A 72089-nucleotide genomic window follows, 5' to 3' on the forward strand; every position below is an offset into this window, starting at 1 on the left:
CTTTGACGAGTACTTGTTACGAACCGCAAGTGTACGGTTACGTCGTCAGTAATAATAAAAGATATTATATCCATAGGGACTGTTGATTAAGCACTAGTCAACTTCGCACAACGAATTATCTAGACAAACCTAAGATTGGTGAGAAAAGAGAGTAAGAGAAAGAGAAGAGAAAAGAGAGAGAATGGATCTTAAGAGGGATTGAGCTTAGAGGATGGTGGATGATGGATTCTAGGATTTCGATTTCGTTGTAATGCTAGGTGATATTATATAGATTGTTTAGTTCCTATCCTCTATGTTCATGCTCTTGTAGGAAGTTAGATTCATTACCGACTCTCCCCTGTAGTGGATAAGCCGGCATGATCTCCTACTCTATGTCCTATGCTACTAAATGGGAATGATTCCTATGTTGTCCTTACACGGGCTTGCCTGTCACGTGCGCCCCTCGGATAATCAACATAGAAACACACTAACACACAATAACATAGAAATAGAAATAGTGATTATGCCCGATCCCCTACTTCATTGTGGAGATTTGCTTCTCCTTTCAAGGTGTTACCCTAAATCGTCCTTACACGGGCATGTTTGTCATGTACGCCCCTCGGATAATCGATCTAGGGTATCCCCCCTATGGGATTAACAATTCTACACAATCATTTGATAAAACATGCAAAAGATATAAACAAGATTCACACATACATTACATCAAACATGAACAAAGCATCAACAAGTCATTGAATAGAAAACATGACAAATCTACATAGTTTAACATCACCATCACATCACAAATACTTCCTATATCCTAGATCTAGAAATCTACTCCATTGCTAAGGAAGAACAGTTCCAAAACATAAAGAAAAGCATACTTACAATCCTATATTTGAGAAGAAGGGGAAGATGAGATGCTTGCCGATGATTCTGATGTATTGGGGATGCCTCCTTTCTCTGGAGATGGATGGATCACCAAAGGATGGAGGAGAATGAAGCTCTAGTGTTTCCCCCTAAGGGGAGAACCCTTCCCCAAGGAGAGGGACGAAGTCCCAAACCGAAGATAAGTCAAAGAATGGAGATCTTGACTCTTATATACCTCCTCCAAACTGCCCAGGAAAACTAGGAAAATAGGGGTTCGGTAAACTAGGTTTTTCACCCATTAAACTAGGTTTTCTCGTGATTCACCCTGAACTAAAGTTGTAGCTCTTGAAATTATCTTCAATCTGATACTTGGATCGAGCCCTGGATCGAACCAAGCCGAAAGTTATGGTGGTTCAAAGTTTGGTCTGCAGTCTAGGCGGAGGTCCAGTTGAACCCACGGTTGGGAGGCATGGCCGTGCCATTTAGAACGGGTAGACAAGTCTCTCTCTATTAAAACTGAAGCAAATTGTAGATCTTGAAGTCTACTACGTTTCGGTATAAAGATCATCCAAAAACTCCAACCGAACGCAAAGTTATAGTCATTTTACGATCAGTCTGCAATCTGCCCAGAATTCAGCACAGCTCTGTTTTGGCGTGGCACGGCCCGTGTTCTTCATCACATGGCCGTGTGAAATCCACACGGCTTCGAGTCACACGGCTGTGTGGCTCATACGACCGTGACCTTCTTCCTCTCGAGTTGAGTCACACGGCCGTGTGGCTCACACGGTCGTGGTGTTCTTCTTCTCTGCCAAGGCCACACGACCGTGTGGATTCACACGGCCGTGGCCTTCCTTGCCTCTAGAAAGTTGGCACGGCCTTGCCATTTGGCATGACCGTGTGCTGCTTGGCCACGGGGATAATGGCACGGCCGTGTGGGTCACACGACCATGCCTTTCTTCACATCTGGTGCTGGCACGACCGTGCCATTTGTCACGGCCAAAGCATGTAATGGCCACACGGCCATGTGGCATACACAACCCAAGCTGGATTTCTTCCGGAGTTGTTCCCGTGTGCGTTTTAGCTCCATTTTCGCTCCAAATAGCGTCCTGTCAATCAAAACAAGCAAAGAGTAGTTCTCCGAACAAAATATAATGAAAGTATGACATTACAATGAAATAGGGTGCAATAAACATAGATTATGCTAATGAAATATAAGTAGATGTGTGTCAAGACATGCATAAAAGTGTATATAATCTACGCACATCACACTCCCAGACTTAAACCTTTGCTTGTCCTCAAGCAGAACCCACAATCTAGATTCATGTTGTTAAAAAGTGCATCATAATCTCTAGCAAGTCAATCTAATCCTATCAAATGATTTCATTAATGAGCAAGATACAAAAGTAGTTTGAGTATGACCTAAATAGTAGTCCTCCGTGCTCAGTGCAAAAGTGGCCTAAATTTATCAAGTTTCAATCCCTAAGTCTAGTCAAGTCGTCATAAAATTGTGTTCCTTATGCTTCCGGTGATAGACACTTACCTGCCACATGCAAGGTTCATTCCCCACAAAAATACTATGCATCGTCTACACAAGGTCTCAAAGGAATACTCAGTATCAAGAGAAACATATCATTCATTTCCCCAGTAACCTAACTCGGTTTTAAAGGGGTGAATTACTAGTTTCCATTCACGATAACTGTTTTTTATCCCTTATTTTTTTTCTCTTTTTTTTTAATGTTTGCAAAGTATCAAACTTGAACAAACTTTCATTTTTTTGGGATTGATTTTTCCAAATGAGCTTACATGATTTGAGTTTATCTAGTAACCAAAATGTAGTTGAGAGGTCACCATAGAAGTACAAGTACTAGTCCAATTCTATGAATCATGACTATTTTAGAGTTATAAACCATCAAAAATAGGCATAGTGTATAGATGTCCTAAAACAAGGCCAATACTTAAACTCTTATAGTAAAGACATTGCTCACTTCATGCTATCATAGATAGAAAAAGAAAGATTACTAAACATACTAGCACCATAAGTAACTCATAAACCACATGAAACATAGAATAAACATGCTAGTATTTTGTAATAAGGAACAAACAATCATGATGTGATGAATGATGCAACTAGCAAAAAATTTATTATACAAAAACTAAACTAAACCAAATGCATCTAATGCATCCCCCCAAACTTAAACTTTTCATTGTCCCAATGAAAACTAAAAACAATGTGGAGGAGATTTTAAGTAAGAGAAGTTACCAAGTGATGAGCTCCAAATGGTTGACATTCATGTTTTTAAAGATACTCCTCCATCCAATACTCACATTCCTCCATAACTTTAAATTCTACAAAAATAAGATCGACAAGAAAAATTAAGTAGAGGATACATGTTTATTATAAAGAAAGAACTAAATACATAAAAAGAAAACAAGGAAAATGAACTTGGGTTGCCTCCCAAGAAGCGCTTGTTTAAGGTCATTAGCTCGACCACCTCATTAGATTCATCTAAATCTTGTTCTTGGAGGGGTAAGATATTTTAGAACCCTCCTACCAAGGGCTCTTATTATGGAGAGAGCTTTCATCAAAAGAGCTACAAAGTAAAGTATAACACTCTCCATCTTCGTCTTCTTTAAACTTCTTTCAGGTGGTCGAAGACGGTTCAGTATGAGCTTCCAATTATTAGCCTCTTGAAAACCTACACACCCAAAAGAAAGGAAAACCTCCCACAAGCATGTAATATAAAAAAGAACTAGAACCATATTAGTATGAACTGAGTATGTATCAAAAATTGAATCACATCCAATAAAATCAATTATAGGTATCTCTATGAAGTTTTCTAAAAGGTCACTAGAAATACTAACCTTGCATTGTTGAGATGTACCTGAAAGTTCTAAACAGGTAGATGTGATATCTTCAGAATTATGTAGTGGCTCTAGCTCTGACTCAAGTGGTGGTCCTTCTGAAAGTGGTGATTCTTAGGACTTTGCTTCCATTGCAAAATTCCCTACACATTTATCATCATCAACCGGTTGTGCAACCAAAGGAAGTGATCCTTGGGACATTTCCTCCATAGTACATGTCCCTACACTTTTATCTACCACATCATTATCATAAGTAGTGAAGAGTCCACTAACATCAATATCATCAATAGAAGGATCAACAACTTTATTAGAAATTTGTAGTAAAAGTTGTAAAGCTAGGATCCCCCATTGTACCATTATCTCTTCAGAATCTTGTGTTGTGGTCTTCATCTGACTAGGAGTAGGAGTATTTGAGTCTTGGGAGTCCTCCAAGTCAGTCAACTCATCTGGATGTGAATGATGTGGTCCGCTTAATAATGAATTATCCTGACACTCTGACGAACTCTGATTTACTTGGGAAGTACACTCAACATTTTGCATGCAGTTGTAATCCAAATTTTGATGATCCATCCAAAATTGATTGTAATGTTGAGGCAGGTCAGAGATCTGCTGTTGGAATAATAACTGCTCACTCTGCTCTGGAATTAGCTGGGGTTGAAAGTTCTGAATTTGATGATCTTCCCAGTCATAGCTATAAGTATCAGGAACTTGCTCATATGTATCTTAATGTTGAGGTTGAACCAAACATTGAAGTTCCAGAGTATTAGCAAATTTTTGGAAGAAGTGACAAATAGCAGCTGGATGAGATGTGCTACCACACACTCCACAAAGAAAATCAAATTGATCATCATCTGACTCATAATTTTCATCAATGGGAAATCTTACTCTTGGGTTCATGGGTGTGAAAAATTCTCTCGAATCCCTGCTTAACATGTTAGTGCTCAAGATATCTAAAAAAAATTACAAGAAAATCTAAAAATGCAGAATTAAAGATAAGAAATAAAATGCATAATGAAAAGCAAGAAAGAAAATGCAAAAAGAAAAAAGAAAAATGTCTAGAGTAACTCATATGCTAATCAACTAATGTTAATCGAAAACAGTCCCCGGCAACTGTGCCAAAAACTTGTTGACTCTCCGCAAGTGTACGGAAATGTCGTAAGTAATAATAAAAGATATCGTATCCACAGGGACTGGAATAACCACTAAAGATGTCTCAACGCGAGTTAGCTAAACAACTAATCAATGGGTTGACAAGTGTAAAGTAAAACTATGAAAAGTAAGATAGAAAATGAAAGAATAAGAAACAAGAATAAGGGTGACGATAAAGGGAATGTTCTAGGAGTTTTGGTTTCTTTGTAAGGATCGTTCCATGTAAATGATCTACCAAATCTTATTCTTCAATTGCCCATCATTTGTAGAAGGTTGCCGGTTCTCTCTTGCAATAGACAACTGGTCTAGGATTGAAATCTATACCTAAGTATGATCAATTAGGAATGAACCTATGTTGTCCTTACACGGGCTTGCCTGTCACGTGCATCCCTCGGATAATCAACATACGAATTCATCACTCATCAACCACATCAAGATATAAAGATTAATGCACACAATCTATCCTACCTCCTTGAATTATCCTATTTCACCCTCAAGATCGTTCCTCAAATGTCCTTACACGGGTATATTCCTATCACGAACGTCCCTCGGAAAATCGAATGAGATACAATCTCTACAAGATCCACAAGATATCCAAACATCCAATCAAGCATGGTAATTAAGTCCTAATCATAACAATCCATACAAGGTAGAATGAATACAAATAGGGCAAAATCATATAAATAGGAAATTGTCACATCCACAAGGGTTTTACATCAAATCATCCTTACAATTACTCCCTCCATCCAAGAACAAGAAATCTACTCTATAAAACAAGGAAAGAACTCCGAAGAAAAGAAGATTGCAAGCATTCTTAATCCCCTCAAATCCAAGAAGAGAGAGAAAGAAAACTTATCTACAAAGAAGAATGTCTTCGAATCCAATTCTTGCTTTCCCGGAGTCGATTCGGTGAAGATCCGCCCTTAGATCACCGGAAATCCCTCCAAGAATAGTAAAGAATGCCCCAATTCTTGTTTCCCCCTAAAAGGGAGAAGATTCCTTCTCAAAACATAAAGGAGACTTTATATAGAGGTGAGGTTTGGGCGCCACACGGCCTCGAGGCACGGTCGTGTGAGGTTCACCCGACCAAAGCCATTCCCTTCTCTGCCAACCTTAGACGGCCATGCGTGGTACACGACCGTGACATGCATCTTCCATGAAGCCCCCTCCTTGCATGGTCGTGTAGATCTACACGGGCTGGACTGCTTCTGCCTCTGGAAACCTGACACGACCGTGTGGTGTACACGGCTAGAGCCCTCTTGCTCATTGGAAACCTTGCACGGTCGTGTGGTGTACACGACTAGGTCTTCCCTGGTCTCTGGAAATCTTACATGGTCGTGTGCTATACATGGTCTGGCTCCATTTGGCTTCAAATCTTGGCACGACATTGTAAGGTTTACACGGCCGAGCCATCTTCCTTTCCGGCTGCAACTACACAGCCAAGGATCTCCACACGGCCTGGGTAACCTCCCTCGTTTCGCTTGCAGTTTTAGCCTCGAACATGCGTCCTTCACCAAATTCGACTCCTATGTACAAAAAATACACAAAAGCAGATCTTCGAACAAAAAGAGTAATTATGCTAAAAGGAAAGCTGGAAGTATGAAAATGCATAGATAAAACATGCTCAAAGTATGTGAATGTGTGTCAAAACATGCATAAAAGTATATATAATCTACGCACATCAGTACTCTTGTTTCCTAGATGACCTTTCATTGCATTTTGGTTATTAAAAAAATTACGATCATGGTACTCATTGGGAAAAATAAAAAACCTAGAAAAAAAAAGAAAAAAGATTGTTTCTTAAACATTGCACTTTGCAAAAAAAAAAAAAAAAGAGAGAGAAGAGAGAAAAGTATGAGATGAAAAATAGTTATCGTTAGTAAAAACTGATAAGGTATCTCTTTGAGACCGAGTTAGGTTACTGGAGAAATACTTATCATATTTCTCTTGATACTGAGTACTCCTTCAAGACCTTGTGTGGATGGTGCATATCACTTTGGGGGGATGAACCTTGTGAATGACAAATAAGTGTCTATCACTGGAAATATTAGGAAAATAGTTAGATGACGACATGACTAAGATTGGAAGTTGAGACTTGAGAGTTAAGCCACTTTTTACACTGAGCACGGAGAACTTTCAATTAGACCACATTAAGATAATTTGGTTTTCTGACTCATTAGTAAAATTACTTGATGTAACTAGACTAATTCGTTAGAGATTATGATACATCATTTAAATACATAGGTCTAGATTTAGGTTTTGCTTGAGGGTAAGTAAAAGTTTACGTCTAGGAGTATTTGATGTGTATATTTCATGCAAAGTTTTTAGTATTATTTTTCATGCATTTTAGTTATCTGATGAACATATTTTGTATACTTATATCTCTTTTATATTATTTTCATTATGGTAGTTCAAAGAGCTACTCTTTATACTTTTTGATTGATATAACTCGAATTTGGTGCCAAAACGGAGTTAAAAACCCTTGGAACGAGAGTCTACAACAACAAGCACACTCTGGCCATGCCCCAAGACACGGGTGTGTTCCTCCAGATAAAAGTAGACGTAAAATGGAGCAAAAATAGAGTCCATAGCCTCCGATAAGCCCCTCTCCCATGCCCACTGGCACGACTGTGTTTAAAGATACAACCTCTGACACATCGTTGTTGTATTTTGGCCCCATTGATGTAAAATACCAAACCAAACTTCAAATATGCATAACTCTTGACTGAAGATGAATCATGGGCCCCACAACCTAAATCAAAGATAATTTTCAGATTAAAAGTTTTGTTTAGGGTGGAATCCGTAAAACCCCAGTATAAAGAGATGAAAACATTGTTTTGTTAGGGCCCTGATAATTTAAGAAGGATCTAATAGATTTGGTATCCTTGGAGGCTATAAAAGAATCAAGGGATACTTGTTTAGGACATGAAGCGATTAAGGGATTCTCCCCTCCCTAGGAGAACGATTTTTCCCATGACGGATAACCTTAGGAGCTCTGTTTCAAGGAGTCGTCAAAGTTTTTATCTACCTTAAGAGCTTGGAGTTCTTCCAAAGACACCAGCAACCATCATGACTAAGATTCCTCTTCTCGTATCTCTTTGTTTTGAGTTGAAAGAAGCTTTCTTCAGTGTCTTTCGGTTGTCACTCCATATCTATAAAATAGTTCTCTAGATTTTAGAATGAGGGAGTAGCTCGATGTATTGTTGACATGATTTTACAAGTCTATTTACCTTTCTCTATTGCATGATATGTTGTTTCATGATCCAAATTTATTGGCAGCAAAAGGTGAAACCATCACCTTGGCTGTCCCTGTAGGGTGGCCTCCCACTATTTGGAAGAGAGGTAAATCACAGAGGGTTTCATCCAACAATAGTAGAACATGCAAGAAAGGGTTGAGGCAACTAGTAGGGCATTCCACACCCACTAGGAATCAACTCTAGACCTATTGGTAGTAACACCCTTGCATGAACCAACTACTACAGCTTGTGGGGGCTGATGATCCAGATTTATTGTGCATACATGATATTGACACTAATCGTGCATCTTCGTATCTCATAGGACATGGGGAAGGACCAAAAAGTGAATCCCAATCTTTGACCCATAAAGATCGAGACATGAGGGGTTGGTTATGAAAGTAGTTCAAAACCTCATGAAGACATCATTGAATATCACACATCTTAATGAGTTTGCCCTGACTTGACATCACAAAGTAGGATTTTTGCGAACATGATCGTGCTTGTGGGCATGGCCAACCCATGTTGCCTATTATTTTTATGTTTTGAGGCTATAATATGGCATGGTCGTGGTCCTCAACACAACCTACCGATGCTACTCACTAGAAAGCTCACCATGCCTATGGCAGTTGCCACAGACATCTTGTGGATCCCTCAAGCCTTGAAATTAAACAAAACAAAAAAACTAAGATATAAAAATCAAACACAAAATCAAACAAAAAAGAAAAGGAACTTAGGTTGCCTCTCGAGAATGCCTTGTTTTCAGTCATTTGGGAGTGCATGTTTTGAGTTGTTCACTCTTCCCTCTTCTCTCAACAGGACCATTAATGGAGGATCTTTTGAATCATGCTCGTGCTGGAACAAGATACTTCTTTATTTTATTGTTGCCATCCTTTGGCCCTCTATTAATTATTCCTAACTTCAAAGGGTGATTACCATACAACAGCCATGCACTTGTGGTTTTCATCCTAGAATTTAGAGAACTACTCCATGGATATGGAGTTTCAACTGAAAGACATTGAAGAAAGCATCCTACAACTCAAAACAAAGAGAGGAGAGAAGAGGAATATTAGTCGTGATGGTTGCTAGTGTCTTTGGAAGAACTTCAAGCTCCTAGGGTGGAAGAAAACTTCAATAGCTCCTTGGAATGGTGCTCCTATGGTTCTTTGTCATGGAAAAACCCCTTCTCCTCATTTCAAGAGCCTTCTAGGGATTTTTATAGATCTTGGAACTAACCAAGATAGTTTGAGTATTTCATAACTGTTGGGGCTCTATTGTCGCGCCATAGTCGTGCTAGGAGAACTGTGGGTGACAATCATGCACGAATGTTTGTTTGGTTGATGTTAGGGATTATCTTTTATTATTAAATACAACTCTTTTTTGGTAAAATCTAGAGACAACGACTTCTCTTCGTTTGTCAACTTTTTGTCTCTTGTTTTCTCTGCAATTCCTTTGAGGAAAGGAGCCTGCATGATAATTGCTATTCCGCCTTACATCAATTGGTATCAGAGTATCTAGATACCATAGATGGTCATCATGGTTATGATTGAGGTTATGGTAGGCAAGTTCTAGCTAAGAAAGACTTGCACTGTGTGTTGGGACCTTGACGTTCGCTAGAAAGGGGTGAATAGCGTCTCATCCAAATCGTTCGTTTCCTATAATGTTAATGCACTGCAGAAACACAAAAACAAATCTAACAAATAGAATCCTAAACCTAGAGGTAGTAACCAAGACAATCAAACTTCTAACACGTTTATGTAACGTGGTTTGGAGATCACTTACTCCTACTCCATGGCTGTCCGTAAGGTGGACGATCCTGATCCGTCGGTGGATGACTCCTCGGAAACCTCCAGCTAGCTCAAACCTCCTTCTCGGTGGAGAAACCTCACCGCAACCTTGATCCAAACACTCTTAAATCACAAGAAGAGCTTGGAGGCTTTGGAAGACTACTAATAGGGCTTAACCACCTCTATTTCGTCAACCATGTCCAAGCACCCTAAACACTATTAAATAGAGCTCGAGAGGAAAACGCTAAGCTATTTTTTTGCTACCAATCGACTGGTGTATGCACTAATCGACTGATCCTTTAAGTGAAGCCGACCGTTACCCAACGGTCGACTACCAGTAGACTGCTACAGTGTACCAGTCGACTGCTACAGTGTACCAGTCGACTGCTATAGTGTACCAGTCGATTGCTATAGTAACCAGTCGACTGCTACAGTGTTGCTACAATGCTACTACAATATCACTACAATACTGCTATAGTGTCGCAACAGTACTGCTACAGTACCCCCTAAAACCATATGATTTTACTCCAAGTACAATTACTCAGCACTCGTCCTCGCCTGACCAACCTAGACCTAGCCTTCTAGCCTCCTCCATCAGTCTCGCATCCCTCGGATGTCTCCCCATCCTTCACGTCTTACCTTATGGAGCTTCTTTCGGCTTTGTCCTTATTGTCGAGTCTTCCTTTGCCAAGAGCCTCCTCACCTCTGGGACTTCATCCATTACCAAGTCACACTTGGACTTACATTGCCAAGACTACATACTTGGACTTACACAGCCAAGACTCATCCTTGGACTTTCCTCCTTTGCCAAGATCACACTTGGACTTTCCTTGTTGTACATATATCCTGCACACTTACAATGTATATCAAATACAACAATAAACCTAACTTAAACCTTTGCCCGAACATCAAAACCTAGGGCACCTAGATTGCTCCAACAATCTCCCTCTTTTTGATATTTGACAACTTGTTTAAGTTAGAGAAACATAAATACAATAACAATGTGAATAAACATAAAATCTACACATGCATAAGTCATGGAACATAACCCTAGGCTCCCCCTTCACCTAAGCTCTCCCTTGAGCTAGGATTTCCTGTAAAGGTAAACTTCTCCCCCTTTACCTGAACAATCACTCCCCCTTCACCTAAGCTCCCCTTAGCTAGGATTTCTTGTAAAGGTGTGTAGGTTTCCCACTTAAACCTAAATTTCTCCCCCTTTTCCATACATCAAAAAGAGCTCCAATAATATCCCAATTGTTGAAAACTTGTTATCCAAATTGACCTTAAACTCATGTATTTATCTCTATGGATCTCATACATCTAAACAAGTTTACACGATCCAGAACAGTGTTGAAAAATACTTTCATGTTGGTATCAGTCAACTGAACTAGGTACCAGTTGACTGCCCCTTCGATTTCCACTCACAGAACCCTCTGTGTTCGAAATACACTGTTATCAGTCGACTAGTATCAGAACCAGTAGACTGCTCTCATCAAAATGAGATTACAGAGACATTCTATGCTCAAAAACACTCTTACCAGTCAACTGGTACTCTATTTCTATAAAAATTAACCTTTTTTGACCAACTTCAGAAATACACCAAAAATTCTACAAACCTCAAAAAATTCCCAAATTTTGTGGAGAAGTCTATTTTGACCTTGTCTACTTGGGAAAATAATATACAAAAGTATATTTATCACAGATCCCAAGAATAACATAAAATTCAAAACTATCTAAATGGTTCAATTGAACCCTTGACCTAAAGTCCTAGTTTTGGCTTCCTCTTGATGCATCTGCCCATACTAAACCACAATACTTCCCTAGCATAAGTTTATATGGTATCTATACATCAAAAACTAATTTACATGCAATATGACCCTAATGTCATATTTTTATGCATGAAACTTAACCCAATTGTGCCAACCAACTACACTAGAGACTCAAATCCATCTCTAATCCCTTTGGCACATATTGGTTCACTTGAGATCATTTATCATATGTCCCAAATACTATTTGAGCTACCCCTTGAGATCTTAATCTTATCCACCTCCCTAGGTGACTCATCAACTATGGCTAGGCCACTTCGGTGCACCTCGAGTGACACTTGGTCTACAAAACTCACCTTCTTAACCTTAGACACCTTGTTTTTTGTTAGTTTCTTCTTGTCCTTCACCTTAGACACCTTATCATTGCCATAATTATATGTCACCCTAGCATATTCCTTCTTATTGGCCTTGGATGACTCTCCCTTGTCCTTGGTCACACCTCCTTTACCAATATTATGTGCTACCTTAGCACTTGACCTCCTTTTGATCTTGGAGGGACCCAATTTGATATTTTTGGGTCTTTGACCATCCAAATACATGTCAAGTCCTTTAGATCCAATAATGAACCTCTCTAGAACTTTTTCCATTTCATCAAGTTTTGCCTTCAAGGTTTGATTTTCCAACTCTAGGGTTCTAACCCTAGAGTCAACATGTCCACCTTGGACATTATTATGCAACCGCAAGTGTACAGTTTCGTCGTCAGTAATAAAAATATCGAACCTACAGGGATTGTTGATTAAGCACTAGAGATGTCGTAAGGTAAGTTATCTAGAAGGTCGAAAGCTGGCTTTGGCGTTTGCAAACTAACGAGGGTGATTGAAAAGGGAAAGAGAAGGATGAGAGAAAGAACTGATCTTGGATGGAATGAGCTTTGGGAGATGAATTTTAGGATTTCGGTTTCATTGTAATATTAGGAGATACTACATAGATTTCTTAGTTTCTATCCTCTATGCCCATGCTCTTGTAGGAAGTTAGATTGTTCAATATCCCTAAGTATCGAATAGAGACGATCCCTGTGAAATCCTGTAACGGTTAACCCCCCTGTCATGAGGGCGCTTCGGTAGATCACTGGGATATACATCTAGTAAATAACAATAAGGATAAGGGTTACCTACCTCCTTATGGAGGAATTGCCTCTCCCTTCAAGAGAATGTCCTAGACATCCGTGAACGGGTTACCCTTGTCACTAAGGCCCCTCAGGTATACGATCTAGAGCACTCTCTTTACGAGAGCAGCAGTTCCTAAGGGATTGTTTCTCCTTTTAAGGGAACGTCTTAGACGTCACGAAAGGGTTACCCCTGTCACTAGGGTACCTTGGTCAATACGCTCTAAGTATCCCCTTTGCGGGATCAACAATCCTCCACATCAAACAATCAAAGCATAGAAATGTAAACATGGCACACACGCAACTCATCAAGCACGAACAAGGCATCAACAGGTAATTGAATAGAAACAAGGCGAAACTACATAGTTCTACATCCCCATCATATTACAAATACTTCCTAATCCTAGAACAAGATGTCTACTCCATTGTGGGGGAAGAACAACCTCAGAACATAAAGAAAAACATACTTACAACCCTAGAAGAAAAGGAAGAAGAGATGCTTGATGATTCCGATGTCTTGGGGATGCTTCCTTGCTCCAGAGATGGACAGATCGTCAAGGGACGACGGTGGATGAAGCTCTAGGGTTTCCCCTGAAGGAGGAAAACCCTTTTCCAAGGAGAGGGATGAAGTCCCCGAACCAAAGATGATCAAAGAATAGGGTTCTTGACCCTTTTATACCTCCTCCACGCTGCCCAGGAAAACCCGGATTACAGGCGTCCGGTAAACCAGGATTTTCACCCATTAAACCAAGTTTTCTCATGATTTACCCTGAACCAAAGTTGTAGCCCTTGAAATTATCTTCAATCTAATACTTGAATCGAGCCCTGGCTCAAACCGAACCGAAAGTTATGGCAGTTTGAAGTTTGGTCTGCAATCTGGACGGAGGTCTAGTTGAACCCGCGGTTGGGAGGCACGACCATGCCATTTAGCACGGGTAAACAATTCTTTCTCTCTATTGAATCTGAAGCAAAGTTGTAGATCTTGAAGTGAGCTACGTTTCGGTATAAATAACAGCCCGAAACTCCAACGGAGCACAAAGTTATGGCTGAATTACAATCGGTCTGCAATCTACCCAGAATTCAGCACAGCTCTATTTTGGAGTGGCACAGCCCGTGTTCTTCATCGCACGGCCGTGTGGAATCCACACGGCCTCACACGGCTTCCTCTCGGATTGAGTCACATGCCCGTGTCGGGTCACACGGTCGTGGCCTTCTTCGTCTCTGCCGAGGTCACATGGCCGTGTGAATTCACACGGCCGTGGCCTTCCTCTCCTCTGAAATGTTGGCACGGCCGTGTGTTGATTGGCCACGGGGTGATTGGCACGGTCGTGGCATTCGGCACGGCCGTGACCCTCTTCAACTATGTATTGGAAGCACGGTCGTGCCATTTGGCACGGCCGAAACATGCTCATGGCCACACAGCCGTGTGGTGCTTGCACGACCCAAGCTCCCGTGTGCACTTTTGCTCTATTTTCGCTCCAAATAACATCCTATTAACAAGAAAATAAGTAAAGAGCAGATCTCCGAACAAATATAATGGAAGTATGACATTATAAAGAAATAAGGTGCAATAAACATAGAATATACTATGAAATACAAGTAGATATGCGTCCAAACATGCATAAATGATCATAATATTTGCGCACATCAGACATCCCTAGACCTACCCACCTTCTTAGGCATATGTCTCCCTTTCTTGGGATTAATGCTTAGATTTTCACCTACTTTTTTTTTCATTTGGCAAAGTGATTTGGGTCTTATTAGGTCTACTCTTACTAGATTTAGCATGAATAGGTCTCCTAGGGTTATCTCCTATATTAACCCTATTCCTATCATTATATTTAAATCCATGATTATGCTCGGGTAAATAATGAAAATTATTTCTATCATGCATGTAAGAATTTAAATTTGAACTTGAATTCAAATTAGGGTTTACCTCCCTTACCCTTGAAGCTCTCTTCTTCTCCCACTTCTTCAAGTGCGCCAATTTCTTGAGTTCTCCTCTCCTTGGGCATTTTGTGTGGTAGTGTCCCCACTCACCACATGTGAAGCATCGAATATGCTTCTTCTCCTTCTTCTTCCTACAACTCACATTAATTTCTAAATTAACTTTAGTGAGTTTAGAGTTTACCTCCTTTACCTTTTTGAGCGAAGGACACTTACTCTTATAGTGTCCCATCTTATTGTTAGGACCTTCGGATAGCGGCTAAAGAGGGGGGGTGTGAATAGCCGACCCCAAATTCGTGTTTCTTTCTACAAATCAAGTTAGCGCAGCGGAAAAATAACAACAGAAACGTAAATGAAGAAATCAAACCTCAAGCACAGCGATGTAACGAGGTTCGGAGATGAAACTCCTACTCCTCGGCGTGTCCGTAAGGTGGACGAATCCTCTCAATCCGTCGGTGGATGAGACCTCGAAAAACTGGCTAATAAACACTCCTTCTGGGTGGAGAAACCTCGCCACAATAACTCTTGCAACAGCAGGATAGAAGTACACAAAATACAAAGAAGCACAAGACAATATGAATATAAAACAAACAAGCTTGCCTTCTCGTCTGGAGATCCGTTGATGAAGCAGCAGCTTCACGGATGCCAGCAGCAGGGAAGCTCACGCGAAGCTTCAAGAAGTACGAGCTCAGCAAAGCTCGCAGAAGGAACCTGGAAGAACTTGCAGAAGCAAGAAGAAAGTCCTGTAGAGTCGCTTGACTCTTTATATAGCTGAACCTGCAAACCTGTGAGGGCAGAAGAAGACACAGAAGACTGAGATCTAGCCGTTGTCACTCACAACGGCTAGGTCTGGACCGATCAGGCTCCAACCTGATCGGTCCACACTGTCCCTGATCGGTCTTGGGGACCGATCAGGCTAAGCCTAGACCGATCAGGCTATGTCCTGATCGGTCCAGGAGGAGTCTGATCGGTCCCTGGACCGATCAGCCTTTCTCCTTCTTCTCTTCTGTTTGCTTCAGACCGATCAGATAATCCACAGAAGCATTCTGTTTGGTTACTGATCGGTCACCAGACCGATCAGCCGTATCACTGGATCGGTCCCCAGATCGATCCAGAGCTTGGTTTTTCCCAATACCAAGTCCCAAGTCTCCCACACCAACATCCGGTCAACCTTGACCTGTTGGTACATCATGCTTAGCATCCGGTCACTCCCTTGACCTGCTAAGACTCCCCACCAAGTGTTCGGTCAATCCCTTTGACCCACTTGGACTTTTCTCTTCGTGCCAAGTATCCGGTCACTCCCTTGACCTACTTGACCTTCTCAACACCAGATGTCCGATCATCCTTGATCCATCTGGATTTTTCCTTGCCCGGCTTCACTCACCAGGACTTTCACCTAGCTTCACTCACTAGGGTTTTTCACCTGGCTTCACTCACCAGGATTTCCAATCTGCCTGGCTTCACTTACCAGGACTTCCAAATTGCCTAGCTTCACTCACTAGGACTTTTACCTGGCTTCACTCACCAGGGTTTCCCATCTGCCTGGCTTCACTCACCAGGACTTCCAAACTGCCTGGCTTCACTCACCAGGACTTTCCCTTGCCTGGCTTCACTCACCAGGACTTTCACCAACTGCCTGGCTTCACTCACCAGGACTTTCACTTTCACCTAGCTTCACTCACTAGAGTTTTCACCTGGCTTCACTCACCAGGATTTCCAATCTGCCTGTCTTCACTCACCAGGACTTTTCCGTCTGCCTGGCTTCACTCACTAGGACTTTCCATCTGCCTGGCTTCACTCACCAGGATTTTCACCTGCCTTCCTGGTCTAGAGAACGAGCTACCGAGCCCTCTCTGACCTAGTCCGGAGAACGAGCTACCGAGCCCTCTCCGACTTCGTTCGGTCCAGAGAACGACCTACCAAGCCCTCTCTGACCTAGTCCAGAGAACGAGCTACCGAGCCCTCTCCGACTTCCACATCCGGTCCAGAGAATGAGCTACCGATCCCTCTCTGACCATAGTCCGGAGAACGAGCTACCGAGCCCTCTCCGACTTCCACATGCCAAGTTCCCATACTTGGACTTCTCCGTGCCAAGTCTCCATACTTGGACTTTCTCCCGTGCCAAGCTCCCTGCTTGGACTTTTCCCGTGCCAAGCTCCCTGCTTGGACTTTTCCGTGCCAAGTCAACTCACCTCGGGTCAACCAGGTCAACTTTTTCCAAGGGTTGCACCCACAACCTCCCAAGTTTCTGTTCTTGTCAAACATTAAGATACAACTTGAGTCAGGTCAACCAGGTCAACCTTGACCTAAGGTTGCACCAACAATCTCCCATCAAAATACAACTCTTCTGTTCTCGTCAAACATCAAAATACAACTCGAGTCAGGTCAACTCGAGTCGGGTCAACCAGGTCAACCTTGACCTAAGGTTGCACCAACAATCTCCCCCTTTTTGATGTTTGACAAAACCATAACCTAACTTAGGTTTTCTAGTGTTCTTCCTTGAACATTCTCCCCAAACCTACACTCTCCCCCTTTTTGACACACATCAAAAAGAGTGAATCAAGGTCAAGAGTTTCTTCCTAATGAAAGTCCCATACCTTTCATTGAAACTCTTAATTTCCCCCTTGATACTAAGATCAACAATTAACTTAGTGATAATCCCATATCACTCAAGTCTTTAGGAGTAAAAACTCCCCCTGAAGGTCAACTCCCCCTTGACCATTGGGTAAAACTCCCCCTAAAGGTCGACTCCCCCTTGACCATTGCACCAACAATGTCTTGGAGAGTTTCAAACCTTTAGAAATCTAAACCACCAACTTCCATAGCTAAAATTTCAGTCAACAGTCGAAAAATCAGCATTTGGCACGCTCTGATCGGTCACCAGACCGATCAACCTTCACTGGATCGGTCACCAGACCGATCCACACTCTCCTGGATCGGTCCTAGTGACCGATCCACACTTTCCTGGACCGATCAGAATCCTCTCTGATCGGTCCACAAGTCTGATATCAGAATTTCTGATTTTCCTCCCGAAATTCAGAAACTCCTAGAAAATTCTAGAAAATTTCAAAAATTATAAAACTTTGAGGATACATTCCTCATAACATATACTATCAAGAAAAAATAGTTTTCTATGAAAATAACTTCCATTTTCAAATCTTGATACAAAGTTCGAAAAGTTTTGAAATAGCTCAAAGTTTCAAAACTTTGTATCAACTTGCTCAATGATGAATGCTATCACTAGAAAAGCTTCATCAAGGTTTTTTAAATCAATTTTGAAATGATTTTAAACCATTTAATTTAGGACCACAATCTTAGGGCTAAATGTACATGACTTGTACACAAGCTTTCCCTATGATCCTCCATTTCGAATTAGGCTCATCTAGGTACAAGAACTATGCACCTTGATCCTAACTCATGATCCTAATATCTCACACACATCTAAGGTGTATCAAACACATTCAAGTCAATTTTAATGTGAGATATGGGTTTAGGTCATCTTAAGCTAAGTTCTCATGCATTTTCTAAACAACAATTTGATTTCCATATCAAATTATGTTTTTGTCCTTAAATCAAATTAATTGATTATAAATGCAAAAGATGATGACATGGCATATAATGATATCATAAGTAAAAACATGTGCTAATGTCATGATGTCATGGCATAAAGTATGAACCTTAAATAAGGCATGACATATAACTAACCTAAGCATTATCATGACATTTCAAATGATAGTAAATTAGATATGATGTCATGATATGGCATATGGCAAACAATATATGGCAAATAACATATAAAGATAAAGAAAATACCTAATTCTAGCCTTAGTTGCCATTTTTGATAGTTTTGATCATTTTACCATAAATTCTATATTCCTAAGTGTAATAGACCTAAAATCATATACCAAAGATTTTTAGATCACTATGTGCCAATTAAATTGACCCTAGAGAATTCCTCGAATATGGTTGGCACATGCTAATCACCTTAGGAATAATTTTTAAATCTCATTTTCAAGGCTTGATTACACCTTGAACATTCCTAAAGTGCCACCTTTTTCCATGATTAGGTTAACTACCTATTCAATTAAGGTTGGCACACCCTAATTCATCTAGCGTGATGGAATCACACTCCTAGGAACCCAATACCTATTTGAGCTCATTGGGTTCACTAAATATTCACTAGGGATGACTTCCCTAGCAACCCTCCTAATGACCCTCCTAGGCTTTAAAGCCTTGGTCATTTGAGACTCATCAAGATCAACTCTAGGGGTGACTCCCCTTGTGACCTTGGTGATGGTCTTCCTAGCCCTAGATCTTGTTCCATAATCGAATGGAACATCATGATAAGTGGGCTTGACTACTTGAGACTTAGGTTTGTGACACAAACCTCTCATGTCCTTGGGCTTTGGTTTTTGACCCTTAGACCCTAGAGTTGACTTCTCTAAATTCTTAAGGGCATTTTCTAAATTGTCAAGTCTTGACCTCAAGACTTGATTTTCCTTTTCTAATACCTCAAGTTTTAATTTGTCATTTTTCTTTGAGGTATACCTAGGCATATGTCTAGTTGTTTTGGGATTCCTACCTAGGTTTTCCTTAACCTTAGATGAGTTAATTCTAGGGTTAGCATTTCTAGAATTGTCCTTACCTAGGCTAACATGTTTGGCACCTAAGCACATGTATTGATTTCTATTGTTATCATGCCTATCTTTATTGACAATTGCAACAAAACTACTATTAGCATATGTCTTATTCAAATTGCAAGAATGTGCCTTAAAGGTTACCTTAGGGTTTGCCTTAGCTCCCCCTATCGATGTGCTCGGTCTCTTGTCCTTGTGAGGTTGCCTCCCCCTCGGACACTGGCTCATATAGTGTCCCCTTTGCTTGCATTGGAAACACACCACGTGCTCCTTGCCCTTGCGTATCGGGACTCCTGCTTCCTTGACCTTTGGCGCCGGTGGAGTCTTCCTAATCCTCTTTGGACATTTACTCTTGTAATGCCCAAATTCCCTACACTCAAAGCACATTATATGTAATTTACTTGAAAGTAAATTGCTTGAGTTACCTAGGGTTAAGGATGGTTGTATGCTTTCTTCTTCATCCCTTCCGGAAGTAGAGGCTTCTTCTTCTTGCTCCAATCTTGAAGAAGAACTCTCCTCCTCCTCTTCCTTAGATGTTGAGTAGCCCTCAACTTCTAATTCCTTTCCTCCATGATGTGAGCTACTTGGCTCACTTGACTCCTCTTCATGACTTGAAGTGGAGCTCTCCTTATGGAACTTAGCCAAGTTGTTCCATAATTCCTTGGCATTGTTGTATCCACCTATCTTGCACAACATATCATTAGGTAATGAAAATTCAAGAATTTTCGTTACCTCATCATTGATCATGGATTGGTGGATTTGTCCCTTCGTCCACTTCTTCTTCTCGAGAGGTTCTCCTTCTCTATCCACCGGAGGAGTAAAACCTACTTGGACACAACTCCAATTAACTAGATTAGTCATAAGAAAATACTTCATTCTTACCTTCCAATATGCGAAGTCGTCGCGATCGTAGAAGGGTGGAATCGTGATGTCTTCTCTAAGTTGATCCATTCTCTAGCTTGTGCTCCCTTGGGTGTTAATCCGACGAAGAGCAACCTTGCTCTGATACCACTTGTTAGGACCTTCGGATAGCGGCTAGAGAGGGGGGGGTGTGAATAGCCGACCCCAAATTCGCGTTTCTTTCTACAAATCAAGTTAGCGCAGCGGAAAAATAACAACAGAAACGTAAATGGAGAAATCAAACCTCAAGCACAGCGATGTAACGAGGTTCGGAGATGAAACTCCTACTCCTCGGCGTGTCCGTAAGGTGGACGAATCCTCTCAATCCGTCGGTGGATGAGACCCCGGAAAACCGGCTAATAAACACTCCTTCTGGGTGGAGAAACCTCGCCACAATAACTCTTGCAACAGCAAGATAGAAGTACACAAAATACAAAGAAGCACAAGACAATATGAATGTAAAACAAACAAGCTTGCCTTCTCGTCTGGAGATCCGTTGATGAAGCAGCAGCTTCACGGATGCCAGCAGCAGGGAAGATCACGCGAAGCTTCAAGAAGTACGAGCTCAGTAAAGCTCGCAGAAGGAACCTGGAAGAACTTGTAGAAGCAAGAAGAAAGTCCTGTAGAGTCGCTTGACTCTTTATATAGCTGAACCTGCAAACCTGTGAGGGCAGAAGAAGACACAGAAGACCGAGATCTAGCCGTTGTCACTCACAACGGCTAGGTCTGGACCGATCAGGCTCCAACCTGATCGGTCCACACTGTCCCTGATCGGTCTTGGGGACCGATCAGGCTAAGCCTGGACCGATCAGGCTATGTCCTGATCGGTCCAGGAGGAGTCTGATCGGTCCCTGGACCGATCAGCCTTTCTCCTTCTTCTCTTCTGTTTGCTTCCTGATCGGTCTTCAGACCGATCAGATAATCCACAGAAGCATTCTGTTTGGTTACTGATCGGTCACCAGACCGATCAGCCGTATCACTGGATCGGTCCCCAGATCGATCCAGAGCTTGGTTTTTCCCAATACCAAGTCCCAAGTCTCCCACACCAACATCCGGTCAACCTTGACCTGTTGGTACATCATGCTTAGCATCCGGTCACTCCCTTGACCTGCTAAGACTCCCCACCAAGTGTTTGGTCAATCCCTTTGACCCACTTGGACTTTTCTCTTCTTGCCAAGTATCCGGTCACTCCCTTGACCTACTTGACCTTCTCAACACCAGATGTCCGATCATCCTTGATCCATCTGGATTTTTCCTTGCCCGACTTCACTTACCAGGACTTTCACCTAGCTTCACTCACTAGGGTTTTTCACCTGGCTTCACTCACCAGGATTTCCAATCTGCCTGGCTTCACTTACCAGGACTTCCAAACTGCCTAGCTTCACTCACTAGGACTTTTACCTGACTTCACTCACCAGGGTTTACCATCTGCCTGGCTTCACTCACCAGGACTTCCAAACTGCCTGGCTTCACTCACCAGGACTTTCCCTTGCCTGGCTTCACTCACCAGGACTTTCACCAACTGCCTGGCTTCACTCACCAGGACTTTCACTTTCACCTAGCTTCACTCACTAGGGTTTTCACCTGGCTTCACTCACCAGGATTTCCAATCTGCCTGGCTTCACTCTCCAGGAGTTTTCCGTCTGCCTGGCTTCACTCACCAGGACTTTCCATCTGCCTGGCTTCACTCACCAGGACTTTCACCTGGCTTCACTCACCAGGATTTTCACCTGCCTTCCTGGTCTAGAGAACGAGCTACCGAGCCCTCTCTGACCTAGTCTGGAGAACGAGCTACCGAGCCCTCTCCGACTTCGTCCGGTCCAGAGAACGACCTACCAAGCCCTCTCTGACCTAGTCCGGAGAACGAGCTACCGAGCCCTCTCCGACTTCCACATCCGGTCCAGAGAACGAGCTACCGAGCCCTCTCTGACCATAGTCCGGAGAACGAGCTACCGAGCCCTCTCCGACTTCCACATGCCAAGTTCCCATACTTGGACTTCTCCGTGCCAAGTCTCCATACTTGGACTTTCTCCCGTGCCAAGCTCCCTGCTTGGACTTTTCCCGTGCCAAGCTCCCTGCTTGGACTTTTTCGTGCCAAGTCAACTCACCTCGGGTCAACCAGGTCAACTTTGACCAAGGGTTGCACCCACAACCTCCCAAGTTTCTGTTCTTGTCAAACATCAAGATACAACTTGAGTCAGGTCAACTCGAGTCAGGTCAACCAGGTCAACCTTGACCTAAGGTTGCACCAACAATCTCCCATCAAAATACAACTCTTCTGTTCTCGTCAAACATCAAAATACAACTCGAGTCAGGTCAACTCGAGTCGGGTCAACCAGGTCAACCTTGACCTAAGGTTGCACCAACACTTATCACACTCAAAGCATTTGATGTGATCCTTTGTGCTCTTCTTGGTAGTTGAGGTGGAGGGTTGAGCTTCCAAGATCTCCTCTTCCTTGGATTGCTCTTCTTCCTCTTCACTTGAAGATGTGGACGGTTCCACTTCTTCCTCCCTTGATGATGTGGATGATACCTCTTCATCTTCCTTCTCCTCCTCGGATATTGAACCCGTGCCAACATCCGATTGGTTCTTATCTTCTTGGACCAATGAGCTCTTCTCCTTGGGCTCCTTCTCTTCTTGGATCTATGTAGGACTCTCATGAAGCACAATTACCTTTTTCCAAAGGTCACTTGCATTCTCGTATTCATCTACATTCAATATCGCATTAGGAGGTAATAAATTAATTAAAATTCTAGTTACCTTCTTGTCCATCTCTGATTGCTCCCTTTGCTCGTCGGTCTAATATCGACGTCAGAGACACTTTCCCTTCTTATCCGTTGGAGCTTTAAATGGTTCCTCTAACGCAATCCATTGGTTCCAATTCATTTGGAACCACATCTCCATGCGATTCCTCTAATAGTTGAAGTCCTCGTGCTCGTATGGAGGTGGGATTCGGATGTCCCATCCGAGAGGTCTCTCCGACTCCATCTTCTTCCTCTTGCTGCTCTCTTGGCAATTAGTCCAACAAGAGCTCACCTAGCTCTGATATGTTAGGACCTTGACATTTGCTAAAGGGAGGTGAATAGCATTTCACCCAAATCGTTCGCTTCCTATAATGTTAGTACACAGCAGAAACACAAAAACAAATCTAACAAATAGAATGCTAAACCTAGAGGTAATAACCAAGACAATCAAACCTCTAACACGTTTATGTAACGTGGTTCGTAAATCACTTACTCCTACTCCACGGCTGTCTGTAAGTTGGACGATCCCAATCCGTCGGTGGATGACTCCTCGGAAACCTCCGGCTAACTCAAACCTCCTTCTCGGTGGAGAAACCTCACCACAACCTTGATCTAAATACTCTTAGATCACAAGAAGAGCTTGGAGGCTTTGGAAGACTACTAATAGGGGTTAACCCTCTCTATTTCGTCAACCATGTCCAAGCACGCTGAGCTCTATTAAATAGAGCTCGAGAGGAACACAAAGCTATTTTCCCGCTACCAGTCCACTGGTGCATGCACCAGTCGACTGGTCCTTTAAGTGAAGCCTACCGTTACCCAGCGGTCGACTACTAGTCGACTGCTACAGTGTTGCTACAGTATCGCTATGGTACTGCTACAGTAAATCCTAAAACCATATGATTTTACCCCGAGTACAATCACTCAGCACTCATCCTCGCCCGACCAACCTAGACCTAGCCTTCTAGCTTCCTCCATCAGTCTCACGTCCCTCAGATATCTCCCCATCCTTCACGTCTTGCCTTCTGGAGCTTCCTTTAACCTTGTCCTTATTGTCAGGTCTTCCTTTGTCAAGAGACTCCTTACCTCTGGGACTTCACCATTGCCAAGTCACACTTGGACTTACATTGCCAAAACTACATACTTGGACTTACACCGCCAAGACTCATCCTTGGACTTTCCTCCTTTGCCAAGATCACACTTGGACTTTCCTTGTTGTACCTATATCCTGCACACTCACAATGTATATCAAATACAACAATAAACCTAACTTAAACCTTTGCCCAAACATCAAAACCTATGGCACCTAGATTGCTCCAACACTGTGGTCATAGCACCCAGGATGAGATACTTGAAGACCTATAGATACAAGTCGCATAGTTATCCCAACGTCTAGATGCATAAGATCTTAAATGCCATAAGTTTCTTTATGTTAATTAAGATTTTACTCTTGTAAAACCCAATCATAATTGTGAGAACCATGATTGAGATGAACTGTACATAGATATTGGGTTTCAGTTGAACTTCTTTAGTTTTCTAGTACGTTGCAGGCCTAAGGATTCTTTGATTGATTTGATGAGATGGAAGAAATTTTTTATTATAAGGAAGATGTCAATGATAAGATCAAAATAGTCAGTGATTCAATTTATGACAATAATGAGGTGGATGAAGTTGTAAGTTGGTGATGGCATGTTTCAGGTTTTGAATACTAAGAATGACCGATGGAGGCACTGTTAATGGAAAAGAGCTTCCATTTTTGAGTTTTGTTCAAAATGATGAGAAAGAGGAGATTTCAGATGGTGGATTATGGCTAAGGATGTAGTGCATGTCATATTAAAGGATAGTGTGGAGAAGGAGTCTTTTGAAGTAGAGGCAGATTCTAAACGTGTGGTTTTTCAATGTGATTTTTCAATCTACAAATGCAAAGGACCAGAAGATTAAAGGTACCAAAGAAATTGACACATTAGGAAGCCTTGAGGTGATAGAAAAACCTCTGGATACTGGCGTAGAAATTATGTTTGTGTCAAATTATGATGAGAATAAAGATTTTGGCATTGTTTTCTGAACTCCTAGTAATTCAACTAGCATACTTCACATACTTGAACATAATGTGTTGTGTGGGTCAACAAAGCACCCTTTGAAAGAACCCTTCGTTGATTTGCTGAAAGGTAGTTTGCATACTTTTCTATCACCAGATATTGAGTTACTCTACATCAGCTTCATGGGAGTTCTCACGTTTGACATTTAATACAAGGTTATTGACAGCCTTCGCTTGCTTTTCTATGTGGGCATCATTCTATGTTCATCTAACCATTGGTGAAGATTTAGTGTTATATTATCAATAATGTCGTATGCTTCATCAAACTTCTTATTTATCAAGGAGCCCGTTGTAGCTAAGTCCTACAAAATCTTCGTCGAGTATAATATGATAGTGTAGAATGTGAGGATGATTATATGATGGGAGAATTGCTACAACAATCTTTTATATATGTCCCAGGCTTTGAACAATGATTCTCCATCTGTTTATGCAAAGCTCGTGATTTGATTCCTCAAATGATCTGTCTTGCTAGGTAGAAAATACTTGTTCAAAAAAGTTGTTCCGACCCTTCCCATGTCATGATGCTTACCGGTGGATGCAACCAAGTCTTAGCTTTGTCCTTCAGAGAAAAAGGAAATCCTTGTAACCTAATAGCATTTGTAGAAATGCCTTCGTACTTCAACATATGTACTCTAGGAATTACTCTAGGTGTAGATATGGGTTATATGGAGGTGTGCCCTCGAATTATTTTTGTTGAATCATGGAAATTAACATAGGGTTTAACTTGAAATTATCAGCATCAATTAGAGGTCTTATGATGATGGATCTCGGTCTTCTAACAATGGGTGTAACAGAATATTCTAAGAGCCTATTTTTGTCATCAACACCCATTGTATCAAGTAAATAACCAGAAAATAATTGTGAAAGAGAAGAAAACAAAATGACATAAAATTTTTTACAATAAGTAAAAATCTAGATTAACCAAATAATGGTCAAACTAATATTGATTTAAAAGAGTCCATGGTAAAGTGTGCCAAAATTTGATGGGCAAAATTTGCAATCACATGGTTGTCATCAAGTAATAAAATATTGATATTATAGAAACTGTAAATCCATGTACTAGTCAGAATCATGAAGCAGGTAATCTAGACAATAGAAAATTGAGAGAATCATGAGAGAAACAAAACTAATTTAAGGAAGCACGAGAAGTCATAGGAGAAAATCAATTTTGGGGAGCAATTCTAAAATTTTAGTTTTGACATGATAATTGTTGACACTCTAATATTATTCACTCTCTTACCTCAATGTCGATACACCATAAGATACACCATAAGGTGGTCTATCTTGAGGTAACTAGTAAAGGCTTTTAAAATTATATGGTGTGCTTTCCTAAATATGACGCCTACTTTTAATGTAGTCTTACTAAAGTGAATACTTTCTAAGGGAAGCACCTGTCATGATGTCTCACAATCATCTAAGTGATATCCCCTACTTTGTGGCATTAAATCAAGGTATATTCATTAAACTCTGTGATAGACAATGCTACCCTTGTGAGGTTTTGAAAATCTTTCATGAAGAACCCCTCAAGTCTCAGTCCTTATTGGTGGAAGAGTTAGATTGACCTTTCAGTCCTTTCTTGCATCTCGTGGAATATGAAGATGTGTGATTAGTGTCATAATCATGTGTACACAATATGGTCAAATCATGGATCAACACATCATGTGATAAATAAAAATGAATAGATATATAAAAATAGCATCAACAATATATCAAACTACTCCCTCATCCTAGAATTACGAGTACTACTCTATGGAGATGAAGTTATAACTAAAAGATGAGAAAAGTTAGTTACGTCTTGATCGTCATCTTTAGATGGAAATGGTTCTCCTAGGGTTCTCTATCAAGGGGAAACAAGCCCCTATATGTCCTTTTATAGCCTTCAAAGCCTCCAAAGTATTACAAATTCATCATGACTTTCCAAAATTTTTAGGGCATGGTAGCCGAACATGGCTATGCCAGTTGGCACAGCTTGAGCGTGTCAGAGGCTGCGATGGCGAACATGACCGTGCTAGTGAGCATGACCTAGGAGTGTTGCAGGACATTTAAAACAGGTTCTTCAGAAGGAGATTGCACAGTCATGCCTGTTAGCACGACCAACCTGTGTTAGACTTTGTAAACTCTGTGTCTGCTCCGTTTCTTGTGTAACTTCATCTTGAGAAACACACCCGTGTCATGGGGCACGACCAAAGCATATTCCTTGTTGTGGACTCTTGTTCCAAGGCTTTTTAACTCCAATTAAGCTTTAAATTTGAGTATGTTGGGAATACAATCCTACATTAAAAATATATAAAAAAAAATCATGGGTTTATAAGATAGAAGATATCTCTATTGGTATGAGGACTTTTGGATAGAGTCCAAAAAAAAAATTATAAGGATTTAAACCTAAAGTGGACAATATCATATTATTATGAAGATATGTAAATTTTTTTAGTCCTAACAAGTGATATCAGAGTCATAATCCAAATCAAGCCATGTGGGTGGAATAGTACCCTTGAATGAAGGAGGTGGGGGCTTCCAAAGGAGTGAACTCTAAGTGAAAAGTCCAAACAAGTTAAGGGTGACCGAATGCTTGGCGAAAATCCTAGAGAAGTAAACCCTAGGTATGAGGCCTTTAGGGTATGGCCTAAAAATAAATCCATGAGGATTACGTCCAAGTGGATAATATCATACTATTATAGAGATATATAAATTCTTTTGATCTTAACAAGTGGTATCAATGTCATGGTCCAGATTGAGCCATGCAGGTGGAATAATGACATTGAATGAAGGTGGGGACTCCCAGAAGAGTGAACTCTAAGAAAAAAGTCCAAGCAAGTCAAGAGTGATCAAATGCTTGGTGGAAATATTAGGTAAATGAACCCTAGGTGATGAAAAGTTTAAACAGGTCAAGGGTGACCGGATACTTGGCAGAAATCATGGGGAGTGAACCTAGGTAGTGAAAACTCCAAGCACATCAAGGGTGATCAGATGCTTGACAGAAATCCCAGAGGAGTAAACCCTAGGTGGTGAAAAAGTCTTAGAGGAGAAGAGTGATAATTGATTGACTGGATGCTTGATGGGAGACTTAGAGTATATCAATAGTGATTAGATGTTTGAGGGGAGGCCTGGAACAGGTCAAGGATGATCAAATATTTGAGGAGAGCTAAGATTATGAGAATAATGGTGGTCCTTCATTTTAAGGTATGATTATTAGAAATATAATCAAAGTCTCACATTGGAAATACATGAAAAAGTTCATGAGTTATAAGATGGAAGATATCTCCATTGGTATGAGATCTTATGGGTAAAATCTAAAAATAAATCCACGAGGGCTTAGCTCCAAAAGTGCAAAGAAAAGTTCTCTGAACTAAAAGAGTGTAAACAATGTAAAAGAGATGAAAGTATACACAATATGTTCATGTAATGAAGCAAAATGTATTTAAAATAATAGCAAAAACTATGCATAAAATACACACATCAGACCACTTTCTAATAAATTCTTTCTTATTGGAGAAACTGATTCTCCCAATAAAAGGTGATCGATAAAACCAAGTGTAAACTTAGCATCCAAGTTAAAGGGCTTTTCATAGAGTAGCCAATTAAGCCAAACCATGTGTTTCTTTTTTGAGATCACCACCATCTCCTGTTGGACATTTCTCACGCATTATCCTAAATAGGTTATGTCAAAAGCTCAAGTATTCAAGTAGTTTTTTTTTATCTCTTGCATGATTGGTGACATTAACATTGATAGAGTATTTTGTGACCTTGGTGCAAGTGTAAGCCTTAAGGCCTATAATATTTGTAAAAAAAAATTGGGTCTAGGTGATTTAAAACTGACAACGATGGCTTTGTAATTCACAAATCATTCAATTAGGTACCCTATGGGTATTTTGGAAGACATGCCAGTTAAAGTTGGAAGTTATATTGTGACTGCCGATTTTGTAGTGTTGGAAATGGATGAGGATTCTTAGATCCCCATAATTTTAGGGAGACCTTTCTTGGTGATGACTAGAGATTTTATTGATGTAAAAATCATGTGCTTTCTTTAGTAATTGGGGAAGATAAGTTTGAATTTTATTTTCCTAATATTATTAAATAATTGACTGATGAAGATGTTTGTTGAAGGGTGGATCTATTGCAACAGGTGGTGGAGGAAGAAGTACCTTAACGAGCATCAGATGATCCCTTGGAAGAATGCATAACTAGTGGAGAATTGGTGATTGATGTGCGTAGATATTATGAGCGTTTATGCATGTTTTAATGCACATTCACTTACTTAATTTGTATATATTGTTTACATGATCATCTCTCCTATTGTTTATTCTACATTAATTACTCTTTTGTCGGTGATCTACTCTTTGTTTGGTTTTATTTTGACAGGGAGAAGTTTTGGAGTGAAAACAGCGATTGTTAACGCATCGAAGCAAAGCAGGGAGCCACTTGAAACCGGCCATGCAACCCTGCATAGCCGTGTGGCCATTTTCGAGAGAGAACAACACACGGTCGTGCAACCTCGCACGACCGTGCCTCACGACCAGTAGCCAAGAAGTACACGGTCGTGTGAACCTCACACGATCGTGCAATGCAAACTCGAGCTGAAGAAGACACGGTCGTGTGAATCTCGCACGGTCGTGCCACTCCACCCGAAGAGAGGGAGGAGCTGGCCGTGCGGATCTCGCACGGTCGTAGCATGGGTCATGTGGCGTCCGTGTCCTAACCTAAAAAAAGGGGTCTTTAATCCTTCTCCGGGGGGAGGCGAGCTGTCAGAGAGAGATATACCTTGGTGTCATTCCACGCCATCCCAAACCTCCGTTCGACGATCCCAGATCACCTCCATCACCGCATCAACTCCAGAAGCAAAGGATAGGATCCGAAGATCACTGGACGACATTGAATAAGCATCTCTTTTCCCTCTCTCTTCTTGTTTGGGATTGTATGTCTAATTATACTATGTCTTCGGGTTTTTCTCCCGCATCTATGGAGTAGATTCTTTGTTCTAGGATCAGGGAGTAGTTGTGGATAGGTATTGATGTAAGACTCTTGTTTATGCCTTTTTCTCATTGAATGATTTTACTTGTCTTGTTTCTATTTGATATGCATGAAACTTGTTTCATATTACCATGTCGTATTAATTGATTGTGTAGGAATTGCTAATTTCGTAAAGATAAGATCTTAGATCGTATACCTGAGGGGCCCTAGTGACAAGGGTAACCCGTTCACAGACATCTAGGATACTCCCTTGAAATGAGAGGCAATTCCACACAAGGAAGTAGGAAACCAAACCAAACCCCTATCTCTATCCTTAATGATACCGATCAGATTCACATTCTTGTGATCTACCGAGGTACCCTAATGACAGAGGTTAACCGTAACAGGATTTCACAAGAATCTTCTCTGTTTAGTGCTTAAGGGTAGTAATTTGAACTTCCGACGAGTATGTGTTGATTGACAATGAGGAAAGGATAGAACATGATACATCAACTACCACCACAACGAAACCAAACTCATAGATCTCTTCCCAAGCCTAGTAAAACTCTCTCTCTCTCTCTCTCTCTCACTAGTTCTCACATCTACTTCCCAAGTTCTTTTCTTCTTAAGAAATAGTTCACCTACAACCATCGGTAGTTTAGCTAATTCTACGTGTACAATCGCTAGTGCTTATAACCAATCCTCGTGGGATCGATAATCTTTTATTACTGATGACGTATCCGTGCACTTACGGGAGCGTAACAAGTTTTTGGCGCCGTTGCCGGGGACTGCGTAATAACATTAGTGATAATCATATTAGATTAGACTAGACTTCGTTTTTCTTTATTTTCGCTTTACTTTCTGTATTCTTATTAAAACATAAAAAGAAAAAATTAACTCTTTCTTTTACGCTATACTTGGATTATTCAATATCTTGTTCTTGCATGCGAAGAGCTAATCTTTCAGGAAAACTTCTGCCGTTCGATCCATAAATTGATAGAACTTACTTGAGGAGAAAAAACTTGCAAAAACTCCAAACAGAACAAGAAACTTCCGAAATGGCTAATAAGCTTTTGAAGGACTACACAACACCTTATGCATGAGGGCTACGGTCTAGTGTCACCCGACCCCCAATTGAAGCCAACAATTTTGAAATCAAGCCTGCAGTAATCCACATGGTCTAGCAAAATCAATTTGGAGGTGGACCACATGATGATCCAAATCATCACGTGGAGCTTTTCTATGAGATCTGTAGCACTATGAAAGTGAATGGGGTCCCACTAGAAATTGTAAGGTTACTTCTTTTTGGATTTTCCCTGAAGGACAGAGCCAGGCAGTGACTTAATTCTTTACTAGCAAATATACATTACATCTTGGGAGCAGTGTGAGCAAAAATTTCTGGACAAATTCTACCCGTCGAGTAGAACTGCGCACATGAGGAATTTAATTGCAAGCTACAAACAAATAGACTCAGAATCATTATTCGAATCATGGGACAGATTCAAGAGTATGCTGAGACAGTGCCCCCATCATGGCCTCGAGAAGTAGTTGGTGCTACACACATTCTACAATAGAATCAACTATCACACGAAGGCGCCCCACGATTCTGTAGTAGGAGGGGCGTTGATGAACAAGAGCCTTGATGAAGCTGAAGAGATAATAGAGAATATGATCTAGAACCATCATCAGTGGGCAACGGAGAGATCTGGAGGTTCCTTCCCTGGGTATCCAGTCAAGGCATCAGGAAAATTTGACGTAGATGCAATCACACTCATGTCTGCAAAGCTGGATGCTCTGACCAAGAAATTTGAGATCATGGGGAACAACACAGCTAATGCAATAGTGTGTGTATGCGAAACTTGTGGAAGTTCAGATCATGCTTAAGATACTTACCCCCAGGGCCCATACAAGAACAAATAAACCAACTTGAGTAATGCGATGCGATAGTTGGATATAACCAAAGGCAAAACAATCTTTACTCCAACACATACAACCCTAGGTAGAGGAACCATCCAAATTTTTCTTACCGAGGCAATCAAGATCAAGGACCAGCAAAGCCAAGCTACCAACCTGGGCAACAAAGCTACCAATCTGGACAACAAACTCATCAACAATAGCAATTCTCTCAACTATCTAGAATTGAAAAGATGCTTGAAGAAGCTCTCTTGGAGTAAAAAGAAATGAAGAATAAAATTAAGTAATTGAATTAAAGAATGGAGAATTCTGAAAAGTATCAAAAGATGCAAGATAGCCAGATCGCCTAGATAGCCCAGTCCTTTTCAAGAACGCCAAGAGAATTTCCGGGAAAGCTCGATATAAACCCAGTGGAACATTGCAACCGCATTGAGCTAAGGAGCGAACAGACTTTGGGAGATCTCCAGATGACTGCCCAGAAAGGAATTGATTTAGAAGAAGAGCCCTCTCCTCTCATCCCTAATTTGGTCCAAAACAAGGATAGGGGAGAGATTACTGAGAAAGTTGGAGGGACTCTTCCACTTCCCCCACAAAACCAGACGATTCCTTTCCCCCAAAAGCTAATAACATCCCAAAAAGATGAAGAGTTCCACTGATTCCTTAAGAAGATTAAAGAAATTTGCATTGAAGTACCTCTGATAGACGTACTGCACCAAATATCGAAGTTCGCTAAATTTTTAAAAGGTATTCTATATAACAGAAGATAGAAGGGTGATTTCGAGACTGTAGCATTGACGGAGAAGTGCAGCGCTCTGCTCATGGCAGACATTCCCCCGAAGCTCCAGGATCTAGGAAGTTTTTTGATACTATGTAAAATAGGCTCTGAGCTCATACACAGGGCTTTTTGTGACTTGGGAGCGAGTGTCAGCCTACTTCCATACTCGTTATGCAAGAAACTAGGACTGTAGAACATCAGACTTACTACTATGGCACTATAATTGGCTGACCATTCATGTAGATACCCAATGGGTATAGTGGAAGACGTGCCAGTAGAGATAGGCGGATGCATCATTTGTTAGTATTAGCCCTAGTACCAATTATGAGATGATTGTAAAGGGCTCATTTTGTATCATATATCATTATTAATAAAAGACAAAGTTGGTTATTATATTTATTTCAGTTCAGTGCCAATTGAATAAGTATAATAATGTCCTTGGGTAGTAGGTTCTTATCTACAGTATATCAATTGGTTGAATTGATAGTGAGATTTTGTAGAGAACACTACTCTTCACTATTCCTAGTCGAGCATTAATATACAATGACAATATTAATGCGTTGTGACTAGCATGTAGGTTGACGGATGACTTGATCACACAAGTCATGGATATGAGATATCAGGTTGACACATGAGTATATATTAGAGAATATATACTGAATGACCCGCCATGAGAATGTTTCATGGATCATTATATGAGTGTCATAAACATTCTCATGTGACTATTGGTATGAATAGTCCTTAGACCTGAAGTCACTATGGTTCCCTATATAAGGAGTTGTGTACTTTGGTATTGACAAACGTCACCTGTAACAAGGTGGACAATAAAGTCGATCACTGGGTATGCAATGAATTATGCAGAGGGATGTGAGTGATGTAAATGGGATCTATCCCTTCCATATGACGAAAGTGATATCTGTGGACCCCTTGATTAGTAGGACACAAAGAAAGCATGGTCATGCTCAAATGAGTCAATATGAGATATTGAGCTTATTTGATTGACTGTGTCTACTTAGAGATAAAGAAACACAAAGGTTGATAAGAGGATGACATGGTCTATGCCTCATTGATCAATTTAGGTATCAAGGATAGAGGGACCAAGTCATACAAGATAATAGCCACGGACAGGTTATGTCAGATCTTGACCTTCTCGTCACTTGGGTAGCAATGATTCCTTGCTAGATGCCACTCATTGCTTATGTATCTAAATGTTGATTTTTAACGTTACAAGAACCTATTAGGTCACACATAAAAAACAAGTAGATTTAGAGATGGCTCATATGATGAATCATTGGATTAAGTCTTATCCAAATTAGACTTATTGAGTTAGACTCAATTAGATCTAATTATTGGATTAAGTCCAATTCAAACTAGACTCAAGGAGTCAATTTAAATTAATGAAATGTGATTCATTGAATTTGAATTGTATGAGATTAATTGAGTAAGACTCGATTGAATTAGACTTGAGTTAGACTCAAGTGAATTAGACTTGAGTTAGACTCAAGTGAAGAGACATGAGTTAGACTCAAGTGAGGATTAATGAGACATTTATTGAATTTCAAAATTCAGTGATACATTTGATTCAATTTTTGAAATTGAAATGAGGAGTTATTTGAAATGAGGAGTTACAAGTGTGTGGTCCTTAATGGAGTGTAAATGCTCATTAAGGCTATTAATGCTAATTAAGTGTTTTCATTGGATGAAAATACTTAAGTATTTTTCTCTTTATTTTGGCTTAATTCTCTTCATTCTCATTGCTCCTCTCCTCTTGGCCGAAATCCACTATATAGGTTGCTAGCACAACCTTTCTCCATCTTGTGAGTTTGTGAGACAAACGAACGCTTGTTCATGTGGATACCGTAGAGGCGCGAACGTGAGATCGTGCTGTGATCCGAGCTATCTGGAGTCCGTGAGCACGCTACAAAGGTATAATCTCTCATATTCCTATGTAAACTTAGTATATTTTTCTTCTCCCTTCGCATAGATCTTCTGGAGGAAATAGGTTTTTCCGCTGCACATTTGCATGTTTAGCAACCTATTTCCTTACATCATTCCCGCAGATTTTGTTGTCCTGGATATAGAGGAGGATCCCAAGATCCCAATCATCCTTGGAAGACCATTCCTTGCCACCGCTGGAGCCCTCATCGATGTGAAGAGTTACAAATTATCCCTGGTGATCGATAACGAAAGGTTAGAATTCAATTTATCTGATTCTCCTGACTGCATCTCTTCTTCTCAGGGAGGCCGTCGGACATGATGCGTGATTCGGCAAAGCTTGAGAGGTTGCCTCCAACAAGCAATGAGAAGTATATTTGTCCTGCACGAGCAAAGCTAATGGAGCAAACTGGAGCATTAACCCTTGGAGGAGAGTCGTGCCTCCATGGGTTTAGCCCACATGAATTGATACGGGGTCGAGCTAAAGACCTAAAACAAGCGCTTCTTGGGAGGCAACCCAAGGATTTCATTTTAATTTGTTATCCAATTTCCCTTCTATATTTTTTTAGTTAGTTCAATCGAGTATTTTTTTTATTGTTGGGTCTTTATTTTCAGGGTGTATATTAGCCTCCATAAGCTGGCCGTGATCATTTCATGGGCGTGGGGGCATTAGAGGGGTCAAAAAGGAGAAAGGCGAGACACTACGCATGTAAGGGAATCGACCATGTGATTCCACACAACCGTGTGAAGCTAGCAGAGGAGGAAATGCCACGGGCCGTGTGATCCCACACGACCATGTGATCTATGCAGAGAAGGAACAACACACGGTCATGCCAACTAGCATGGCCGTGCGAAGCCACCCGAGGAGAAGAATGCACGGGCTGTGTCGATTGACATGGCCGTGCGATCTTAGCCGAGAGGAAGAAAGGAGGGGCCATGCCAACTGGCACGGCCGTGCGGCGACTTAATCACCAGACCGTGTCTTTAGCACACGGTCATGGCTTACTCGTGTGCACCGCCAACAACCTTAAAAATCCCTGATTCCCATCTCTTTCTCTCCCAAAAACCTTTCTTTCCCCACTACGCCTCATCAACCTTCATTACCTACATCTAAGACTCATCTTTACCAAGATCTAGATCTAGATCTAAGTTTTCTTCGAACCCCAAATCCGAAAAGAGAGGAACAATTCTCCTATTCTTCTTCTTTCTCCTCCTCCATCTTCAAGATCCACCCCCTCTATCCCCAAGATCCACCTCCACCCAATTCACCTTGCATATCATGTCTCAAATCCTGAAGAGACTTCGACAAGAAAGCGATGGATCTAGCGAAGGAGATGCACCAGGAGGAGATAAAGGCAAAGGAAATGCTTCTTCTTCCAAGGGAAAATTAAGACAAAAGGGTGGCACGCGACGAAGGTAACGATAACGAATTTAATATTATTTTTAGAAATCAAGAACATAATGCTAGATATGATATTCTTGTTGTTAGAAAAATCGTGTGCACTAGATATATGGATCCAACTACCATGAATAGGTTAGGAATTAGAGATGACAAAGATTGGATGATTAGCTCCTTAGATTGGAATGTCATTATGTACACACGTTTATCGACTTACCCCTGCCTAGTCCCTGAGTTTTTAAGTTCAATTGATGTTATATTTTCTTCTGAGGATGACTATTGATGTGCGTAGATCTTATGATCATTTATGCATGTTTGGACGCACATCTACTTGTATTTTATTAGCATATTCTATGTTTATTGCACCCTATTTCTTTGTAATGTCATACTTCCAGTATATTTTGTTCGGAGATCTACTCTATGCTTGTTTTCTTGTTGATAGGACGTTATTTGGAATAAAAATGGAGCAAAAGTACACACAGGAACTTGAGTCATGCTAGCACCACAGGGCCGTGTAGCCATGAGCACGTTCCGGCCGTGCCAAATGGCACGGTCATGCTTGCAATACATAGTTGAAGAGGGTCACGGGCGTGCCGAATGGCATGATCGTGGCAATCACACTGTGGCCAAGCAACACATAGTCGTGCCAAATGGCACGACCGTGCCAACATTCCAGAGAGGGAGAGGGTCATGGCTGTGCGATTTCGCACGGCCGTGTGACCCTGGGCAGAGAAGTAGAAGGTCATGACCGTGCAACCTTACACGACCGTGTAGCCACTCCAGTGCAGAAAGAAGACATGGTTGTGCGAAATAGCACGGCCGTGCCACCTAACCAGAAGAGAGGATGGGCATGGCCGTGCCAACCTCGCACGGCCGTGCCACGGGCCGCGGCGCTCGCACCCTAGTGTATAAAAGGGTTAAGAAACCCTATTCAAGGGGGATCTTTGGTTCGGGGACTTCGTCCTCTCCTTGGGAAAGGGTTTTCTCCTTCGGGAGAAATCGTAGAGCTTCATCCACCGCCGTCCCTCGACGTTCCGTCCAGCTCCAGAGCAAGGGGGCATCTCCAAGACATCGGAAACCTCGGCAAGCATCGCTTCTTCCCTTCCTTCTCATATCAAGGGTTGTAAGTATGTTCTTCTTTATGTTTTGGGGGTGTTCTTCCCCCACAATAAAGTAGGCATCCTTTTCTAGGATTAGGAAGTATTTGTAATATGATAGAAATGTAGAACTATGTAAATTCGCCTTGTTTCTATTCAATGACTTGGTGATGCCTTGTTCGTACTTGATGAGTTGTGTATATTCCATGTTTACATTTCTATGCTTTGATTGATTGATGTGGAGGATTGTTGATCCCACAAAGGGGATACCTTAGAGCGTATTGAACAAGGTACCCTAGTGACAGGGGTAACCCTTTCCGAACGTCTAAGAAGTTCCCTTAAAAGGTGAAACAATCCCTTAGGAACTGCTGCTCTCGTAAAGAGAGTGATCTAGATCGTATACCCGAGGGGTCCTAGTGACAAGGGTAACCCATTCACTGACGTCTAGGACATTCTCTTGAAGGGAGAGGCAATTCCTCCATAAGGAGGTAGGTAACCCTTATCCTTATTGTTATTTACTAGATGTGTATCCCAGTGATCTACCGAGGCGCCCTCGTGACAGGGGGGTTAATCATTACAGGATTTCACAAGGATCGTCTCTATTCGATACTTAGGGATATTGAACAATCTAACTTCCTACAAGAGCATGAACATAGAGGGTAGAAACTAAGCAATCTATGTAGTATCTCCTAGTATTACAATGAAATCAAAATCCTAGAATCCATCTCCCAAAGCTCATTCCACCCAAGATTAGTTCTTTCTCTTTCTCTCATCCTTCTCTTTCCCTTTTCAATCACCCTCGTTAGTTGGCAAACGCCAAAGCCAGCTTTCGACCGTTTAGATAACTTACCTTGCGACATCTCTAGTACTTAATCAACAGTCCCTGTGGATTCGTTATTTTTATTACTGACGACGAAACCATACACTTGCGGTTGCGTAACATGTTTTTGGCGCCATTGCCGGGGACTGTTTGCATTAACATTAGTTGATTAGCATATGACTTACTCTAGACGTTTTTCTTTTTCCTTTTGCTTTTTCTCCCTTGTTTTCTTTATGCACTTTTTTTTCCTTGAAATTTAAATTCTGCATTGTCTTTCTTGTTTTTCATATAGCATTTTATTTCTTTTCTTTAATTCTTCATTTTTTTTCTCATAATTTTTTTTAGATTTCCATGAGCACTAACATGTCAAGCAGGGCTTCAAGAGAATTTTTCACATCCATGAGTGCAAGAGAAAGATCTTCCATTGATGAATATTATGACTCAGAAGATGAGGAATTTGAGTTCCTTTGTGGATTGTGTGGTAGCACATCTCATCCAACTGCTATTTGTCACTTCTTCCAAAAATCTACTAATACTCCGAAACTTCAGTATTTGGTTCAACCTCAACATCAAGATGCGTATGAGCAGGTTCCTGATACTTATGGCTATGATTGGGGAGATTATCAAATTCAGAACTTTCAACCTCAGTTAATTCTAGCAGAGTGAGCAGTCATTTTTCCTGCAGCAGAACTCTGACCCACCTCAGCATTACAATCAGGATTGGAGGGATTATCAAAATTTTGATTATAGAAGTGTGCAAGGTGTTGATCATTCTTTTCAAGTATCTCTGAGTTCCAGGAGGATTTTTCACTGGATAGACCACATCATTCACAACCAGATGAGCCGATTGACTTGGAGGACTCCCAACACACAAATTTCCTTGTTCCAAGTCAGATGGAGACCACAACACAAGTTTTTGAAGAGCTAATGGTGCAACGGGGGATCTCAGCTTTACGAATATTATTTCAAATATCTGATAATGTTGTTGATCGCTCCATTGATGCTATTGATGTTAGTGGACTCCTCAATACTTTTGATGGTGATGTGGTAGATAAAAGTGTAGGGACATGTACTATGGAGGGAACGTCCCAAGAATCACCTACTTTGATCACACAACCAATTGACACTATGAAAGTTGAAAGAATGGAATTGGTTGATGATAAATGTGGAGGGACTTGTGCAATGGAAGCAAAGCCCCAAGAATCATCATTTTCAGAAGCACCACCACTTGAGTCAGAGCTAGAACCAGCACTTAATTTTGAAGAAGTCACATCCACATGTTTAGAACTTTCAAGTATATCTCAACAATGCAAGGTTAGTATTTCTCGCGATCTTTTGGAAAACTTTATAGAGGTAGCCATAATTGATTTTATTGGATGTGATTCAATTTTTGATACATACTCAGTTCATCTTAATAAGGTTATAGTTCTATCTAATATAGCATGCTTGGGAGAGGTATGTTTTCCTTTTGGGTGTGCAGATTTTCATGGGGCCTATAATTGGAAGTTCGATCTGAACCGTCTTTGACCTCCTGAAAGAATTTCCAAGAAGAAAAAGATGGAGAGAGTTAGTCTTCACTTTTTGATGAAAGCTCCCACCATAATAAGAGTCCTTAGTAAGAGGGTTCTAAAATATATTACTCCTCTAAGATAGTGATTTCGTTAAATCTAATGAGGTGGTCGAGCTAATGACCTTAAACAAGCACTTCTTGGGAGGTAACCCAAGTTCATTTTCTTTGTCTTCATTCATATCTTAAATTATTTCTAGTTTCATTTCTTTATAATAAACATGTATCCTCTACTTAATTTTCATTTTCTACCTTCTTTTATAGGACTTAAAGATTTGGTGGAGTGCAATTACATGATGGAGAAGTTGATGACATGGGCATTTGACACACATTATTTGGTAACTTCTCTTACTTTTAATCTCCTCCACATTGTTATTAGTTTTCATTGGGACAATGAAAAGTTTAAGTCTGGGGGGATGCATTAGATGCATTTAGTTTAGTTCAGTTTTTTCTTATTTCTTTTTGCTTAATAAATTTTTTGCAAGTTGCATCTTACATCACATCATGATTGTTTGTTCTTTATTGCAAAATACTAGCACGCTTATTCTAGATTCCATGTGGTTTATTGGCTACTTATGGTGCTAGTATGTTTAGTGATATATCTTTTTCTATCTTTGATAGCATGAAGTGAGCAATGTTTTACTATAAGAGTTTAAGTATTGGTCTTGTTTTAGGATCTTTATACACTATGCCTATTTTTGATGGTTGATAACTCTAAAATAGTCATGATTCATAGAATTAGACTAGTACTCTTACTTCTATGGTGACCTCTCAACTACATTTTGGTTACTGGATAAACTCAGATCATGTAAGCTCATTTGGAAAAATCAATCCCAAAAAAAAATTGAAGGTTTGTTCAAGTTTGATACTTTGCAAACATTCAAAAAAAAAAATGAAAAAAAATAATAAGGGATAAAAAAATAGTTGTCGTGAGTGGAAACTAGCAATTCACCCCTTTGAAACCGAGTTAGGTTACTAGGGAAATGAATGCTATGTTTCTCTTGATACTGAGTATTCATTTGAGACCTTGTGTAGACGATGCATAGCATTTTTGAGGGGAACGAACCTTGCATGTGGCAGGTAAGTGCCTATCACCGGAAGCATAAGGAACATAATTTTATGATGACTTGACTAGACTTAGGGATTGAAACTTGATAAAACTAGGCCACTTTCGCACAGAGCACGAAGGACTACTACTTAGGTCATACTCAGACTACTTTTGTATCTTGCTCACCAATGAAATCATTTGATAGAATTAGATTGACTCGCTAAGATTATGATGCAATATTTAACCACATGAATCTAGATTGCGGGTTTTGCTTGAGGACAAGCAAAGGTTTAAATCTGGGGGTGTGATGTGCGTAGATCTTATGATCATTTATGCATGTTTGGACGCACATCTACTTGTATTTCATTAGCATATTCTATGTTTATTGCAATCTATTTCTTTGTAATGTCATACTTCCAGTATATTTTGTTCGGAGATCTACTCTATGCTTGTTTTCTTGTTGATAGGATGTTATTTGGAACAAAAATGGAGCAAAAGTGCACACAGGAACTTGAGTCGTGCAAGCACCACACGGCCGTGTAGCCATGAGCACGTTTCGGTCGTGCCAAATGGCACGGTCATGCTTGCAATACATAGTTAATGAGGGTCACGGGCGTGCCGAATGGCACGGTCGTGGCAATCACACTATGGCCAAGCAACACATAGTCGTGCCAAATGGCACGACCGTGCCAACATTCCAGAGAGGGAGAGGGTCATGGCCGTGCGATTTCGCACGACCGTATGACCCTAGGCAGAGAAGTAGAAGGTCACGGCCGTGCAACCTTGCACGGCCGTGTGGCCACTCCAGTGCAGAAAGAAGACACGGCCGTGCGAAATCGCACGACCGTGCCACCTAACCAGAAGAGAGGATGGGCATGGCCATGCCAACCTCGCACGGCCATGCCACGGGCTGCGGCATCCATACCCTAGCGTATAAAATGGTTAAGAAACCCTATTCAAGGGGGATCTTTGGTTCGGGGACTTCGTCCCTCTCCTTGGGAAAGAGTCTTCTCCTTCGAGGGAAACCCTAGAGCTTCATCCACCGCCGTCCCTCGACGTTCCGTCCATCTCCAGAGCAAGGGGGCATCTCCAAGACATCGGAAACCTCAGCAAGCATCGCTTCTTTCCTTCCTTCTCATATCAAGGGTTGTAAGTATATTCTTCTTTATGTTTTGGGGTTGTTCTTCCCCCACAATGGAGAAGACATCCTGTTCTAGGATTAGGAAGTATTTGTAATATGATGGAGATGTAGAACTATGTAAATTCGCCTTATTTCTATTCAATGACCTGTTGATGCCTTGTTCGTGCTTGATGAGTTGTGTGTGTGCCATGTTTATGTTTCTATGTTTGATTGTTTGATGTGGAGGATTGTTGATCCCGCAAAGGGGATACCTTAGAGCGTATTGACCAAGGTACCCTAGTGACAGGGGTAACCCTTTCCGGACGTCTAAGACGTTCCCTTAAAAAGAGAAACAATCCCTTAGGAACTGCTGCTCTCGTAAAGAGAGTACTCTAAATCGTATACCCGAGGGGTCCTAGTGACAAGGGTAACCCATTCACGGACGTCTAGGACATTCTCTTGAAGGGAGAGGCAATTCCTCCATAAGGAGGTAGGTAACCCTTATCCTTATTGTTATTTACTAGATATGTATCCCAGTGATCTACCGAGGTGCCCTCGTGACAGGGGGTTAACCGTTACAGGATTTCACAGGGATCGTCTCTATTCTATACTTAGGGATATTGAACAATCTAACTTCCTACAAGAGCATGGACATAGAGGGTAGAAACTAAGTAATCTATGTAGTATCTCCTAGTATTACAATGAAACCGAAATCCTAGAATCCATCTCCCGAAGCTCATTCCACCCAAGATTAGTTCTTTCTCTTTCTCTCATCCTTCTCTTTCCCTTTTCAATCACCCTTGTTAGTTTGCAAACGCTAAAGCCAGCTTTCGACCATCTAGATAACTTCCCTTACGACATCTCTAGTGCTTAATCAACAGTCCCTGTGGATTTGATATTTTTATTACTGATGACGAAATCGTACACTTGCGGTTGCGTAACAACTACATAGGGGTCATAACTTTTAGGTTGATGAACAAGGAAATTCGGTGGACATTTAATGATTTTAATACCTGTTTTGGATTATCTACTGGTGGTGCCTGTGGATTTGATAGCAATATTAATTGGAATAAATTTTGGACTTCAATCACTGGATCAAAGAATCCTTATGAACCCTCTAGAGCAAAGGCATCCCGCATGCAAAACCCCACTTTTAGATACCTTCACCATGTGATGAGCAAAACAATCTTTGGTCGAGGTGAGAGTGATGAGGTGGTTAGGAAAGTGGAGCTTTATTCTCTATGGGCGATGCTAAATAAAGTCGACTTTGATTCTGGGTTTCACTTCTTACAAAATTTGTTGAGAGCGGGTAAAGCAACTTCGGGGATGATAGTGTTTAGCAATTTAATCACCCAAATAGCAATAAATCTAGGTTGTAAGCTTGATAGGATGGAGGTCATTCATGGTAATGATAAGATCGACATCAATTCTTGCCTTGCAATGAAGATGATCTGTCGAGATGAGAATGAGTTTGCTTTTCCTAGGAACGATGGTTTCCCATTACCCCTTCCTTGTCCTGAGCACACTTTAGTTTGCAACCCCGTGAACTGGATGATCGTTGATTCAGTACCTGAGTTTCTTCCCTCCCTTGTAGAAAATACTAAGCACCACCAAGAGCCCTTGTCATTAGGACTCTCGCAACCATCCGAATATCCGAACCCCGCTAGGCACTCTTTTGCCTATGGTATAGGACCTTCTAGATTTGATTTTTCTGATTTCCGTGCCTCCTTAGACTCGCTTCATGAGAAGCACACTACCCAACAACAATTGTTGGAGGGTCACTTCAAGTTGTCTGATGACCAGTTTAGTGAGGTACAGGACCATTTTCAGTTTACTAGGGACTTTCATAGCCAAGTGACAAGATTTGTTCAGGATTATGAGGTTAACCAGGAAAGAATGAGGAATTTCATGGATGATATGGATATTACTAGACAACAAGTAGACACTCTTTACCAATATCATCAGCATATTGGCCACCTTCCTGGTATGCTTAGATTTCCCTCTGACACACGACGGGGACCCCCTTATCCCCCTCCCCCGCCACCATTTAGATTTTCATCGGGACGATGAAAAGTCTAAGTCTGGGGGGGGGGGGTGTGTAGTGTTTGCACAACCTGAGTTGAGTCAAGTCCTTTTTCTTTTTGTTTCTACATATTTATCTAGTTTGCTTTATTTACTTACATTTCATTTTATCTTTCAGTCTCATATTGCACTTTCTTTACCTACTTGTAGTTTTTCATCGTGTTTATTTTGAAAAAAAAAATGATGAAAAAAATAGCTTTGAGGCATATTTGAGAGCATCAAACCTTCTACTTCTTCTGTTGACTTGTCCGATAGCAAAATGACTAGCACGTGTATTTTCTTAGTTCATGTGATGTAGAGATGGTGTTAGTATGTTTGATGTATCTCCTTTCTCTATCTTTGGTAGCATGAAATAAGCTAAGTATTGTACGGAGTTTAATATAAGTCTTGACCTAGCCTTAAGGATCTTATTTTCACTTCACTTAAGCTTGAATAGAGGAAATATTTTATAATAGTTATGTTTCATCCAATTTGTTTAGTACTTATGTTCCCATGGGGATTTCTTAGTTACATTTTGGTTTACATTTTGGTTACTGGATGACCTCGGATCATGGAAGCTCATTCGGAAAAATCTAAATCCCAACATTTGCATTGTGCATTTGTGATTAGTGCTACACTTCTATGGCGCTTAAAAAAAGTTGATTAAGGGATAAAAAATAGTTGTCATGAGTGGAAACTAACAATTTATCCCTTTGAGACTGAGTTAGGTTACTGGGGAAATAAATGTTATGTTTCTCTTGATTCGGAGTAGTATCCTTTGAGACCTTGTGTAATTTAAGGAAAACGAACCAAGTGTGTGGCAGGTAAGTGTCTATCACCGAGAACATTAGAAATTCAATTATATGACGACTTGACTAGGAAAATCCTAGGGGGAGGAAACTCTAGGTAATAGGAAGTCTTGGAGGAGTGAACTCCAAGCATAAAGTATAGTAGGTCAAGTTGATCCCAAGCATGAAGTCTTACAGGAGTACAGCTTGATTCTAAGGGATTGACTCCTAGGTGGTAGACTTGGAGGAGGGACCTCCAAGCAAAAGTTAAGCCTAGTAGATCAAGTAGACTTACAAGAGTACGACTTGATTCTAAGAGATTAACCCTTAGGTGATTGACTTGGAGGAGGGACCTCCAAGCAAAAGTTAAGCATAGTAGGTTAGGTAGACTTACAGATATAGGATAGGTTGCTTGTTTATATTTTATATGATTGTTTTGTAGGAACCTAGAGTTGGAACTAAAATAGAGAGCAAACAAATACAAATGGGCGAACCAAACTTATCTCGGGTTGAATCAGACCCAAACTGATTCAATTGACCGAACCAATGGTATAGGTAGACTGACTAGGTTTGGTCCAAATTGTTGAGTTGTGAAATGTTGACATGGAAGATAATGTGGAAAAAGATTTGGTTAATCTTCATGATTTGGATGAGGACAAGGATAAGGCAAATGATGCGGATAGAGATAAGGCTTGATCTAGATATGACTTCATCCAGATAAGAATTGATCTATATAAAGATTTGATCCAACTCTATAAAAGGAGATGAAGGCTCTATGTTAAAGAAATCAATTCTTTATAGTACTACTGTCTCTGCACTTAGAAAGCTACGCCTCGAAGCTCTGCGACCAGGGAAACTCCAGGAGGAGTGCGCTACGCTCAAGACTTCTGGATCAACTGTCATCCTTTTTATTTGGTTTATTGTATATATCTGCTAAGTCTTTGAAAACAAATTGTAAGTGGTTTCTCTATCTTAAGAAGGTTTCGGAAAGGAGAAAAATTAGTGGATGGGCACCTCCAATGATTAGGCCTTGGATGTACTAACCTTGAGGGGTTGGGAACCAAGTAAACCATCAATATTCTTTTTTGTGTATTTATTGTTATATTTCTGCTGCTACTAACCAACACTAATAGTCGATGCCACCAATCCTGCAATTGGTATAAAGCAGGAGGCTCTGATCAGACTAATCACCGAAGGAGCAAATAGGCCAAGGATTGAGGAGCAAAGTAAATTTTAATTATGATTTTTAAATTTCACATAATTTGCTTCAAGTGTAGGGAAAGAGGACACTATAAAAATAAGTCCCCTACTTATAAAAATCGAACGACACCATCAGTGGCAAAGGAAGAATCGATGCTCGGAGTTTGGAGGAGCAAAGATCACATCAAATGCTTCAAGTGTCAAGAGTTTGACCACTACAAGAACCATTGCCTAACAAGAAAAATTATGAAAAAGGATAGTAATTTTATATTTCATACAAATCTTATTTTTTACAATCACAATATATTTGAAAATAGTTCTATAAATTTGCATGATGATATTGTTTCTAAAACTACCCTTATACATGTTAATTTAGAAAATAATTTTTACAATAAATTAGATAATATTATGCATGATAATTAGATTTAAAAATTTTAAATAATTTTGATAATTTGAAATTTAATTTAATTAATAAAAATGTTCACGAGAAAAATTTAAAGTTCAATAATTTGAAATTAAATTTAATTAATAAAAATATTAACTTTAAATATTTAAATCTAATTAATCAAAATAACTCTAGAAATAATTTGACTAATTCAAATATTAAGAATGATCAAGATAAAATTAATTTAAATAATGATCAAGATACACTTAATAACTTAAATTAGAATACTAAAAATTTAAAATTAAATCTTACAAATTAAGAAATAGTTAAAATTATTAAAAACTCAACTAAAGAAAATGACGAAGTCAAGATGGATGAAATTGATAAAATACTTAATAGTGTCAGGAGTTTGACCACTACAAGAACCATTGCCTAACAAGAAAAATTATGAAAAAGGATAGTAATTTTATATTTCATACAAATCTTATTTTTTACAATCACAATATATTTGAAAATAGTTCTATAAATTTGCATGATGATATTGTTTCTAAAACTACCCTTATACATGTCAATTTAGAAAATAATTTTTGCAATAAATTAGATAATATTATGCATGATAATTAGATTTAAAAATTTTAAATAATTTTGATAATTTGAAATTTAATTTAATTAATAAAAATGTTCACGAGAAAAATTTAAAGTTCAATAATTTGAAATTAAATTTAATTAATAAAAATATTAACTTTAAATATTTAAATCTAATTAATCAAAATAACTCTAGAAATAATTTGACTAATTCAAATATTAAGAATGATCAAGATAAAATTAATTTAAATAATGATCAAGATACACTTAATAACTTAAATTAGAATACTAAAAATTTAAAATTAAATCTTACAAATTAAGAAATAGTTAAAATTATTAAAAACTCAACTAAAGAAAATGACGAAGTCAAGATGGATGAAATTGATAAAATACTTAATAAAATATTTAATTCATCGAATCTAAAAAACATTTAAAAAATTAATTTAAAAAATTCAAGTCTAAGTAATAAAATTAATTCTAATTTAATTAAAAATTTAAATAAGAATGATGAAGATAATTCTAGTTTGAAAATTTTAAATATGTTAATTAATAATCAAGATAAATCTAACCTAATAAATATTAATAATTTAATCAACTAAAATAAAATTTTAATTAATTCAAATTCTGATCTTAAAAATTTGAATAACTTGGAATTAAATAAATAAATAATTAATTAATCAATTCTAATTCTAAAAATTTAAATCCTAAAAATTCTAAATTATATCTCAAAATTTTAGAAGATAAAACCTCAAATTTTAATAACATGAATTCTGATCATTATAATAATATTAATATTTTAAATAATAATTATCCCAATAAAACAAATTTAAAATACCAAACTACAAATAAAATAAACGCCAATCTTAAGAAGATAAATCTTAAAAATTTAAAATTAAATCTCAAAAAATCCAAAAATCAAATGTATAAATTTTAAGAATACTAATTCAAATGTTAATGAAAAAAATTCAAATTTAATTAATTATAATAAAGTACCCTTTAATTATGAAACAATAAATACTTCAAATTTAAGTCTTAAAAATTAAAATATGTTAATTAATAATCAAGATAAATCTAACCTAATAAATATTAATAATTTAATCAACTAAAATAAAATTTTAATTAATTCAAATTCTGATCTTAAAAATTTGAATAACTTGGAATTAAATAAATAATTAATTAATTAATCAATTCTAATTCTAAAAATTTAAATCCTAAAAATTCTAAATTATATCTCAAAATTTTAGAAGATAAAACCTCAAATTTTAATAACATGAATTCTGATCATTATAATAATATTAATATTTTAAATAATAATTATCCCAATAAAACAAATTTAAAATACCAAACTACAAATAAAATAAACGCCAATCTTAAGAAGATAAATCTTAAAAATTTAAAATTAAATCTCAAAAAATCCAAAAATCAAATGTATAAATTTTAAGAATACTAATTCAAATGTTAATGAAAAAAATTCAAATTTAATTAATTATAATAAAGTACCCTTTAATTATGAAACAATAAATACTTCAAATTTAAGTCTTAAAAATTAAAATATGTTAATTAATAATCAAGATAAATCTAACCTAATCAACATTAATAATTTAATTTATTATAATAAAATTTTAATTAATTGATATAATGATATTAAATTTAAATTACAAAGTTCAAGAAAGAAATCTTTAAATTTTAACAAATTAAACAAAAAAACTAATAATAATAAAATAAATAAAATTTGAAAAATTTAAACTAAATGATAAACTCTAATTTAAATACCAACAAATTGAAATTAATTTGTTGTAATTTAGTACCCTTTAATTATGAAACTATGAATTCAAATTTTAAATTAATTACCATAATTCAATAATATAAATCAACAAATTTTAACAACTCAAATCAAAATTGAAACCTGAAATTAAATATATAAAAAATTAAAATGTGTCAGAGTGGGTTGACACATTCACGGGTTCATACGAAATGTATCAAATTAAGAATTTGATGTGTCTTTAGAAATCAACTATAAATTGTTTGACACATGCATACTTGCCATTTACATGTTGGTGTAATTTGCTCTAACGGTCTAACTCATATTTTGATAAATGACAAGCACTACAACAAAAACCCTCATAGACATCAGTGGAACAACAACAGTTTTAAGCAAAAATCGATGTCTTTGAGTATTTTACACCGATTTTTCCAAAAACTGGTGTCATGAGCGCAGATTTTAGCTGATAGACATCGGTTTTTTAGACGATGTCTATGAGCGCCTTTTTTTTCGTTAATAGACACCGATTTTAACCGCGGTTTTTAAAATCCGGTGTTAAAGAACCAAAATAAAATATTTTAATATTCCCACAGCCAAAATTTGCAACACTGTGAAGTTCCCTCCAACCTAAATCTATATCGCGCCCCTTCCTCCGCGCGACCTCTCGCCTAAACCTAAACCTTAACCTCCGACCATCTCTCTCAGCCTAAACCTAAACCTAAACCTCCGACCATCTCTCTCAACCTCATCTCCCTCTTCCCCCTTCTTAGATCGACGCCCCTTCCTTTGGTTCTCCGTCCAACTCCTCCCTTTGGTTGACACGACGCCCTTGCTTCTCCGTCCAACCACACTGCATCTCCTCCAACTCCTCCCTTTGGGTGAGAAGAGGAGCTCTTCTTCATATTCCGGTAGTTTTTCCTTCATCCATCTCCGATCCAGCATTCATTGCCACCGCTGGAGTCCTTCTTCGCATTCCGATAATTTTTCCTTACTTTCTTCCATAAACCCTAGGTCCTCCTTCTTCGGCCTCCATTCCTTTGCTCGCCTCCAGGAGAAACGAATCGTTGACCTACGCCATGCTGCCCCTCGCCTCCAGCACTTCGCTTTTCAATTTATCTAGCTTGCTATGAATCGTTCTCCCTCCAACTAGCGGCGGCGAACAACAACTCCAGTCGGCGTCAGGGAATAGTCTCTTTTTCGCGTGGATCTCCATCACCAGTGTGCTCTCATGCTGATGCTCTTTCAGCTTATGACCGCTGTTTGTCTATGATCTTCATGTGCCACTCGTCGAGGAGCACAGATGTAGGCAGCTGTGAGACGACTCGCCCTCTCTTCTTCCCAAGCCTCCTCTTTCTCCTCCTCGAAAAGGGGTATTGAAGTAGTCCTCTTCTTTCACCTGATTATCGGTAGCTTTGCTTTGGCAATTTTAAGGCATTCATTCCGTACTAGCAACCTGAACATTAAGAACAAGATATCTAGTTCTTATATCGGAAATTTTAAGCTTTTGAAGAAACAATGTGTAGTCCGTATCTCATTTAATCGACAAATCTTCTCTGTTTCTTACCTATCATCTTGGTATTGGTTCCCAATGTCTGTATTAATGCTCTATTATACTTAGAATTCTATGTTTCTGTTGCATGAAAAAGGAAGATAATTTAGATTTTCAGGTTGAGTATGCAAGTAGGAATATTCTTTTAATCCAAAGCATTTCTGCAATTTTATTTTACTTTCACATATAAAATAATGAAGCTTGTTGACTACTACTTCAATGTCTAAATAACTATAAATGCAGGCTGCTTCAAATCCCTTCTGTTGCAGCTTCTTCATTATTAATCTATTTGTGAGCAAAAAGGATTATATTTCATGAAAACATAAGGATTTTGTCTTTGTAAGCCAATCACCCATACTCTAATCATACGCTTATTTGGTGAATCCATGTTAATTGTTGTAAAATGTAATCATGCATTCATGTGATCCAGATGTATAAGGAATGGCAACTATGAGGAAGCCCTTGACCTTGAAGCTTCCGTCAGCAAGTTTTCAAAAATGCATGTCGAGTAAGTCTCTCTCTGATCCAAAACTTGCACCATTGTTATTGGGTAATGAAATAGTCTGCTGGTTTCATTCATGATAATACCTATGCATTGATATTTGGAATGAAGGTTACCTGTCACTCAGGCATTGGAAGCAGAAGTTAGAAAGACGATGCAATCTATGCTATCCCAGCTTCTTCAGAAACTTCGTTCAAACATTCAGGTTTTGTCTAAACATTTTAAGATCTCTCTAGTGTTTTATAGTGCATCATGCTGGTTCATTCCATTTTACTTGTCTCATATCTCCTATAAGACAATTCTTTTCATTGGAATCACATAACTAAGTTCTTGAAAACAAAAATGTCATACATTTGCCTGAATGTCTGCGGATTGTTGCGCATCTTCATCGAATAGGAGCATTCACTGAATCTGAGTTACGTTTGCAGGTATAGTTTCTCTTTTCTTTTTCCATTTTCTGTTGTTGTGTTGTTACCTTATGCAGTAAAAATGGCTGCTAATTGCTGAAGTAGACACATGTTAGTCTGAACTATATATTTTTAATCTATTGGCATACATCATATGAAAACTTATGGAGTTATTTTCCTACATACCTGGTGAGAGAATATATGCCAAAGTTAATTCCCTCACCTCCATTGAGACTGAGCTCCCATATAGCTATTACAACCTTCCATATTGCCATCCACAAGGTGGAATCAAAAGGAGTGCAGAGAATTTGGGTGAGCTTCTCATGGGTGACCAGATTGATAACTCTCCATACCGATTCCATGTTAATGTTAATGAATCACTTTACTTGTGCACCACTAATGCATTGAATGAACATGAGGTTAAACTTTTGAAGCAGAGGACACATGATCTCTACCAAGTGAACATGATACTTGACAATCTACGGGCAATGCTGAAATTGAACATGTATGATAAAGTTGAGTCTGTGAGCTGTCCATTGGAGCTTGACAAGTCCCAGACCATTCGGGAGCAGGAGAAGATTTCTTTTACCTATGAAGTTGTATTTGTTTAAAGTGACATCAGATGGCCATCAAGATGGGATGCATATCTAAAGAATAATATTTATGAAGTTGTGCTGGGCGTCCGCGCATGCCGAGGATGCCCAGACGCTTCATGCGCATGCCGCTGGCCAGCCTCATGCGGAAGGCCATGGTCAGCATGCTGAGTAGCCACTCTCACTCGTGAGTTTCTTCCTATTTTCCATTCAAATTATGTTTTTTTGTTTGATTATGATCCTTCTTTACATTGTCATTTATAGAAAGATTGTTAGATTTATGCGTGACATTTTTAGCTGGTAGTGAGCGTCTTGGCAAGATTGAAGTAGAAGGAGAGAAGCTGAAGGAATCTCAATTCATCAATAAGTCTCTATCAGCTTTGGGAGACAAAATGGACACAAAAGGTAAGTATTTGAACTATTTAATAGTTATTGAAAAAACATGATTTAGTGGCATTCAATTTCTTAACAATAGACATCGAGACAGTCAGAAGAGACAACTATTTGTTGGTAAAGAATATGGTAAACGAATGCCTACACAAGATACTAATTGACCGAGATATTCCTGGCGCAGTTCAATATGTGAAGAACACAATTTCAGATCTTTTAATGAACCGTGTGGATTTGTCTCTTTTGGTTATAACAAAGGCAATTTCCAACTGCAGACAACATTACCATCTCAGTGATATAAGATCATATTTTAACATTTGTGTATGAACTCAAGTTTTTCTACCTTCTTTGGCAGGGTCTAACCAAAATTGGAAGTAATTATAATGTAAAGTCTGCACATGTTGAGCTTGCTGAAAAGATGCGAAAAGTATAGATCTTATTTGTTTGTTATCTTGCCTTAATTTAGAACTGATTTCTTCATTATTTTTATCCTTGTAAAAAAATAAAAAGGTGACAAAGATCGATACATTGAGAACATATACTTTTAGCATGGAAAACCATTCATACCGAATTGGAGTGTCTTGAAGCTTAACTTGTAAAGTTTCTGAAATAGCAAGAATAGAGTTAATAAGGATTCATCTGATTAATGCTGTAAAAAATCTTTCACTTCTTGTATGAATGCAGTCCTTTCACTTTGATCCCTCAATTTGTTATCGAGATTTTGAAGAGAGCTATGACCCTTTGTGCTAAGGCTTATGTCTATAACACATCTTGTCAACAAGTGTCTCCTTTATGTTATGAAAGAATATTCAGCATGTAGTTTGAAATAATTGAGACTTTATAGATTTTAGTATCATTTCCTTGATCTAGGGTTAGAACTAGACTAATGGCAGACAATAGTCAGAGTTACTTAAGTATTGTTCTTGCTCATCATAATGTGCACACTGCACTATCTATGTTTTCCCCTTCATTCGATGTAATGAGTTCTCTATTGTCTATGATCACATGGTCCTTTATTTGTACTGTTTATTAATATAAGTTCTTATCTCAGTATCCAAAGTAATGAATAGATCAATTTCATAACAACATTTTTCTTATCTAGAAATCTCATTACTTTTTTGCCTGTATAACTACTTACCATTGTGTCATTACAGGAGAAATTTTTATTGTTTCAGTATCAGATTAAGTGCTAAATTTTTATGGCCTCGTGATGCAATGATATATCTTGAGCCAAAGTAATCAAATCAGTTACACAAATGATAAATCTTATGCATCATTGAAATCCTTCAATCTTAATTGTGCCTAGTAGGTATCTGTGGTGGATAAGGTTATTAAGTATCTTTGCAGCTATGCATGCATCATGTGGATTGTTCAAATGCACAGAGTATCCCATCCCTATCGATTCTTTCTGGCTCAGTCTCTCTACTGGTTCAACAATTCAGAGGTGGCTATTTTCACAGCATTTTGAACTTTGAGCAGAGGCAGCTCCATCAATGTCAATCAGCAGTCTTATAAAACTGAAAAGGAACAGAAAGAGTTGTGTGTGCTTTCTGATCTGTCTTCTTTTTTTCTCTTATCAGTTTGCTGCCTTTTGCATAATGACAGTGAGGGCTATGGCATGGTTCCCAGCTGACAAATGTGCCTGTTGCATGTGGTAGAAAGCTATCCTGTAATCAAACTATCAGAGTGGCTCCAACAAAATAGCAGTCCAAAGTTAAGTTGTTGGGCAGATCAGTTCAACATAACACAGATATCAATAATACATAATAGACAAGGATTTTGAAATACATATTTATGAGATGGTAGATGATAAGTGGATATGAACCCCTAGAACTTTTGGAATGCGAGGAAACCTGAAGAAGAGACAGATCAGTGGAAACACCACACTAGAAAAAACTGAAGGGTGGAAGAGCGAAGCAATGTTTGGGAATGGATAACTCTTTGCCATGCCAGAAGGCTGGGTCATGGCAGAAGCTGCTCCCTGAAGACCCTGAGCATGTCAGAGAAGTTGACAACACCGATAAGACCGTAGTTATCTTGCAGCCACCAGGAATGATAGATCTATCACTATATGATGTGGTTGAGATAAATGATGAATGTTTTTATTTTTAAGCATTCCAATTAGTCATCTTGTTACCTGATGCTCTTACTACTTTTTCAACTATGATTTTTAGTCTTGGTTTACTAATATATTATTTATGCGTTTTTACAGTTTACAAATCTCAAGTACTCCAGAGTTGAAATTGATGAAGTGCGGTTCGAGTGGACTGAATGCATGCTAGATTACATTTGAAGTGCGGTTCTACCTTGATGTGTTATTAAAAGAATATTCTACCTTGATTTTGATATCTATTAGCTAGCTTTTGATGTAAAAAGAATGTTTGAGTATTTTATGGATACTGTTGTAAGAAGATTATTTATATAATTTGTGAATATTTGTGTATTTTATGGATATTGTTGAATGAAGAATATATGTATAATTTGTGAATATTTGTGTTTTTTTTTTATTATTGTCGGTTTTTCATTGTTTCGGAAATCAAATTTGTACTGTTAAAAAATATACATATTACATCGGGTTTCCACCGCTGTAAAACCGGTGTTATTAACTAATATTACATCGGTCATTTACCGCTGCCAAAACTGGTGTTATTAACATACAATATTCCATCGGTTTTACACCGTTGATGAAACGGTGTCGTTAAGTGGTACTACACCGGTTAATAACCGATTCGAAGACCGGTGTCATTAAGTGATACTACATCGGTTTTAACCCGATGTCTAAAATGATAGACTTTTAACATCGGCTTCATAGACATCGGTCGAAAATGAAATAGACACCGGTGGAAAACCGATGTCTATGAGGGTTTTTGTTGTAGTGAAGTAAGTTAAGTTAGATGTGCTTTGTGATCTAATTGGTTTACCAAGTGTGCAGGAGTTGACGAGTTTGGAGGACTTGACACTAGGCTGAAATCCAGGTAGGTCATCTAGACTCGATATTTGGTACAAAGACCAGATAGGTCAAAGGACCGATATGATATTTGATAGGAAGTCCAACTGGATTCGTGAGACCTAACAGTTGGTAGAAGTCAAGTTGGGTCTGCGGACCTAACAACTGGCATGAAGACATGGTGAGTTAAGAGGCTAGTCAACCGACTATAAGTTGGTAAGTGAAGGTAACTCATTGGAGGAGAGTGACTCGGTGAGGACGCGTCCTGATTGAGGGACAGTAGGTGCCAGTCCAGTTTACGTCTATTTTGGATCCTTAAACTGGGACCTTGACTAGATCTTGGTCTCGGGAAGACAGAGTCTAATTATTACTCATTATTATTGTGCTAACACTTGTCTTGCAGGTTATTGGACTAACTCTTTTTGTAGGGCAAAAGGAGCGCAAAAGGCTTTGAGTGAACAGTGCTCGAGGCGCCTTCAAGTAGTGCAAGACACCTTCGCATTATTCACGGAAGCCACCTTCAAGGCCATGGAAGGCGCCTTCCATAGGATAAAGTTCAGAACTCAGTGGCGATAAGGAGTAACAAACTCTGGATCAGATTTTTCATATTGGAGGTGCCTTCAAGCTTATGGAATGTACCTTCCACACTCTTTATAAGGGCATCTCGACCAAGCTTCAAAACATAGCTAATATACAAGCTTCTACACATCTGATTGAGGTTCTGACTGCTCCGGCTTCTTATTGCAACTCTAATACGATGTTGTTATGCCTGTTTACCGCTGAGAAGCCACCCAAACACCAAGATCGGGGTGCCCATCTCCGAAAAAGTGTTTGGTAACTTTAATTTTTGTACTTAATTATTACAAAAGGATAAGTGTAGTGTGTTGCACTTGTTCCGACTTTCTTTGTACTCGATCCCCTCTTTCGCTGGTTCTAGAAGAGGTATTTTAGTGGATTATCCATCGATCTGTCCACGGGACATGAGTTTTGGAGTAGGAGTCGCCAAATGCTCTGAACCAAGTAAAATCGACTGAGGTTTCCTTGTGTGTTGTTTTTCTTTAATCTTTCCATTGCATAGCTCCGTTTAACTCAAGATTTTCGATGAATGTGATTCACCCCCCCCCCCCTCCTCCTCACGATCCAACAAGTGGTATTAGAGCCAGGTTAGCTCTGAATTGGTTCAACCATCAATCAAGTAGGGGGTGATTCTCAAAACATTCTTTAATCTTTTTTTTCGATTTTAAGCTTTTCGATATAATCCAAATTGATGTAGTTACCTCTTTGGATATGTTTTCTCGTCTCTTTCTATAATATCCTGAATTGGTGCAATGCCAATCATTTTCTTTTCCCTCCCACACTACTTACCCCAAGATCAAGTCTTGGCAATATTTTCAAGTTTTCTATTTCAGTGATAAATCACCCAAAACAAAGGATACAACACTGTTCATCCACCACTATTCAATGGTGATGATTTCCTATATTGGAAGAAATGGATGGAAGTATATCTAAAGACCGACTTTGACTAGTGGTTCAACATCACAAAAGGATACAAGGCGCTAGTCCACCATAACACCAGAATTTCAATGGACTCATAAAATTGAAATCCGGAGATGAAGAAGAAGACCCAGATTGACATCAAGGCCCACAACACAATCAAGTGCAGACTAACAAAGGAGGAACTAAACTGCATCGGCCCACACAAAAACACAAAGGAGCTATGGGACAAGTTCATAGAACTACATGAGGACACTAACGATGCAAATGTAACAAAAAGGGACTTGTTCTTAAATAAATTATTTAACATTAGAATGTAGGAAGGAGAGCCCGCCAATCAACCACACAAAAGGATAAAGGACATCCTTAATGGGATCCACATAATCGACCATCAGATGGAGAACTGAGATTTTATAAGGTATGCTCTAAACGTATTTCCTCGAAATGCACTATGGGCATCTATCGTGAATGCCTACAAAATCTCGATAAATTTATCAAAATTAAAATTAGATAAACTCTTCTGTGAATTAGAGCTGCATGAACAGACAAACGCCAAACCTGAGAAAGGTATTGCTCTTGTTGGAGGATCGTCAAAAGAAAAATTTAGATCTAAATTCGAACCAGAAGATGAGTTTGACCCAGACCCAGATGATGAAGAACACCTAGTGAACCTGATAAGGAAGATGTTCACTAAGAGAAAGAAAGATTTCACCAAAAGGGATCTACAGAAGATCAAGACTACTTCCAACAACAACAAGACAAACATCACATGCTTTAGATGCAACAAGAAGGGATATTACAAAAATGACTGCCCAATTCTCAAGAAGAAGAAAGCTCTCAAGACGACTTAGGATGAATCATCCGCAAAGGAATCAGACAGCATGGAACTAATTGAAGCTACCCCTTACGAATCCTAACTAGTTAGACCAGAGTTTTGTATTAAGTTCAGTGGATAGAACTATTTAAAAATTTTGAAGGCATAATTACTCTAATGATGTCCAGGTGACTCACAACAGCTTAAAAGTTTATCCAAATAATGCATATTTGTTGAATCCAAAACTAAACTTGAATCTAATATAAAGTTAAACCAAACCATGAAATTCAACTTAACTCATCTCGCAAAATTATAGGATTCCCTGATTGAAAATATAAATAGAGTGAGATGACTATGGATTAAAGTTAAAATTAAAAATTAAATAAAAATTAAATTGAATCAAATCAAATTAAGTCAAACTAAGTTAAATTGAATTAAATTAAGTTTAAATCAATCCAGTCAATAATGCCTCCTACCTTTTATAGGAAACTAAGTGATTGTTTCGAGCACATGACTGGAGATAATTCCAAATTTACTCAACTAATATATAAAATCCTAGGAATGGTTGCCTATGGAAACAACAATAAACTTAAGGTAATTGGGGAAGGTAATATCAAACTCAAAACTGACTTTATTGTTAAAAAGGTGTTAATTGTTGATAATTTTAAATACAATCTACTTAGCATTAGTCAGTTGTGTGATTCTGGATATAAGGTTAGGTTTCTATCTTCTGAATACTTAATCAAGCACATAGATAACCCTAACATAAACCTAAAAGGGTTTAGGAAGGACAATATCTATGCAATTAACCTAACAATCTTTTCACTTAAGTGTTACTTGATACAAAAAGAAGAAACCTAGTTATGACATAGAAGAATATCTCACACAAATTTTAGAAACCTAACAAAATTAAATGGCTTAGTTAGAGGCTTAGCAATATTATCTAAATTAGATTTAACAATCTATAATGCTTGTCAATAAAGAAAACAAACCAAATCAACTCACAAATCAACAAATCAAATTCAAACAAACTCAATACTAGAATCATTGCACCTAGACCTATTTGACTTCCATATAATTAAATCAATAAGTGGAAGTCTCTATTGCCTAGTAATAATAGATGATTACATGAAATTCACCTGGGTAAAATTATTAAAAAATAGAGATGAAACATTTGAAGTTTTCAGTAATTTTGTAAACAAACTGAAAATGAAAAAGACTAAAAAATTAAACAAATTAGAAGTGATAACGGAGGTGAATTTAGGAATCATAATTTCAATACATTTTACCTAGAAAATGACTATCATCATGAATTTTTGTGTCCTAAAATAATCCAACAAAATGGAATAGTTGAAAGAAAGAATAGAACCCTACTTGAAGCCTCCAGGATAATGTTAAATGAATATCAACTTCCTAAATATTTTTGGGCAGAAGTTGTTAGTATAGCCTGCTATGTAAAAAATAGAACTACAATAAATAAATATTATTATAAGACTTCATTTAAACTCTATTATAATAAAATACCCAATATCAAATACCTTAAAGTGTTTGGATGCTCAGTTTACATACTAAATGTTGGAACCCCAAGGTTGTTTTGGTGTGATCAACAAGTTAAGTTAGGTCCTGTTTGTTTCTAACCTAGTGTCTAAGTGTGCAGGAGCTTAGGAGCACAGGTAGTCGAGTGAAAGACGTAGCCAGCGAGAAGGATAGCACGCAGTGCATCCGAGGGACGAGGTGCTGCGGAAGAGTACACCGGCGGACGAGAAGGAAGCGCGTGGTGGTTCTGAGGGATGAAAGCCAGAGCGGAAGATTGCTCGGGGAGCAAGAGATGCAGCTAGCGAGAAGGACGACACACGGTGCGTCCGAGGGACGAAGACTATGGATGAGTACGTCGGCGGACGAGAAGGGAACACGCGGCGATTCTGAGGGACGAGATGCTGGAGGGAAGCCCGCTCGAGAAGATCGGAACTTGGGTTCGGGTGAGCCCTATTCCAGATAGCAGAGATCACTCAATCAAGCGGATCCGGAGCAGAGGACCTGGACGAAAGTCAACTGGAGTTGACTAAGCATCCGGGGCGCCTAGAACTGTCCGGGGCGCCCGGACCAGCCCAGGGCGCCCGGAACCCTTCCAGGCGCCCGGAAGTGAGTTTTTGACCGGATCGATCTTTGACTCGATCTGAACGTTGGGGGATAAAATTTATCCCCCCTAGGGCTCCCGGAACCCTTCCAGGCGCCACGACCAAGGTTATAAATATAGCCTTGGTCCAGAAGCTTCAGATCGACTCAGTGCATTCCATTTTCCAACACTTGTACGCTACTGTTCTAGATTAGCTTCTCTATTTTACGCTTTCACTGCTGTAAGAGGCTTCTCCGCCTTAAGGAGATACTAGTGCTACATTCCTTGGATTAACAACATCCTTGCTTGTAACCAAGTAAAAACCTTCTGCCTCTTTCTTTCTGCTTTTATTTACTGCTTTAATTTTATACAAGTGTATTGTTGAGAGTTCGAGAAAGGGTTGTCTTATTTTTTCAGGCTATCCAACCCCCCTTCTAGTCGACCGCAATGGTCCTACAAGTGGTATCAGAGCCGAGACGCTTCAGGAGGACTAACCGCTGAACGAAGCAACGAGATGGCCGGATCTAACATCCACCCGCCAAAATTTGAGGGGGACTTTGCAAGTTGGAAGAAGCACATGGAGGTATTTTTCGGTACTGGTTTCGATTTATTATTAATAATGGAACTTGGTTTTAAAGCTCCTGAAGGTAAAGTAAAATATCAATGGACGAAGAAAGAGCAGGCCGACTACGTGGCTAACAAGAAAGCAGAATTCCATCTGCTAAGCGTACTTCCACCACAAGAAGTCAACCGTGTCGGCACCTACAATTCGGCAAAGGAGCTTTGGGAGAAGTTCCTTGAACTACACGAACGAACATCCGAAGCCAAGCTTACGAGACGGGACTTACTTCGCAACCAGCTCACCAACCTCCATCTTGAAGAAGGTAAAACAATTGCACATCTACACTCAAGGATACAGGAGCTCATCACCGGACTTTCAAATCTCGGAGAAGAGGTAAGTAACCGGGATTCGCTAAGGTACGCTTTAAATTCCTTTCTGAGAAATCCAAAATGGGCATCACTAGTAGATGCCTTTTATATTTCAAAAGACCTAGAAAAAATTTCTTTAGAAGAATTTTTCTCGACATTTGAAGTGCACGAATCAAGATACGCAGGTTTGAAGGAGCCCAAGAACAATGTCGCCCTCAAAGCATCGAGAGACGAACTTGAGTCGGAATCTTCTCTCGACGACGAGGAAATGGTAATGATGGTAAGACGATTTAAGAAGTTATGCAATTCTAGAAAAACTAACTATCCACAGGGTAGAAAGAAAAGAATGATCCGCTACTACCATTGCGACGAAGAAGGGCACATCAAGGACAACTGCCCCAAGCTAAAGAACAAGAATAAAGATAAAGGTAAAAAGTCTGTTCAAAAGCTCAAGGCCCTAAAAGCGACATGGGACGATACGTCGTCCAAATTGGAAGTCGAAGCATTCTCTGGACTCGCACTGATGGCGAGTCATCAAGACAACGACTGCGATTCAAGTTCCTCTGAGATGAGCATCAAAAGCATCGATGAAGGGGGAGCTTCGTCGGAAGAAAGCAGCAGTTCAGGGGGAGACACGGACAACAAAATCGACAAGGTAAGTCAGGTACGTTCACTTCCTCTCGATAAGCTTTTTAAATTTGTTAAATTACTAACTAAAGACTGCTGCAAGTTAGAAAAAGAAATTAAAAATTTAAAAGGAATATTACCTAAATCTTGCCCGTTAGAAATGTTAGACAAATCAAAACTAGAAAATGAAAAATTGAAGTTAGAAATTCAAAATTTGAAAATTCAAGTAGAAAACTTAAAAAACCATACATGTCCATCTAAAACCAATTTTAGAAGATCTAATAATTAAATTGGTACTTTAAATATCACCCTGGACAAATTAGGAACATTTCAAGAAAATATGCCCCTAAAAATTTTTAATTAATCCAGTGGGTTGGAACCTATATTGGGTTCTTAAATCATGCTTAAACTAAAACTTTAAAATTAAAATTAGCGCTTTAAGTGAGAAAATTAAACAAAGAATTTCTCTATTCATATCAACTCAGTGCATTCCATTTTCCAACACTTGTACGCTACTGTTCTAGATTAACTTCTCTATTTTACGCTTTCACTGCTGTAAGAGGCTTCTCCGCCTTAAGGAGATACTAGTGCTACATTCCTTGGATTAACAACCTCCTTGGTTGTAACCAAGTAAAAACCTTCTGCCTCTTTCTTTCTGCTTTTATTTACTGCTTTAATTTTATACAAGTGTACTGTTGAGAGTTCGAGAAAGGGTTGTCTTATTTTTGCAGTCTATCCAACCCCCCTTCTAGCCGGGCGCAACGGTCCTACACTAAATACAAAAGAATATTTAGGAAAATTTACCTCAAAAGTAGAAAATAGAATTTTTGTAGGTTACTCATTAAACAGTAGAGGTTATAGAGTATATAACAAAAAAAAACTAAGAATCGAATAAATCATAAATGTAAAATTTGAAGAATTTAACAATAACTTAGAACAAATTCAGATTCAACCAATTGATTTTATTAGAGGTAGCACTAGTTAAAGGGGAGCAAATGAAACCTTAAGTCAAGAATACGAAGAAGAACATCAACCACATGAAAATGAACAAACTAGAACCACAAGGGTTAACCCAAATCATCCACTTGAATAAATAATTGGTGACCCAAACCTAAAAGTCCAAACTAGATCAGCTTTTAGAACCTAAGATAAATAGCATTAATCTATAACATCGAGCCCAAAAACAATAGAAGAATCATTAAATGACTCAGATTGGATCTTAGCCATGCAAGAGGAACTGGCCCTATTTGAAAGAAATGAATTATGAGATCTAGTTCCATTACCAGAACATAAAAAATTAATAGAAACAAAATGGGTTTTTAGAAACAAACTAAATGAAAAGGGGAAAGTTGTTAGAAACAAAGCTAGATTAGTAGCCAAAGGATTTGGTCAGGTCAAGGGACTCGATTACGATGAAACCACTACAAGAAAAAAGCTAAACAACAACGCTTTTTTGGCGTTGTCGTATGTACTTAAAAAGTGATGTTGTAGATGGTGTTGTAGAAAGTCATATCAAAGACAACGCTTTAAAAGCGTTGTGGTTGGTCACAAAGACAACGCTTTTTAAGCGTTGTCTTTTCGTTCTTAAAAAGCGTTGTTATAGATGCTGTTGTAAAAATGCACATATCAAAGACAACGCTTTAAAAGCGTTGTGGTTGGTCACAAAGACAACGCTTTTTAAGCGTTGTCTATTCGTTCTTAAAAAGCGTTGTTAAAGATGCTGTTGTAAAAATGCACATATCAAAGACAACGCTTTAAAAGCGTTGTGGTTGGTCTCAAAGACATTGTTTTTTAAGCGTTGTCTTTTATTACTTAAAAACGTTGTCTTTTTAAATTTATAAAATATAGTGTTTTTCTTAATTAAATAGCAAAAATTATAAAAAATACTCAAAATTTACATATAATTGAATATCCACAACCACAATCATTTTTATAATAAGACTATTTAACAAATAAATAAAACTTTATATTATACAAACAAAATGTATACATATTGATCCACAAATTAAATTTGTATCATACAAGTTATCCTTAACTTCATGACAATAATTTTTCAAACACACAAGTTTTACAAAACCTCATCATTGACTAACCGCTGTTGTTGGTGTCCATCGCATGGAATTGCTTCTTTAAGTCCAGCAATCTCTTCTTCTGAAAGGCTTTCAGCTATCACTCTTAGAGCCATCTTCTTCAACTTGTCATCAGCACACCTGGGGTTGTAGGCAATCAAGAAATTTTGTATGAAAACTTTCATACATGTAAATCTCGTACTAAATAATATGTCAATGTTATATATACATGTAATTCATACCGTAAGTGTGTTTATATATCGTAATCGACAAGTTTTCTTTAGGGCCAACTTCTACTCAAGCTCTTTAAACACTGCATCAAAATAAAAAAATTGGCATTAGTTCTGTGCTAAATGAAAATCATATTTAGAGGAAAAAGCGGGAGTGTTGTAGATGGATATATTAACCAAGCATATTAATGTTTGACCTGTCTTTACAAGTTCTAAGCATATATATTAACCAAGCGGGAGTGCTGTAGACTCCGAACCAAGTAAAAATAAACTGTGTTAGCAATTGTTTTTACTTAACTTATATTCTGCTGCATTTTACTCAATTGTTTTTAAACGAACGTGAAAAAGCAACGAGTGCTATTGACATTAATTTTGAACTAGAATTAATTTTGAACTAGAATTTCTGTAATAGAATCTAACTTAAGTTATACCATGAGATTGACAATTATTTACACAATTGAGCTGAAGCAAGGTAAAAGTTCAACTTGACATGACACATTCACAGTCCCAAAATCGAGGACGACATTCTATTCCCTTCCAACACCCATGCGTCATGGAAATATATATATTAACAAACTGTAGACATTATCCTACTATCAAATTCTCAGAAGTCAGAAGTTGGCAATGGAAATGTGAATGCAGTTCAATTTATGAATAGCTAATGATCAACTAAGTTGATTTTGGTTAGCTTTCCAGCGAGAGCTTGAATAAGAAATCGCATGCAGTTTACAAGATTCTTAGTTCACGAAATTCCATAAAAACGGGTTAATTATAACAACATTAACTACCCATATTAAAAGATATATTGCATCTTTCAAAATAGGTTCACAAGAAACAAATCATCTAAAGAGGTCAATGCATGAAAACAAAATTCAAACAGCACACACCTAAGTTCGCTAACCATTGAACCAAGTGTACAATAAGCAAGTGGATTACATTTGTTATTTCAATTTTTATTCAAAAATACGATAATGATGAATAAGGAGAAATGAATGAAGTGTTGATAAAGATTTACAACTAGGCTTTTTTACCAAAAAAAAACTTTTAATTAACTGGATTTTCCTCGTACAGTAAAAAAAATCTTATTAAAAGGTTTTTCAAAATAATCTTAACCATGGTAAATTACATTCACAATAACTTTCTAAATAATGAAAGTATGATACCTGATCCTCAAGGAATAATCTTGGCGGAGTACACCATGCACCCCGATGGAATTGATTGAAAGAACTGGTGCTGCTTAGTCCAGTAAAAGAGCTCACTTGGGACATTTGCGGACTTTGCTGCCCACCAACAGCAAGTTGCTCCTGCTCCTGATCTTGCTCCCTCAAAGCAATAATGTAATCATAGGTGCTGATTCCCTGTAAGCGCATCCATGTAGAGTAGCATGAGCTAGTTAAAGTGTCAATTTTCTCCAGAATTGATGAATAAACAACACCATATCGTTCAAATTCTACTATTTGTTTTCCACTATGGAAAATCTATCAGTTAAATAACAAGCTATAATAGTTCAGTTGGATAATAAGTTTCAGTAATGCTCAGTGTATGGATGAATGCAAAGAATTTGAAAATATAAAAGATATATTCCTTGAAATAGAGATATTTGACCGGATACATAGGTTTGTTTTATATAAATGTAGGAGTTGTGTAACTGGTAGTGTTTGCTGTGTCACAAGTAGAAATATGAAAGTAGTGTACCTTTTTTATTAAAAGAATATGGAAGAAGAAAAGTTGTGCAACTGGAAGAGTAGCAACCATGGCTAATAAAGTGCACACAGCCTGCATTATAGAGACATTATCAAATTAGTATCAGAACCTTGAAAAATCCTCATTATGATGTGTGATTTTCATTCATTTTCTCTTCTGAGTACTCACCACCACAATGATAAAGGGTGCCAAGGAAAAGCTACTACCCAGCTTTGAAACAATTTCAGCAGAAAATCTCCTTCTCTCAACAAAACACAGTATCAGCACAAGCATCCCAACAGCCCACTGCAGAATAAGCTGGCCCAAGGTGCACAAAGCATGGAGACCAATCAATAGTCAATCAGAATGAAAAGGACCTGACATAAAATGCATTCTATGTATCAGGTCCTTCACGTACTAAGAAAATAGTATCTTCTAAGTTGATGCACACAGATGATAAATCTACACTAAGAAAATAGTGTCAATCACTATGATTAATGAATACAACTATTGGAATGGTAGGAAATATTTGTGCTTACCAAGAGAAGAGCAAACACCATGAGGATGAAGAACCTTTTGTAATTTTTTCTTCCTATGCAGTTATTGATCCACTACTAGGAAAGATGAATACTGCATATTACTACAAGATAACAAAACATATAAGGTTGTGAATGGAGAAAACCCTCACCCTGCAATGATGATCAAAGCCATCAACGCATTTGTCACAGACTCTACAATGCTTACTATATTTTAGAACCTGCAATACAAACAGATAGAAATCATTAGAGAAAAACCAAGTTAATATAAAGCACATAAGAACTTTATTTTCTTGAAAAGATTGTGTGGCTCATCGTAAATGAGATCTCTATCACCTTTCTCCCTAATAACCAATATTCTGAATTATCCATCTTTTATGGTTATGCATTTGTCCAAAGGCCATCTGATCAAGCAATCAAAAAAAGTAAATTACTCATCTTACTGTCCTATTCTTTTTAAGACATCCTACCACACCACATGAGAAGCACCCACATTGTTTTGGTTAGCCTAGAAATTTGCAACTTATCACCTCGAATCCCAACGGTGGCATCACTCTGAATTATTGCACAACTTCTCCATCCATAGCAATCCAAACACCAGAACACGAAATGGCGAAGAAATATTACCTTAGTTAAGATGGAAGATTAAAAGTATTGATCAGGAAGAGACCAACAACTTTAGAAGCCTCGAAGTTTTAAATTTTGTCCATGCTGGTTGGCACAGGGAAAAAAAATTCATTCCATCTGCCAACTGGCACACGAAAAAGAACAAAACTACTGGTATGCTCCTATGAACTGCACCACCGCTTGCCGCCTTTAACACCTCATGTGTTCCTCTTTGTCGGTTGAAACCTACTATGTCACCTCATTGCCAATTGAAACCCACTGCATCCCCTCACGAGCAGTCTTCTGAACAGCCACCCACCGGATGAGGCCAATAGCTTTGAATGCCTTAAACACATGGTTTTAGATCTTGTTTGTGTCACTTAACATGGCCAATATATATGCTTGGAGAAGATGACTTGTTTCAGAAGCTTTTTAGATCAAAGATACGAAGTGCATTGTTATAAAACTAGATGCACGAACACTTGCTTATACGGTTCTTGAAATAAAATACATTCGTAATCATCACTAGCCCAAGCTCAATAAGGAAAATTCACGGTAAATGTGCATAGTATACCTCAGATACTGCAGATGATAGGGAAGGCCAGAAGACAGTTTGACGCAAATATTGAGATTGCCCAAGCCAATCCATGGTACTAATCCTGACAGCTCCTCCAAATCGCACTGACTTGATTGTGTCCACCCATCCTTGTTCATCAGCTTGGAACCTTTGAAATGAAAGCTGCATTGGGTACATGGAAAAAACAACAAAAAGGGAGGATAAATGATAGCCACCAACCTAATTGTTCACAAATATCTGTATAAGTTATTAAGGGTGTTCATAGAAGTTGATCCTTTAGCCGTGTCTGTTAGATGGTCAAATCTAGGCGCCAACTCAAAATGTTGGCGTCCAAGTGTTAGTGTTCAACTACTTCGATTTTCTTCATCTTTGAATTGTTAAATACATAGGGTATTTATAGGGAATACTCAAGATGTATCTAAATAAATACATTAACCAATATTAAATGACATACATTCATCATCCGAAGAGTCATTCATGAATCCTCCAATATTCATGCTCCAGATGACCATACATTAGATTATAAGTCCAATTAATTTGATTGCAAGGTTGTAAACAGTCCTTGAGGGCTATTGATAGTGATTCCATACGTCTTGGAAAATAATGGAACAAACCTATGAAACAACTATCAAGGGATTCACTTCAACTTTCCTAAACCAAAGAAGAAGCAGATGGATTACAAAAGAAAACAATTTGCACCATCAAACTGAAACTTATAATAAGCCTTAATAAATTAATGAAAAAAGAATTGTTTAGAAGTTCACCGAGAAACATATGAAAATACAACAAATGCAACTGCAAAAAAAAAATAAAAAACTTGTATCCAATTAACTTTTTTTATACTTTCGGATCAAAAGGTCAAATTTATATACTTTGGTTCATGTTCAAGCAAGAGGATAACAATCTCATCAACAGTTAGTATTTCCTTTTAATATAGAACACTAAAAAGAAGGAATATCAATGATGAAACAAACCTGAAAATGCGAGCTACTGAGGCAGCGAGCAATATGCTTGAACAAGGTAATCATGCAGCGTTGGAACTCTGTCGTGAGCATCAAAGACCAAATATTACCAAATATTAAGATCACTGACAAACCAAATAATACCTTATTTTTAACAGCTATCTAGAGGATCTGGCTTTTTGACTTGAAGCTGGTTCAAAGAAGACAAATCAAATATACAAATACTAAGATGAAAGCATAATGAAGTAGTTAACTTTTTCTACTTTACCTGATTATAAGATCTACAGCTTCTTGCTCAGTATTTTGCTGCACGAGTAATTATTAGAAAAACAAACCCAATAGTGGAACAAAAGCTAGATAAAGAAACTAGATAATTTACACTGACAGAACTTTACAAAATAACATATAATACAGTGCTTTGTACTTGCATATTAATCCAGAAAACATCCTTTCACCTAAGTGACAATTTTTCCAAAACATCATCATTCACAAAACATCATCATTCACTAAAAATTTTCACAAGTTTTTAAACTTCAGTGACAACTTTTCTTTGGGGTCAACTGCTCAAGGTCGATCTGGTAACTATGCACTGCATCAAAAAAATTGGCATTAACTATGATTCCACCAAAAAAAACCACCATTCCATGAACTTAAATCTAAATAGAATTATGGCAACTATCATTCCATACCTATTCATAAATATGATCTTGTATGCACTCCGCCAACTCGGACCGAACCTCATCAATTTGTTCACGAGAGTACCCTATTTTTGTGAACTGTGAGCATACACAATTTATGTTAATGGAAAAAATAATCAACACTGATCACTTTGCAATTTTAAATAGTTTATGTCAAATAATTTGAGATAAGCTAAATAATGTTACTATTGATTGCAGCGAATCTCTCTCAATAGTCTCAACTTCTTCAATAATTTCTCTCATAAATCGCATCACAAAAAAACCACATTGTTTCGCATCCGGTTGTTGAGGAGCCTATATATAGTAATTAGAGTCAAATTGTTAATGAAAATTATACACATTACAATATATGTTAAACAAAAGTACACATACCTTAACTACTTCCCACTTAACATACTCCTTCCGGTATAAGATACCCTATTTTTTTTCCCAACTTCCACCTTGACATCCCGCAAGTAGGGCAATTAGTTAAATCCTCATACTCCTTCCGGTATAAGATACAATCATTAGGACAAGCGTGAATTTTTACATAATCCATCCCTAATGCAGATAAGCTTTTCTTTGCATCATACAGAGATAAAGGCAATTTATTGTCATCTGGAAGTATTTCTCCTAACAAACTGAGTAGGTCAGTGAAACTTTTATCACTCCAACTATATTTGGCCTTCAAGTTGAATAATTTCACAATTGCAGATAACCTTGTAAATTTAGTGCATCCCGGATATAAAGGTGTCTCGGCATCTTCAAGAAGCTTATTGAATTGGGTTGGATTCTCAGCATAACTATCATATGCATCATGAACCATATTTATTGGTTCCTCACGAACATATTCATTTGGCCCTACTTGGTCACTTTCATTTTGTGAAATCCCTATCGTAGATCTTTCGTCGTGCCATATCCATGTATGATATGTCATATCTATACCGTTACAATACAGATGTGCCCTGATAGTTTGTATATTTTTCTTCTTTAGATTGCCACATTTTACACATGGGCAAGATATTCCCATATTCGGATCATTAGTGTTTTCCATTGCAAATTGCAAGAAAGACTCAACTCCATTCTCATATTCACGTGATAGTCTATCCTTTGACATCCAATCTTTGTCCATTCTTTATAACTAATCAATCAACAATGAGCTAATACCTAAAAATATTAACACAAACAATAGTGTGAAACTATAACAAAATATTTAAACAATTAATCAAAATTGTATTTCTACCTGAAAATTTTTGACCATACAGGTTTCTCATCAAAATGCAATCCCAATAGCAAATTTCTCACTTGGGGAGATAACCTAGTTATCTATATTATCCATATGTACATGTTTGTTAGAGTCTACGTATAGGTAGTTAGGTACTTTTGCCTTGGTATAAATTGTAGAGTCATATAATATTGGAGCATTCACCAAAACATATTCTCTATTGAAACATGTTAACCTTTAGTTGAAAAATGAAACCATTCCAGGAAAATGCTTGAATTATAACTTATAATAAGCAACTTTGTTTCTTTAGCACTTGAGAATCTGCAACTTCCTCAAAGGGACATCAACATAAGCAACTCAATGCAATAGTGCATGATGTATTAAATCATACTTAAGCCATTAAGCTCTTAGAAGGCAAGTGACATAAATATAACAATAGTAGTTGATATAAATTCAACAAACTGAGTAGGCACAAGTCACTGCCCAGAATTAAGATGAGATAATGCAGAACACAAGTTTTAGATACAATAAAAATGAGAGATATTCTCTGCGCATTAAGGGTACACAATAAAAATAATAGTAGAATAACACTAGAGATTGATTAATTTCAAGCTGCACATTATACCTGACGACAAAGAAAGGCTGGAATGTGAATAATATCTGCAACTTGGCCAACAGCTTCACACTGAATTTGAGAAAAAAGGATAGCATGTTATATGCTTCATGCTATTTTTAAGGATTAATACCTACTGCCAAAGTCTATAGCTAAACGTTTAAAAATTCCAGATTAAATCATGAGAAAATACAATCAGGGGAGGGGGAAAATTGATGCAGTATGAATCCGGCAAAATGGCTAGTTTGGAAAATAATCAAAAATAAACAAAATCTTATTCTAGAGGGATGGAAGAAATTTTACCTTTCTTTCTTCCGTTCCTCCTACTCTCGAATCTGCTCTGCGAGGAAGGAACTAAGATCGAAGGGTTCAGAGGAGTTGAGGAGCCGTGAGAAGATTAGGAAGGGTAAGCTGACTTTGATTGAGGAGATGGGGAAATGCGAGATTAGGGATCTCGACTTGGAGGAGTTGGGCCGGCGTGAGGAGTTTTGCGTGAGGAGTTTGGGTCGAGATTAGGGTTCAGAGTAGATCACGCGGCAAGGAGAGGAGAAGGCGCTCGTGGAGAGGAGAAGGCGCTCGTGGAGAGGAGTGGAGAGGAGAAGGCGCTCGTGGAGAGGAGAAGGCACTCGTGGAGAGGAGAAGGAGGGGAGAAGGCACTCGTGGAGAGGAGTGGAGAGGAGAACTCGTGGAGAGGAGTGGTGAGGAGAAGGCGCGCGCACGTTGAGGGTTTAGAGTTTAGCAAAGCTAGGGCTGCGAATTTATTTTAAGTGAGTTTAGGGGAAACATACACAACACTTTAAAAAATGTTTTTTAAAAAAATGTTGTCTTTGACCATAAACAACAACACTAAAGACAACACTTCATTAAAAACCGTTGTCTTTAGTAAAAAGTAAATACCATAGACAACGCTTTTCACTAAAAGCGTTGTAAAACAAAGAACGACAACGTTTTTATTAAAAAGCGTTGTCTATTGGGTGTTGTTGAATGCAAAAATTCTTGTAGTGAACATATGACCCTGTCGCGCAGACTTGAATCAATTAGAATGTTGTTGAGCTATGTGACCCATAAGAGATTCAAATTATATCAAATGGACGTAAAATCGGCCTTTCTCAATGGGCTAATTAAAGAAGAGGTATATATAGGTCAACCCCCAGGGTTTGAGAACTTAGAACACCCTAACCATGTGTTTAAATTAAAGAAAGCTCTCTATGTTCTAAAACAGGTTCCTAGAGCTTGGTATGAAAGGTTGACCACATACTTAATCTTAAAAAGCTTCAAATAAGATCAAATAGACCCAACCCTATTGATCAAAACAATTAATCAAGATTTCTTTATAGCTTAAATTTATGTAGATGATATAATATTTGGGTCAACTAATTCAAAACTCTTACAAGAATTTATAATATTGATAGAAAAAGAATTTGAAATGAGTCTAGTAGGACAACTAACATTCTTCCTAGGTCTAAATCAACCAAACAAATGAAGGAACTTACGTTTATCAACAAAAATATACATTTGAACTACTTAAGAAATTTGGTATGGAAAACTCCAAGGAAACTAAAACTCCAATGACCACCAATGTGACCCTAGACAGCGATCCATGTGGAAAATCTATAGACCTCAAATATTATAGAAGTACCATAGGAAGCCTACTATACCTAATTGTCAATCAATCTGACATTTTATTTGTAGTCAGTATATATGCTAGGTACCAAATATGAGCCAAGGAGTCACACTTGGCTAATGTTAAAAGAATTTTTAGATACTTAAAAAAAACATTCAATGTAGGAATATGGTACCCTAGAATAGCCAATTTCAAACTTATAGGTTTCTCTGACTCAGATTATGTCGGCTATAAACTAGATAGAAAAAGTACAAGTGGTTGTTGTCAACTACTTGGACCATCACTTGTTAGCTGGTTTAGTACAAAATAATATTGTGTTACTTTATCTACTACTGAGGCAAAATATATAGCAATAGGAGAATGTGTTGCATAACTATTAT

At 38.5% G+C, this 72089-nt stretch overlaps 1 protein-coding gene and 1 pseudogene across 1 annotated transcript; both read right to left on the reverse strand.

Annotated features, from left to right (window-relative positions):
- Positions 1–31548: 31548 nt before the first annotated feature.
- Positions 31549–31620, reverse strand: LOC122044713 (annotated as a pseudogene).
- Positions 31621–64303: 32683 nt separating this feature from the next.
- LOC122043600 (probable protein S-acyltransferase 22) lies at positions 64304–65507 on the reverse strand. The gene is made up of 4 exons (XM_042604212.1): positions 65429–65507; positions 65079–65207; positions 64902–64982; positions 64304–64564 (listed from the first exon to the last, which is right to left on the reverse strand). Exons 1-4 carry the CDS (start codon positions 65447–65449, stop codon positions 64304–64306), a joined length of 492 nt encoding a protein of 163 aa, XP_042460146.1. The 5' UTR covers positions 65450–65507.
- Positions 65508–72089: the final 6582 nt, after the last annotated feature.

Source organism: Zingiber officinale, chromosome 2A (assembly GCF_018446385.1).
Source record: "Zingiber officinale cultivar Zhangliang chromosome 2A, Zo_v1.1, whole genome shotgun sequence".
Classification (NCBI taxonomy): domain Eukaryota; kingdom Viridiplantae; phylum Streptophyta; class Magnoliopsida; order Zingiberales; family Zingiberaceae; genus Zingiber; species Zingiber officinale.

Excerpts from the sequence above, each read along its gene's own strand:
- LOC122043600 (XM_042604212.1), bottom strand. The coding sequence starts at position 65,449 with ATGGTGTTTGCTCTTCTCTTG. Across the intron at positions 64,983-65,078 it reads CACCCTTTATCATTGTGGTG|GCTGTGTGCACTTTATTAGC; the intron begins GTGAGTACTCAG and ends TCTATAATGCAG. Across the intron at positions 64,565-64,901 it reads ATATTCTTTTAATAAAAAAG|GGAATCAGCACCTATGATTA; the intron begins GTACACTACTTT and ends ATGCGCTTACAG.